At 45.3% G+C, this 72,089-nt stretch overlaps 2 protein-coding genes across 5 annotated transcripts; both read right to left on the bottom strand.

The window, feature by feature from the left end:
* Positions 1–1,627: 1,627 nt before the first annotated feature.
* On the bottom strand, positions 1,628–11,514 carry LOC140385104 (protein FAM83A-like). The gene is made up of 4 exons (XM_072466927.1): positions 10,955–11,514; positions 8,299–8,466; positions 7,362–7,486; positions 1,628–3,362 (listed from the first exon to the last, which is right to left on the bottom strand). Exons 1-4 carry the CDS (start codon positions 11,468–11,470, stop codon positions 2,693–2,695), a joined length of 1,479 nt encoding a protein of 492 aa, XP_072323028.1. The 5' UTR covers positions 11,471–11,514; the 3' UTR covers positions 1,628–2,692.
* A 12,618-nt stretch (positions 11,515–24,132) lies between these two features.
* tbc1d31 (TBC1 domain family, member 31) lies at positions 24,133–71,863 on the bottom strand. 4 transcript variants are annotated; one of them, XM_072466923.1, is made up of 22 exons: positions 71,702–71,863; positions 67,968–68,114; positions 66,952–67,067; positions 61,481–61,659; positions 59,174–59,325; positions 57,188–57,347; positions 56,268–56,468; positions 54,491–54,679; positions 51,883–51,962; positions 50,543–50,689; positions 48,418–48,551; positions 48,178–48,311; positions 47,077–47,256; positions 39,004–39,236; positions 37,820–37,972; positions 36,560–36,695; positions 35,430–35,522; positions 34,536–34,676; positions 33,599–33,793; positions 29,531–29,672; positions 27,094–27,219; positions 24,133–24,509 (listed from the first exon to the last, which is right to left on the bottom strand). In XM_072466923.1, the coding sequence occupies exons 1-22, from the start codon at positions 71,776–71,778 to the stop codon at positions 24,358–24,360; spliced, it is 3,267 nt and encodes a 1,088-aa protein (XP_072323024.1). In that variant the 5' UTR covers positions 71,779–71,863; the 3' UTR covers positions 24,133–24,357. The 4 variants fall into 4 exon arrangements, with proteins under 4 accessions (XP_072323024.1, XP_072323025.1, XP_072323026.1 ...); XM_072466924.1 differs by having other exon boundaries at positions 29,558–29,672; XM_072466925.1 differs by lacking the exon at positions 27,094–27,219 and having other exon boundaries at positions 29,558–29,672.
* Between the last annotated feature and the right edge of the window lie 226 nt (positions 71,864–72,089).

Here is a 72,089-nt window from a genome sequence, read left to right as displayed (position 1 = left end):
CTTATTTTGAAGTTGAATGTGTGGTTATAGCCTTATATTTGGCTGAAGAGTCACACCTTAGTTGCTTCATCACAATCGCGTAACGAACGTAATAAATATTCTGGAACATTCTGTACAGCAATAACGGAACTGATATTTCAATTGCCTCATATCGTAACATAAAACGCGTCTGCAATTCATTTCAACCACAGCATAGGTCGGAAGAGGGTGAGATGTTGGATGCCTTAAGAACTGGGATGGCTCCCAATTGCAGCCTGTACCTGTTGAGTTTAGTTTGTTTGTAGTCATTATCTAAGGGCCATGCTGAGTTGCAATAGTGGATGCCCTGGTTGTTGGAGTTCTGGTTAAGCCAGTCTTTAATGTAGGACTCTGTTTTCGCTGTCTATAGGTGCTGCCAGACCTGAGTTTTTGTAGCATTTTCTGTTTTTGTTTCAGATTCCAGCATCCGCAGTATTTTGCTTATTTTAACGTTGAATTGCTTCCTTCTCTTGTCAGCCTCTTGCATCCTCCGGTGGCGATTAGGCATTCCCAATCCTATAAGGTTGATGATCATCATGACTGGCGGAGCAGTCTCGAAGAGACTCCTGCTTCTGTTTTCTATAGCATTTCTGAAGAACTCCATTTCTTCTCTTGTTCTCTGAGCCTCAGCGAGTACCTCCTCATTGCTTCTTTCCTCCACCCAACTCACCTTAGGGATCCTCATCGGACCCACATTTCGAAGCCGTTGATTTTATTTTCTTTCCCCTCCCAATGTTCTCAAGCTTCATGTCCAGACTTCATTACTGCTGGCCGGACAATATTTTAGTTTAATGTGGTTAAAATAGTTGGCACTATTTTCTTTTTGGATCCTCTTTCTTTCCCACCCCAATCACGAGCGATGTGAAACACATTAAGCCATAGGAACCCAGGCTATTTCAGACCTGTCCAAAATTAGCTGATCTCTGCCAGACCAGATAGTGTCCAATACATTAACCACATGTTTTTGTTTTCTTCATTTTTATGGGTGTGGGTGTCGCTGGGTACGCCAGCATTTGTTGCCCATCCCTAATTGCCTTTGAGAAGATGGTGGTGAGCCGCCTTCTTGAGCCCCTGCAATCCGTGTGGCGTAGGTACACCCACTGTGCTGTTAGGGAGGGACCCCCAGTATTTTGACCCACTGACAGTGAAGGAACAGTGATATATTCCCAAGTCAGGAAGGTCAGTGACTTGGAGGTGGTGGTGTTTCCGTGTATCTGCTGCTTTTAGATGTCATGGCCGTGGATTTGGAAGGTGTTCACTGAGTATAAAGAGTGAGTGGGCTGAACACTGGGAGAAAGAGAATCCAACCGGGAGAAACGGGGATTGACTACACATTAAAAGTCTTCCATACAGACAGAGAGATAATCGCAGATGCCAAAATACAGAGAGAAGTAAATCACTGATACACCAAGAACCACAAATTGAAGGAGGGATACAGAAAGTTAATTGTAGATTGACACAGAGATGGAAAGAGAGAGACAATCACAGTTATAAACGGGGCCAGAGAGAAAATTGCAAATCACGTACAGAGACACTTCAGCCCAAAATAATGGTGAGAAGAAAATACAGAAAATCACAATATACAAATGAACACAGAAGGATAAAGAGAAAGACTAAACTTTCATTTATTTAACATGCACGTTACAGCCAATTAACTACTTTTAAAAGTGTGGTCACTGTTGTAGGAAACACAGTGCAACAGGCAATGTGATGGTGACCTGATAGTATGTTTTGGTGATCAATATTGTCTCGGACAATGTGACGAATTGCTTTGGTCTTCTACATGTAGTGCTGCCTGGGTGAATTGACGGGTTTAACGTTTTCTCTCCTCTGACAGTGCAGTGCTCCCGGGATTATGTGCTCAAGTCCCGAGAATGGGGCTTGAATCTCTGACTTTGTGACAGAGCTTTGTGACCACTGAGCCAAGATTGACATCTGCTGGGGCCAATATGCACTCTACCACTCCTCCGGAGCAGAGCTTCACAAGACAGGAATACTCTGCGAAATCAACTGCTCATGCTAACCAAAGATGTGCATCACGAGCGTTAAAAATAAACGAATTAAGGGCAGCACGGTGGCGCAGTGGGTTAGCACTGCTGCCTCAAGGCACCGAGGTCCCGGGTTCGATCCCGGCTCTGGATCACTGTCCGTGTGGAGTTTGCACATTCTTCCCGTGTTTGCGCTGGTTTCGCCCCCACAACCCAAAGATGTGCAGGGTAGGTGGATTGGCCGCGCTAAATTGCCCCTTAATTGGAAAAAATGAAATGGGTACTCTGAATTTATTTTTTAAAAATAACATAAACAAATTATCTTCAAAGAGAAAGAGATAAAACCAAATGCACACAGGGGCAAAGAGAAGGATTCATAGGGAAAAGAGTGGCTCTTTCATCTCTGATAAAGATTGGATATGCACCATGAGAGTCATGCATGACTGCGGCCTTAGAAATAATGAGTCCAGAGCTTTGGGATTCAAACAAAATGATTGTCGGCCTCAGTCGATATCATGTAAATATTTCCATATTACTGAAAAGAGGGCGATGTTGTCGAAGCTTTTCGGTTTGCACTCATCAGGGCAAACACAAGAATGCCAAATTTCAAACAATCACAATATGTTCCTAACACTCTTTAAAAAAACAAAAACAGATTTCCATCAATTGCACCCAAACAATCATTTTCACTGCTTCAAGAACCTTTCATATCTATTATTGAAGAGCTTGGGATCGGTAAGGTTGTTCATTCTGAATGGGGATTCCATTGAATATTTTCCAGTGTGGGTTTGATCCGGGTTGATCAAGTGTCTAGTGTCGGCCAGCAAGTAATGCTGCCTAAACGGTAATGGTCGTGATACATTCAGTGACACGTACCTCTGAGTTCTTAGAGCGTTGATGTCTTTGGAGTTCACCGCTGGCTTAGTTATTTCATTGAGGTAGCGGTCCACTGGACTGGAGCATAATCTCTCAATGCCAGTAAGTAGGAAGCGATAATCCCTTTGCTGGAGAAGTGGGGTGTACAACAGCCTCTGATGAGGGTTGTGCCTCTGCTTGAGAAGGTCCTCGTCTTTTGCGAAGTGAAGAGAGTTGACTGAGGGCCCGCTGTGACTGGACAGGCTGCTGAAGGTGTCCGAGTGTGTATTGCGACTTTCTGGCCACACGATTACCCGTCCACCGCCGGTTTGCGACGAGCTTCTCGGGAAGGAGCGAGGCGCCACTTGCGTTGGGGTGAATTCATTTACCGGCTTGGATTGAGAAAAGAGCCGACGGAACTCCTCGTCAAAACTTTCGACAATGTGTCCTGAAAGGAGAGTGATGAAGTTCCTGTGCACCTGCCCTGATAGCCAAGTAAAACTGTAAAAACAGAAGAGGAAAATAGAGATCAAAGCTTAACTCAAATTAAGAAAATGTGACTATTTCTTGCCACTAAAATCAACGGTGTGTTGAATGTCAGGATTTCAGATATGTTGCATTATATATATTTGGTGCAGTAAGGGTTAAAAACCTGGGTTAGTGTGTGTTTGTGACTGCTGCAGTAAAGTCCTCGTTTAAAAGACAGACATTTTGGCTATAAGGGATAATTAACGTTGAGTGGGGTTACTGGGTTATGGGGATAGGGTGGTGTGGGCCTCGGTAGGGTGCTCTTTCCAAGAGCCGGTGCAGACTCCTTCTGCACTGTAAATTCTATGATAAAGCATCATAAAAGTTGGGCTAATGGCATTTTATTTATGTGAAGAAAGTCCCCTGCGGAGTAGATAATTGGAAACATTGCGTTTGGTCTTAGTAAGATGATGTAGCTAACGGGAGGAGCCAGGGGTTGAAGCAGTCAGGTATTGAGTTTCAGTTTTGGGTTTGAGTTCAGTTAAAGATTTGGCTGTGTACAGACCAGCAGGTTTTCTCAAGCAGTTTAGTTAAAAAGATTTTGCCTGTGAACCGAACGGCATTTTCTGAAAAGGCTGGCAGGTTAAACATTGGTCTGACACAGGCAATAATCTGCAAGCTGGTTCCTGAAGGATTTCTCTCTCTCGCAAAGCTGTTTATCCAAGACATATCTTTACAGCAAGTATTCCTGGGTGGGCTAACTATTTAAAAGTGGATGTTGACTTAAGATGGGTTTTGCTTGAGTGGAGATAAAAGATAGCAGTTAGGAGTTAGTGTTTCATTGTCATTGTTAAGTATATTAACTGGTAATTGTAAGCCATTTTCTTTATGATGTTAACATTAGTAATACTGTGTTACCATTAAAGTTTGTTTTAATATACCATATCCCTATTTGTGCATGAAATTACTCATCGAGCGAAGTATCCTTTCCTCACAGTCTGACAAATTAAATTAAATATTAGGGTTTCTGATCGGTATCCTAACACCTGTTGGGGTCAGGTCCGGGATTGTAATGAAGGCAAATTTGTTTCATTAATAAAAACAGCAAATGCTGGGAAAACTCAGCATGTCCGGCAGCATCTGTGGAGAGAGAAACAGAATTAACGTTTTGAGTCTAACCTGACTTCAAAACTTTAATATTATTTTTGCAGCATAAGGTGTCAACTATCATTCTGTCAATCACTCTGTTAGCAGACGGTTGAGTCCCACTGCAAGAATTGAGTGCGAAGTCTAGCCTGAAATTCCCAGTGCTGTACTGAGGGAGTGCTGCACTGTTGGAGGTGCTATTTTCCGTTTGAGAGGTTAAACTGACAGCCAGAGTCAGGAATACGGAAAAAGCCTTTTGACGGCAACATGAGAATTCTCCCTAGGGTCTTGACCAACTAATATCACCAAAGCAAAACAGCCCCCAAACCCTTCAAGCTGTCTGTGCCCGTCCAATTCCGACCACTTGAGCATCCGCGGTTTTCATCATTCTAACATTGGCGGCTATGCTGCCAAGGCTATCCTTAAACCTCTCCATCTCGCTGCCTCTCCACCTCTCTCTCCCGTCTCCATCTCTCTCCATCTCTCTACCTTCTACATCTCTCCTCTCCATCTCTCTCCCTCTCTCTCCTCTCCACCGCTCCTCTCCATCTCTCTGCTCTCCATCTCACTACCTCCCTCCTCTCCATCACTCTACCTCTCTCCTCTCCACTATACCTCTCTCCCCTCCATCGCTCTACCTCCTCTCCATCTCTCTCTACCTCTCTCTCTCCACCTCACTCTCTCCATCTCTCTATCCTCTCCATCACTCCTCTCCATCTCTCCACCTCTCTATCTCTCTACCTGTCTCCTCCATTGCTCTGCATCTCTTCCCTCGCCATCGCTCTGCCTCTCCACTCCATCTCTAAGCCTCTCGCTCCTCTCCATCGCTCTGCCTCTCTCCTCTCCATCTCTCTGCCTCGGTAGCACAGTGGTTAGCACTGCTGCTTCACAGCGCCAGGGTCCCAGGTTTGATTCTCGGCTTTGGTCACTGACTGTGTGGCGTCTGCACGTTCTCCCCGTGTCTACGTGGGTTTCCTCCCACAGTTCAAAGACGTGCTTGCTGGGTGAATTGGGCATTCTGAATTCTCCCTCAGTGTACCCGAACAGGTGCCGGAATGTAGCGACTTGGGGATTTTCACAGTAACTTCATTGCAGTGTTAATGTAAGCCTACTTGTGATAATAATAAAGATTATATACCTCTCTATCCTCTCCATCGCTCCACCTCTCTCTGTCTTTCTACCTTTTCATCTCTCCACCCCTCTCTTCTCCATCTCCCTACATCTCTCTCCTCTCCATCTCTAAACCTCTCCATCTCTCTTCCTCTCTCCCCTCACATTCTTTTACATCTCTCCCATCTCCATCGCTCTACTTCTCCATCTCTCTACCTCTCTCCTCTCCAACTCTCTACCTCTCCACCTCTCTGTCTCTCGATCTCTCTCCATCTCTCTACCACTCTCATCTCCACTCTCTATCCCTCTATCTCTCTACCACTCCACATCTCCATCTCTTTACCTCGCCACCTCTCTACCTCCCTACCTCTTTCTCCTCTCCATCTCTCTACCTCTCTCTTCTTTAAGAGGAGAAGACCGTGTGTCTTTGACCAAGTGTTTGGTCACCTGTCCTAACATCTCTTCATATGGTTTGGAATTATGTTAAACACATTATATAAATATATACTCTCGTATATACAATAAGGTGTTATTATATCCTTTATTATATCCTTTAGCCTGACTGTACCGAATAAAATATTTGAATTCCAGGCAGATGCGTTTACAAAGGATCTGGGAAAAGCCACAGAGCTGTACTCTACTGATCAAATGAAACAAGGATAACCTCTGTTTCCCAATCTCTGACTGGCTGTATTCCATGTGGCATTATTCCCAATTTCCTCGCCTAGAGTCTCCGTGCTTTATAGGACAAACAGAGAAATGATAGATTATTCGAGAAGGGATAGGAATTTAAATTCATCTTCAAGAAATTGAATACATCTTTTTTCGTTCAATTTTTGAAAAGTTAGTTGACAATTTAATATAACTTTAATTGGACAAGCCCTTGTCTTTGCAAATACTTCCTTCAAAATCTAATCAAGACCAGTATTAAAAATATCAATAAATACTGCCAAGTGAAGGTGGTTCTTTCTTATTCTGCTCATCTATAATAATGGCATTTAATAACATTCGACTTTGATGTTGGTCGATATATGGAATTAGTAAACAGTGAGTCAGAAAGCAAGAGATTCCTGAACAGGAATGTTAATTATTTCGGGTGAGAATTAGAGAGACAAAACCAGAATTTGAGGACAGAGCAGCAGACCAATGCTTCCTCACCAAATATCAGTGGGCTACCACGATTGGAGAGAATGGCCCATTTATAGAAACCACCCAATCAATATTTCAACAATGGATTGACTCCACTGTGTCACAAATGGATTAGGGCTTCCAACTCTTGTTGGACACATTCCTTGAGGTCCCGTCACATGACCCCCTTGCCTCCAACTGCCCCGCCCCCACCCCTGCCATTGGTCACCCGAGACATCCATCTGCACACCGCCCGCCTTCTCATTGGCTAACCGAAAAGTGAACACCCTTGACCTTGAAGTGCAACAACCCCCTGCTACCCCCCCCCCCCCCCCCCCCCCCACAACTCCAATATTTCTATAATTAAATAGACAAAGGTACTTCAAGGCGATTAGAAATAAACATGGATTTTGCTTGATGCTCTGAGAATTTTGCCCCTGGGTTTTCTCAGTGAAATCCAGGAGGGTTTCCCTCTTGGGATCTGAGATCTTGGAAGAGTTGCAGGGCTGATGGAGGTCACAGGCTGCAATAAGTCTCTCATTCCTGGATAAACCTGGAGGGTTGGCATCATTAACCCCAAGCACCTTTTGCCACTCAAACTGCATAGAAACACGATGATGTACGTTGGTCGATATATTTTTCACTAACCTGTAAGATCCCGCTAACACGTACAGACAGTCAATGATGACAAACTTCTCCTGAACTTGGCCGGAAAATTTATTTCCCGATTTTGAACAGTAGAGGTGACCAGACACATGGCGGATTTCTATGTTCTGTAGACACATAAGAGAGAGGAGGGGGGAATTTACTGAGAGAATCCAATGACAAAGTTCATATGTGAATGACACAAGAACGGGCACATTGTCAGCTCTGTACTGAGAAAGTGTGCGAATGTGGCAATTGTGTTTGCCACACCACACACGCCAATTCCTTGTTGGTTTATTGATATCAGAGGATTATTCCTCCTCCGATCCCACAACCCTCCGAGATATCTGCGCTCCCCCAATTCTGGCCTCTTGAGCATCCTTCACTGTTGCTGGGTCAAAGTCCTGGAACTCCCTCCCTAACAGCACTGTGGGTGTACCTGCACCGTCTCACCCCCACCTTCTCAAGGGTAAATATAGATGGGTAACAAATGCTGGCTTAGCCAGGGATGCCCTCCCCACCCCCATGAACAAATTAAAAATAAATCCCGATTGTTTTTTAAAATAGGTTTACAGTACCCAATTCTTTTTTTCCGATTAAGGGGCAATTTAGCGTGGCCGGTCCACCTAACCTGTACATCCTTTTAGGTTATGGCAGTGAGACCCACGCAGACACGGGGAGAATGTGCAAACTCCACACGGACACTGACCCGGGGTTGGGATCGAACCCGGGTCCTCGGCGCCGTGAGGCAGCAGTGCTAACCACTGCGCCACCGTGCCGCCCGGTCACTTTTCTTAACCAGGTTCAGCTTCATAAAAGCTGGTCACTCTCCCATGCCTCGATCATTATACGTCTCTGAGCGCTGACATATGGAGAAGTATCCTACCCTGCTAAAACATGATTATTTTATTCTTTAATGCAACGCTGACAAGACACTTACTGTTAAGTGGCTGCTTGTTATCTGGAGATTTTTGCACATTTCAATGAAGTATTTTGAAGATTGTTGATCCAGTAGCAGGTAAATTGTGACATTGCGTTTGTTAGCTGCATCGAGGACATCGCAGAAGATGTCAATGTCAGTGAATATGTCCATCACAATAGCTATCAGCTGGGGGAGAGAGACGGGTAGAATCACATTCAGAAGTTTAACTTTCACACTTATGCAGAGAGACTGGAGAAGCCGGGATTGTTCTCCTCGGTACAGGGGCTATGGGGAGATTTAATCGAGGCATTCAAAACTATGATGGTTCTTTGTAGAGCAGAAAGAGAGGACCTATCCCCAGTGACAGATAGGTCAGTAACCAGTGAACAACTGACAAGAGAAGCAGAGTGGGAGATGAGGAAACTATGATAAAGGCTGCACTGTCAGTTAACATTAACCCTGATAACCCCTGTCTAACAAGAACTTACTCCAAACTTCATTCACTACAGTTCGACTCTCGGCGAGAGTAACTCGGTTAGTCCTGCTCCCCGACTTCCCCGCCTCAGCCCTATAAATGTTTCCTTTTCAGGAGCCGAGACAATTCCTTTCGAAAGCCACGGTTGAATCATGCTCTCTAGATCCGAAACACTTCACTATGTAAAACAAATAGTTCCTCGTCTTCTTGTTGGTTCTTTTGCCAATCATCTTAAATCAGTGTCTTCTAATTCGCAATCCACCAGTGGAAACAATTTCTCGTCATCCTGTCTTCACCTCGCATGATTTTGAACATCTCTATCAAATCTTAACACCTCTAAGCCCCAATCTTTCCACATGACTAAGTAACGTGACTAGATCAACAGATAGATGTAGATATTCCAATTCACATTCTCTTCCCGCACCTACTGTTGAACTAAGGCAGACTTCCCTCTGTTTCCATAGCTTGTAATTCCCAGAACAGGTTGCTAACCTATCACCAGAGGCTGAAAGCTTGAGGGGCGCCACTCCGCATCAACCGTGGCTGAACAGGAGTCTCTCCCACTCTTGCCACCAGCCACTGGCCTGTTCGGAAGGATTTGATGCACTCGTCCTGTTTGGCTGCATCATCATAGAATTTACAGTGCAGAAGGAGGCCATTCGGCCCATCGAGTCTGCACCGGCTCTTGGAAAGAGCACCCGACCCAAGGTCCACACCTCCACCCTATCCCAGTAACCCCACCCAACACTAAGGGCAATTTTGGACACTAAGGGAAATTCATCATGGCCAATCCACCTAACCTGCACATCTTTGGACTGTGGGAGGAAACCGGAGCATCCGGAGAAAACCCACGCAGACACGGGGAGGATGTGCAGACTCCGCACATACAGTGGCCCAAGCCGGGAATCGAACCTGGGACCCTGGAGCTGTGAAGCAATTGTGCTATCCACAATGCTACCATGCTGCCCTTTATGAAAGCACCTTCCTTGGAAGTCAAGTCCTGGAGCAGGACCCGAACCCAGAACGCCTGGTTCAGAGATAGGGAAGCTACCCACCAAGCCACAGGTCCTCCTAGATGCAGATACAAATATTTCACTTGGTACAAATATTTCAGAACCACAATCTATTCTGAGTGTTTGTGAAATTCTAATCTAATAGTTTAATTCCCGTAAATCAGGGAATATCTGGAACCTTCTGAAAAGTGATACGTTTGTGGTCGCTTCAAGTATTAACCTCTATTTAACAGTCCAGTCAAGGAATAGTTGATGATGCAGGGGTATGAAGTGAATATTCAATATATCGATTTGAATTTGACTATTATGGGTTAACACTATTTAGGTAATATGATAAACACAATTCACATCGTGTATCCTCCTTTGACAATCTTGGTCAGGGTTTTGCTGACCTTGGTCGTCTCCTGATGATTCCATACAATTGGTTCCTGCTTCCTTTAGTTTTCAAATTTGTATCTTGTAACATGCTGGGAGTGTGAGCTGAACAGGAGTGCGGTGGGGGCAACGGGGTATCGAGAGCCTGAGTGAACAATGGAGCCAGCATTCTGTCACCTTAAGCAATGAGAGTTAAAGATTGAGAAAGAAACAGGGAGAGGATGGAGAAGGCAATTGGGTGGGTTTGAGTCAAATCAGAAAGAGAATTGAACCAAAGAAAAAAGAGATTGGATTGAGAGAGAGAAGAGAAGAGAGAGAGAGAGAAGTAAAGATCGAGAGAAGAAGTAAGACGATTTTTAAATTACATTAAAAAAATTCTTGGAACAATTTACTGGCTGTAGGAATGAGATTCCACAATTTTCATTGTTTTCTTTCCGGGTCAAAGAGGCATTTCAGGAATATAAAGCTTGCTATTGAGATGGTCCTCGTGCTGTTAAGTGCCAGCCCTAACTTTCTGAGGCGGGTTTAACGTTAATTAATGCCCAAATACCTCAAGTTCATGACATTCACAATGAGGTGGCTGGGATGACTCCTTACACACAAGCCCAAAGGTGAATCGATGCAAACCAATTGTTAATAACTATTCGCAACTCGCAGAATAACACTTCCTCGTCACAAATTGCTGGGGGTGGTTTTTGCACAATAATAACAGTGAAACAACTTAATTCTCCTTTAACATTGCTGACACATCGGCCACTATTGGCTCACGACAAACCAACATTACTGAACTGTTCTGTAGCAAAGGAATTACCTCGATGGCTTGGCTGATGTAAAGACGTAAAATATTTTTGATGCTCTGTGACTTCTCACTCTGAAAGTAAACTTTGATGGTCGAGGGGCCCTTCAGGTAATATCTTTTGTCTGCCATTGGCCACCCTTGCTCCAACATTGGCCCGATGCTGTCCGAGATCATTGGGAGGTAAGTGCCCGTCGGGTCCGAAGAGGCGTCCGATGCCCCGGGTTTGGTTTGCCCCCCTTCTAAAGGTGGTTCCTCAAGTTGGCGGGGTTCCTTAGGGTTGCTAACGATGTATTGTATTTCGGAAGGAGATAGGAAGCTCAGCTCCCCCTCTTGAGTCAACATTTTGTCGTAAGCGTCTGTGCCCGTATCCAACAGGGCGTCTGTAGCCAATCTTACGCTTTCGTTGTGACTCGGGTCGAACTCAGGTGGTGGGATCCAAGGGTTCTTCATCGCTTCCAGTCGCCTCTTGATCTTGCCAACCTTTATCGGCCGATACCTGTCAGTTTTCCGGTAACTTTGTAGATTCATGATGACTGCTTACGACCTGCTCCGCAGAAACCACCACAGCTCACTGACAGCTGTACGAGCAGCTGCATTAATACGTGAGAATAATCGATGAGTTAAGACATGCAATTATGTGTATACAAGAGAATTATACTGCCCAGCCTTTAGGCGAGTGCTGAATCAAGATAATTGCATGCTCAGGATACCATTGGGTATCTGTCACATTCGATAAATTCATAAGAATGAATAATTTATATGACTTTTTTCCTTTGGCATGTTTCCAACACTCAGGGCACATTTTAAACATTGTTGTTTTCCTTTGGGAAACTGCACCCAGAACTCTCAGACACTCCCTGTGCAGTAAATACTGAGGTGCAGACGCGATGGGCCGAATGGCCTTCTTCTGCACCGTAGGGATTCGATGGATTCCATTGAGGGAGTGCTGCACTGTCGGAGGTACGATATTTGGGATGCGGTATTAGACTGAGGTCTTGTCATAGAGGTCTGCAGCACAGAAAAGGCCCCTTGGTCCATAACGTCTGCCACAGTCAAAAACAACCACCTATCCTAATTCCATTTTCATCAGCACTTGGCCTGTAGCCGTGTCTGCCCTGTCATCGCAAGTGTACATCTAGATCCTTCTTAAATGTTCTGAGCGTCTCTGCCTCCACCTCCCTTTCAGGCAGTGAGTTCCAGACTCCCACCACCCTCTGGGTGAAAAGGTTTTTCCTCACACCCCCTCTAAACCTCCTCACCTTAAATCTCTGCCCCCTGGTCATTGATCCCTCCACCAAGGGGAAACGTTTCTTCTACTCTATCTATGCCTGTCATCATTTTATACATCGCAATCATGTTCCCCCTCCGTCTCCTCTGCTCCAAGGAAAACAACCCAAGTCTATCCAAGCTCTCGTCATAACTAAAACTCTCCAGTCCAGGCAACGTCCTGGTAAATCTCCTCTGCGCCCTTTCCAAGTGTTAACATATCCCTCCTGTAATGTGGATTCCAGAACTGTGGCCTAATCAACTTTTTGCATAACTTTCCTGCTCTTAAACTCTATGCCTCGCCCATGTACGCCAATCTGCCTTCTTAACCACCATATCCACCTGCCTTGCTACCTTAAGGGCCCGGTGTACACGCACACCAAGGTCCCTCTGATCCTTGTTGTTTTCCAGGGTCTAACCATTTATCAAGTATTTCCTTGTCTTGTTTGTCCGGCCCAAGTGCATCGCCTCACACTTCTCCGGATTGCATTCCATTTACCACTAATCAGCCCCTCTGACCAGCCTGTCTATATCCTCCTGCAATCAAAGGTTATCCTCCTCACTATTTACCATCCCACCAATTTTCGTATCATCCACAAACTTATTTTTAAAATAAATTTATTTTTAAAATAAATTTAGAGTACCCAATTCGTTTTTTCCAATTAAGGGGCAATTTAGCGTGGCCAATCCACCTGCACGTCTTTGGGTTGTGGGGGCGAAACCCACTCAAACACGGGGAGAATGTGCAAACTCCACACGGACAGTGACCCAGAGCCAGGATCAAACCTGGGATCTCAGCGCCGTGAGGCAGCAGGGCTAACCATTGCGCCACCGTGCTTCCCCCATCCACAAACTTATTGATCATCCCTCCTACATTCATATCTAAATCATTTATGTAAACCGCAAACAGCAAGAGCCCTAACACTGATCCCTGTGGGACCCCTCTGGATACAGGCTACCAGTCAGAAAACCCCTTGGCCATCACCCTCTGCTTCCTGCCACTCAGCCAATTCTGGATCCAATTTGCCAAATTTCCTTGGACCCCATGGGCTCTTACCTTCGTTCTCAGCCTCCCATGTGGGACCTCATCAAAAGCCTTGCTGAAGTCCAAGTAGATCACATCAACTGCACTTTCCTCATCTACATACCTGGTCACCTCTTCGAAATATTCAATCAAGTTGGTCAGACATGACCTCCCTTAACAAAACCATGCTGACTGTTCTTGATTAATTGCTGCCTGTCTGAATGCAGATTAATTCTGTCTCTCAGAATTGCTTCCAATAGTTTCCCCACCACTGAGGATAGACCGATTGGCCTGTAGTTTCCTGTTTATCCCTCCCTCCCTGCTTGAATAATGGTGCCACATTGGCTATCCTCCAGTCCTCCGGCACCTCTCCTGTGGCCAGTGGGGAATTGAAAACTTGCCAGTGCCCCTGCTATTTCCTCCCTTGCCTCACTCAACAGCCTGGGATACATTTAATCTGGCCCTGGAGATTTGTCTACCTTTAAGCCTGGCAGACCACTCAGAACTTCCTCTCTATGTTAAATTTCTTTAATTTTATTACAATCCTTCACCATGATTTTTATACCCACACTGCCCCCTCACTAGTGAACATTGACACAAAATTTAGAACCCTACCTACCTCCTCCAGCTCCACACATAAATTACCACTGTTGTCCTTCATGGGCCCTATTCTTTCCCTAGTTTTCCTTTTACCCTTAATGTATTGTAACACAACTTAGGATTTTCCTTTATTTTACCTGCCTGTATCCTTTTGTATCCCCTTTATGTACTCCTAATTTCCCTTTTAAGTTCCCTCTTGCATATTCCATAAGCCTCTGGGGCTTCTGCCATTTTGAGCCCTCAATAACAGCCATTAGCTTCTCTTTTTCTCCTTATCCAATTCTGTATATCTTTCGATATCCAGGGTTCATTTGATTTGTTGGTCCCACCCTTTTTTCTGACTGGAACATGTTGGCCCTGCACTCTCCCTATTTGCTTCTTGAATGCGTCCCACTGTCCTGTCACAGATTTACCTGAAAGTGTCCGCTCCCAGTCCACTGTAGCCAAATCATATCTGATTTTATTAAACTCGACCGTAGCCCAGTTTAGAACTTTGTTTTCAGGCCCATCCCTGTCCTTTTCCATTACAATCTTGAATCTATTGGACTGATGAACACTGTCTGCAAAATGCTCCCCCATTGATACATAGAAAATAGGTGCAGGAGGAGGCCATTCGGCCCTTCGAGCCTGTACCACCATTCAATAGGATCATGGCTGATCATGCAAATTCAGTATCCCACTCCCGCTTTCTCTCCATAGCCCTTGATCTCTTTAGCCGCAAGGGCCACGTCCTGCTCCCTCTTGAATATATCCAATGAACCGGCCCCAACAGCTTTCTGTGGTCAAGAATTCCACAAGTTCACAACTCTCTGAGAGAAGAAGTTCTTCCTCATCTCAGTCCTGAATGGTTTACCCCTTATTTTTAGTCTGTGACCCCCTAGTTCTGGACGTCCCCAACATCGGGGCCATTCTTCCCGCATCTAGCCTGTCCAGTCCCATCAGGATTTTATGTTTCTATGAGATCCCCTCTCATTCTTCTGAACTCCAGTGAGTAGAAGCCCAGTCGATCCAGCCTGTCTTCATATGTCAGTCCTGCCATCCCGGGAATTAGTCTGGTGAATCTTCGCTGGCTATGCTCAACAGCACGTCTTTCAGGACTTGTGGGAGGAAACCGGAGCACCCGGAGGAAACCCACACAGACACGGGGAGAACGTGCAGACTCTGCACAGTCACCCAAGCCGGGAATCGAACCTGGGACCCTGGAGCTGTGAAACAACAGTGCTAACCACTGTGCTACCGTGCTGCCCAAAGCAAGTGAGGCTTTCTTTGTGTCACTGCTTTTTATTTGCGATCTTCTCCAAATGTATCTGCGATTCATTTCTTCTATGTGTACATTTCCACTTCTCTCATGTTCTTTACTGTACCATTGTAGACTGTATACATCATTAACTATCGCTCATTCTATTTGTCACCGTTATACGTTTATGTCTGACCTCCCGCCCTGCTGTTCTGCCCATTCTTTTTTTGAAGAAGAGCGGGAGAATTCATCCCAGTGTCCTTTTCACCCCTCATTCAGCATCGCCAGGAGAGTAATTTACCCGGAATTTCTATTCGATTGCCGGTTTGTCTTGAACCATCTTATCTGTGACCAGTGCAAAATTATTTCTGTTAATTGCGCTCATTCACAAGACTTTGTAGGGCAGCACAGTGGCGCAGTGGGTTAGCCCTGTTGCCTCACGGCGCCGAGGTCCCAGGTTCAATCCCGGCTCTGGGTCACTGTCCGTGTGGAGTTTGCACATTCTCCCTGTGTCTGCGAAAAAAGAAATCGCTTTTCAAAACGGCTGCTGTTTGGGGAGAATTTGAGGAAACTCCAGCCTATGAGCTGGTCATTATCACGATGCTTTATGTGGGATCTTGCTGTGTTCAAATTGGCTGACAAATTTACTATTTTACAAAACTGACCACACTCCAGAAAAAGCACTTTATTGTTGGTAAAGTACTTTGCAACGTCCTGTCATCATGATAGGTGCTATATAAATGCAAGCATTTCTTGGACCAGGAGCTAATGTTGGTCAGTGAGCACAGGGGTGGTGGGTGAATGGGACTTGGTGTGAGTTAGGATCTGGGCAGCAGTTCTGAGTCATGTCGAGTAGATGGAGGGTGAAAAATGGGAAATCAGTGAGGGAGCATTGGGACAGTTGAGTCTGGAGGTTGAAAAATGGATGGATGAGAGTTTCATCAGGTGAACTGTGACGGATAGAATCGGGGATGGAATGGAGGTAGAAATAGGAGATCTTTGTGAAGGGAAGGATACGAGGTTGGGAACTTTGCTCGGGTCAAATAGGACAACAAAGTTGTGAACACTGTAGGGGAGTGGGACTGAATTGGTAATGAGGGAATGGAGGAGAGCTTGGATAATGGGCTGACTTCTCCGCAGCCCCGCGCCAAAATCACGGCTGGCGTGGGGGCAGAGAATCCACTTTCACATCGTAATCAGTCCGCCGATTCTCCGGGCCCTGAACATCAGCGTGACCGCGGAGTGTGCCGTGCGGCCGGGGGCCCATTGACAGAGGCCCGCCCAGCAAACCTATGCTCCCGACCGGCCGAGTTCCCGACGGCGTGAAACTAACCACCTATTGCCGGTCAGGATGCTGGCGTGGAGGCCGCGGACTCAGTCGGGGGCGGGGGTGATCGGAGGCCGGGGGGGGGGGGGCCTTATAGGCGGCTGGGGATTAGATCTGGGGGGGGGGGGGTTAGATGCTCGGGCACGCGGCCGATCGTGGGGGGTCTCCTATGTGTGGCTCCGTGGTCCAAGTCCGCCATGGAGCTTGACGCGGCCACTGGAGGCCACCACCGTGTGCATGTGCAGACTCCGAACCGGAAGTGCGGGGGCCCGTATCCGCAGCTATAGCTGCGAGATTTACTCCGGGTCCCTGCTAGCCCCCTGTAGGGCATTGAATTAGGTCAACTTTTTTCTAGGAATTTCGGGAGTGAAACTCCACCTGACATTGTGTCTTTGGAAAGATGCACCGAATAGGCAGAGACTACGTTGCAAAGACTCACTCGCTACAACTTTCCTCCCTCCACGTTTCATTTTACTCCATTGACATCCAGTGTGTCCCACCACCGCTCTGGGGAAATGCAATGGGACCAATGAGTGAGCTTTCAAATGCAAACAAAGGAACTAGTGGTTTAAAATATATTTATCCCAACAGTTCCGAATGATCGCTCCATTAAATCAGAATTGCTTTTACATTCCTTTGATGGGCAGATGTCTGTTTATGTGCAACGTTCGATTCTTGTTCTATGTTCAGTTCACACAGCTGTCTGAAAACCTTTAATTCATTGCAACCACTCCTTTACCAATTACTTGTGTAACCTCCATGTCTGCACTGACAGGTTTCTATCATTGGTACAACATCCAAAGTTTGTCCAAGGTCATAAAGTATATAAGGGGGCATTTAATTTGAGGTTGTATAAACTCTACAAAGATGTTTCAACCTGTGTCAATATCCAGTTGTGTGAGGTTAAGCTCGGAGACTGTAATCAGTTCAACATTCTCCTTATAACAGCTATTGTCATCTCGTTCACACTCCACCATGTAAAACCTTCATCTCCTTTGATTGAGTCAAAAAGGAGCGAGAATCTTTTCCGAAATGCTACAATTTTTAAATTAGTTATGTTCTTTTTCTATTTACCCCGTCTCTGTTCACTTTGATTAATAAGGGGATCAGGGGTTACGTGAAGAAGACAGGAGAATGGGGATGAGAAAATATCAGCCATGATTGAATGGCGGAGCAGACTCGATGGGCCGAGTGGCCTAATTCTGCTCCTATGTCTTATGGTCTTATACTTGTTGCTGAAACCCACATCCTTTAACTTGTAACCTTCAGACTTGACCATTCCAATTCTCTCAATAATCTCCCTCCTTGGGCAGCACGTTTGCGCAGTGTGTTAGCCCTGCTGCCTCACGGTGCCGAGGTCCCAGGTTCGATCCCGGCTCTGGGTCACTGTCCGAGTAGAGTTTGCACATTCACCCCGTGTTTGCGTGGGTTTCACCCCCACAATCCAAAGATGTGCAGGGTAGGTGGATTGGCCATGATAAATTGCCCCTTAATTGGAAAAAATGAATTGGGTACTCTAAATTTATATTTTAAAAAATCTCCCTCCTTCAACGAGAACTCATTCAAACTTCTGCTGCTCAAATCCTAACTTGCATCAAACTCCATTTTTCCAACAACCCCACATTCAGCTTTTCTCCCCTTCTCCGAAGGCTTGGACTTGCTCTGGGATGCATATCCAGGGGTACTTCATCTTGCTACTCTTAGTGAGTCTAGGTAGTGATGGTTGGAAGCTTTCCAAACTTGGAGGCCATCACCTCCGGAGCTTATATAATCTTTATTATTGTCACAAGTAGGCTTACATTAACACTGCAATGAAGTTACTGTGAAAAGCCCCTAGTCGCCAAATTCTGGCGCCTGTTCGGGAACACTGAGGGAGAATTCAGAATGTCCAGTTCAGCTAACAGCACATCTTTCGGGACTTCTGGGAGGAAACCGTAGCACCCGGAGGAAACCCACACAGCCACAGGGAGAACGTGCAGGCACCACACAGACAGTGACCCAAGCCAGGAATCGAACATGTGACCCTGGCGCTGTGAAGCAACAGTGCTAACCACTGTGCTACCATGTCGCCACACACATCATTTTAGTCCATTTATACCAAGAACCAACTGGAACACCTTTGCATGTCATTCCAGCAAGATTAAATGGCCAAGACAGTACAATTGAGTTCCAACCAGAGATCTTCCTGGACTTTTTAATAGCTTTGCATCACAAGCGCTCACCTAATGAGAAGTAATGGGACACACAATTAACGTTTACCATTATTTTTGTTAAATTTCTGTGCAGATCACATCATTGAAACAACTGGATTGGAAGAATTACTGAGGCTGAAGGTTTGCGAGGGTGGAATTAAAGCAAAGAGCTGTGATTATGGATGTGATGAATTCACTGGGATAGGCCGGTTTAAAGAATACCCACTAATCCTCATTCAGCTTTTACATTATTGACATCAATGTGCATTCTCTTGTGCAACTTTGCAAAGCCAATACTGAAATTCAATATCCAAAGTTAGTAGGATTTAGACACCCAGGACTGGATTTTGCCAGTGGCAGAGGGGCATGGCGACGATTTCTTGTGACCAGATGGTCTGCAGCCATCTTTCTACCTCTGGCCTATTTTCAGAGAGGTGCTTTTACGCTGATTGGGGTATAGATACCTGCCAGCAGCAGGTAGGGAATTAAACCGTGAATCAAGAGCAGTCTTCTTGAGCCTTATGGATTTGCCAGTGCATGGCCCCCTCTACAATGTGATTGTTGTCCAGAACTGGTTCACACCTGCGCCCACAGGTGATACAGTGGGAGGGTGCGCCTCTGCATTCCCAGCCGCTGGCAGTGGTGGAGTTTATTTTGTTAAAGTTCAATTTTTCACCAGCGGCCTCCACGTTGAGGTGCCCTCGTGGTTCCTGACCTGAGTGAGCAGCGCCCACATCACCCTGGTGGTTTCAGAACTCTGGTTGGACTGGCAGCAGGAGTTCACTGTTCTTAAATGGATAGACAATGTGGAGGCAGCCCATTAAGAGGCATCCCTGGGGAAGATGACGTCGGTGGGTGCACTTCTGATGAGTGCTGGCTCGACCTCGGTTTGTTCTCAAAGCCCATGGGAAAACCCAGGCTAAACGTCAAAAGATATTCTTACTGCTTCACACCAAGAAACTGATTGACGTGAATGTGGGAAGCCAGCACTTGGACATTACACCCCAGAGATCGGTTACAAAAACACCTTTGATTGTCAAGGAGTTGCCGCCTTACATTTGCATCCAGCTCATCTCATTGTCATACTGGGAGATATACTAGGTGCTGAAATAACAGTGAGATAAGTGGATACGGTAACAGGAAACCCAGAACTGAATATTATAAATATGTTAACGAGTGCCGTCAGAAAGTTAAAACAAAATGGAAATGTAGGTGCTTTGTTCTATTGAAGAATTTTCAGCTGGAGTAAAGAGAAAACAGTAGCTCATCCGTATGAAATGCCAATCAACATTGTGAATTACAACACCAGCTGGTTACTGCATGTTCAACCATAGGTCCACATCAGCACAGTGGTTAGCACAGTTGCTTCACAGAGCCAGGGTCCCGGGTTCGATTCCCGGCTTAGGTCACTGTCTGTGCGGAGTCTGCACGTTCTCCCCGTGTCTGCGTGGGTTTCCTCCGGGTGCTCCGGTTTCCTCCCACATGTCCTGAAAGACGTGCTTGTTAGGTAATTTGGACATTCTGAATTCTCCCTCAGTGTACCCGAACAGGCGCCGGAATGTGGCGACTAGGGGATTTTCACAGTAACTTCATTGCAGTGTTAATGTAAGCCTACTTGTGACACTATTAAAGATTATTATCAAACAGCTAAACCACATACGGGGCAAGTTGATAGAAATTGATAGCATTTAAAGAGGCCATTCAGCCCATTGTGCTTGTGCTGGGCTCTTGGAAAGAGCAGTCATGCTCTTCCACATTCCCACTTTTTGCCCACAATGCTCAGAGTTCCTCGTCCTCAAGTACCGTTCAATCTCCTTTCAAAATTATTCACGGAATCAGCCTCAAGATAGCAAGACTGGAAAGGAAATACTTTTAATTGCACAGTTTAGAAGTGTAGATGAGCAGAGACAATTTGGTGTCCATATTCACAAATCCTTGACAGGGCAGGTTGATAAGATCGTTAAAAAATATATGGGGTTATATCACGCTGGATGAGATTTCAGGTTCCCAGTAACACTGATTGAGAGCTCTGGATCCTGTGTCAATGATTTTAGAATCTGCTGATTATTGACCCAACACCATCAAAACCTATCATCTGGCAAAACTCCATTCGGTCATCTCAATCTTCTCTTTTCCGAGGTGAACATTTCTAACTTTTCCAACCTCTCCTCATAACTGAAGTTCCTCATTCCTGGAAAACCTTCTCTGAACCCTTTAAACCTTCCCTGAAGTGTGGTGCCTGCTGAGGCCTGATAGAGGTTTATAAAGTTCTAGAATGATATAACCCCCATGTACCTTTTAACCATCTTATCAACTTGCCCTGTCACCTTCAAGGATTTGTGAATGTGGACACCAAATTGTCTCTGCTCATCTAGACTTCTCAACTGTGCAATTAGAAATATTTCATACAATCCCGACAGTGCAGAAGGAGGCCATTCGGCCCATTGTCTCTGCACCAGCCCTTGGAAAGAGCCTCCTTCTTAAGCCCACACCTCCACCCTATCCCTGTAACCCCACCTAACTCTTTGGACACTAAGGGGTCATTTAGCATTCTCTAATTCACCTGCACATCTTTGGACTGTGGGAGGAAAATGGAGCACCCGGAAGAAACCCACGCAGACACGGGGAGAACGTGCAAACCACCTCCACCCCACTCACAACCACAGAATGCACAACCTCAGATTATCCATTGGCTAAGTTAATGGCCAGGAGTTTGTGGTCAGCTGTGAAACAAGGGGTGTGACCGCTGACCTCAAAGCAAGTCTTGTCTGAGAGATCCGACCATCGCTCTGGCGAGAACGTTAACCCTCTAGCTCTGCGGTGATACTGTAACTGATCACAGTGTGCATTAGTGGGGATTCCCAAAGCACAGCGACAGTGATGTTAGCAGGCAGTTAAGTCACGCTAAGGGATTATAACAGACACACAGGAAACAAAAAGCAGTTCAATAAAACCATTTTTTTTGGCACAGAGCAAATTAAAGATGGGCAGAGAAAACTGACAAAAGCTTAATTATTCTGAAAATTACTTGCAAAACGTTTTACTTAAAAATCTCAACAGATAGAAAATTAATTTGAAAAAGTAATTCTACGAGTTTATATCAGCAGCTTAAAGTTATTCCTAATTGCAAGACTTTAAAAAAAACATACGGACAGGATTCTCCCGTTCCCCAGCGCGCGTTTCTCGGTGATACGTCAGTCGCTGGTGAGGGGATTTTCTCTTCCCGCCGCTTGTCAATGAGAATCCCCATTCCGCCAGGAAACAGGCGGGCCGGGCGGCACCGCCAGCGGGAAGAGAATTCCGGCCAACATCTTGTTCATTCATTCTGTGCACTTTATGAGCACAGGACATCCCAAAGTGCTTCACAGCCAATGATGTTCAGAAATGAAGCAGCCAATTTACACACAGCAAGCTCCCACAAACCACATCATTATCACCAGTTCATCTGTTTTTGTGATGTCAATTGAGGGATTAATATTGGCTAGAACACCAGGATAACTTTGTTCTTCTTCAAAAAAAGTGCATGGATTTTTTTCTTTTTAAACTTGAGGGGGCAGCTGGGCTTTAACATCTGATCCAGAAAATGACAACCTTGGACAGTGCAACACTCCTCACGTTCTGTTCTGGAGTGGTAGCCTTGATCTTTTATGTTCACGTCCTTGGATGGCTTTGAACTCCCAACCGTCTGATTCGGAGCGGACAGTTCTGCTCAGTGAGCTGCAGCTGATGGACAGGATTCAAATGAGGATGCGGGAGTGGGGAATGTTGAGGTTTGCCCTGATTTTGGTGATTATAATCTGTGGGGCAGACACACAGTCTCATCAGACCACTTACAACTTCAGGATTTGAACTTGGGATTGGTTTCAGATGATTAACGATGGTGAATGCTTAAAGTGTGCCATAAAGCCCAGCTGGAATTCAAATGCCCTCCCTAAAAATGGAGCCCATTATTTTTGTGCAAGCAGAGATTTAACATAGTGCCACATCGCCGTGACACAATGTCTCATGTATTTTCATAGCTTTGCATCATTCATTTCTTTTGTATTTCTTTTTAAAACTTACAATTCTTTTTCTTCCCCCAATTCAATTAAAGGGCAATTTAGCGTGGCCAATACACCTACTCTGCACATCTTTGGGTTGTGGGGTTGAGACCCACGCCGACACCGACAGTGACCCGTGGCCGGGATCGAACCTGCGTCCTTAGCGCCGTGAGGCAGCAGTGCTAACCACTGCGCCACCGTACCGCCCTCGCTTTGCATCATTAAAACATTAACATTGCAAAATGGCCCAGGTTGCTTCAGACAAATAATCAGATAACAATTGACAGCTATATTAAGGGGTATTAGGTCACGGGTTGGTCATTCTCCTCGTCTTTGTTGGGGGGGGGGGGGGGGGGGGGGGGTTGGAGGTGGTGAAGGCCCCAGATCTACCTCCTCTTCAGAATCATCTTCCTCCCTCCCCTCACTGCTGTGATGGATCTGCAGGAACTTATTACAAAGTATTAACTGCACAGAAACAGCCATTTGGCCCAAATGCTCCATGCTGGTGTTTAGGCTCCACACGAGCTTCCTCCCAATCTACTTCATCTCACTTTTATTAGGATGTCCTTGTATTCCTTTCTCCCTCATATCCTGATTTCCCCATAAACACTTTTCACTGCGTTAGCGAGTTCCACATTCGCACCAGGCTCTGGGTGAAGACGTTCCTCCCAAATTCCCTGTTGGATTTACCGGTTTTGGATTCACTGGCTTTGATTCCCCCCCCCCCCCCCCCCCCCCCGCCCCCCCCCCTCCTCAAGTGGAAACATCTTCTCTATATCTGCCCTAAGAAACCCTTGAAGAGGTGGATGTAATCTGCCTTTGTTGGCCACGGTGTTAACTTTCCCAGAGAGAAGAGGCAAGTAAATAAGGGTGGGGCTGTCAGTTCGAGAGCGTGTGGCACGGAAAGTTTGGGGTTGGGGGAGGGGAAAGAGAACAGGGGGTGTGGTGTGACAGTGGAGGAAGGGGTTTGAAGGTTAACAGCTCCTGATGTGTCAGGGCAGTCTTGTCGTCACGGTACAGGGCAGGAAGATAAGGCAATGGAAGATGCTGCTACGTGTTGGTGCCCAATGTGTTGGGTGACAAGACTAATTTTGAAAACTAGTGAGAGTTTCTTTTTAAAAGTAAACTACAAATGTTGACATATTGTGGAGGAGTTGCTTGGGATGTCCTGTACTGTGGGGATCAGCAGTCACAGCTTTCTCATAGAAAGGTTAAACCCATAACCACGTGCCATTTGCTTTATTTAACATCCGTTTGGACTTGGGGATTCCAGCTTTGGAGCCACCGTTCAGCTGACAAGTAAAGTCCTGGGGTCCAAGCCTAATTCATTCACTACTACCATAAATCTCACTTGCCCAAAGGATGATTCACCCGGCTGATCCCTAAACTGCAGCAACCGAGCACGTCTCACTGCAATCCTCCAGAGTAGGACGAAAGGATTAAAGCTTTAATTTCACAGGCATGAGAACACAGTACCTTTACAAATGAGCAAACTTCAACAACCTTAAAAATTCCCTGCGGTTTTATTGCCGACTCTGTACAATAGCAGCAATTTTTAAAAACAGAATCATGATATGCACATCTTAACCACTCTGTACATAACTACAAAAATTAAAACTTGATTTCATATCAATCTGATCAAAAAGTATCACACCAAAAGTTAACTACTAACATATATTAATATATTAGTAATAATATAGAATAAATATTGCATTTTGACAGACTTTATTTAATAATGAATAGATGTCACCCCGTCTGTCAGGGAGCTGGTTGAATATCTTTGACGAGCCCGCGTTGTGAGTTTTTGTCTTAGTTCTCGTACTCCAGTCAGTAATTCACGCTCCTTGCTTTCTAGGTCAGTTCTTCCTCTGTCTAAAGATACTAGAGCGAGAAAACACAGTATTAGAGAAGGGTCAACAACTCAGTTTGATGAGCCAGAATTTCACACTTCCCCGCCGGCAGGTTTTTCGGGAGGGGATTGTTACGGGGAGCGAGAAATTAAAAGACCAGGATTCTCTCGTGTTCCCACCCACTCAGACCACACTGCAATTTTACACCGAGGCGGGCAAAGCTTCAGGCAGGAAGCATGCCCTTCCCCAATGAGGCCCTTAATAATTGGCCAGTTACAGGCCAATTCCTGCCCACCCTCAATATTTAGGCTGTCGAGTTTGCATGGGGGAAGCCGGAAAATCAACAGACTTAGATCTCAGGCAGGACGGAGGGGGAGGGGTGCCTCCATCAGGAACCCCCAATGCCCCGTGTCCTCTTACGGTCTGGTGCCCTCCACAACGGCCTCTCTCCCAAGAACCTGGATCACTCCCTTTGTGCCCTTTCAGGTCTTCCACACCCTGGCACCCCTTGAACTTACCTTGGCCTCTGGTGGGAGACAGTCTCAGACGACCTCCTGCAATTCCTCAGTGCACTGCAACTCTTGTTGCCGCAGGGACTGGAGAGCTGTTGGCCACTCGAATTGACCGGCAGCTTCCGAGGGCAGCACCTCCTCCCCAGTAAGGAGCGGAAGTCCCGCCTGCAGCCACTTAGCGCTCATTCAAGCGTGAAATGGCTGTGCAACACCGATAATGTTGGGAAGAGAGACCCAGCCATCTGAAAAATTCAGGCCATGGTTTTCTCTCTTTGCAGGAGAACCTTCGATAAAATGTACAACACTCAAAACAGATGGAGCGTCCTAATCTTCGAATTAAAAAAAAAGTGAAGGACAATAACACTTATCAGACAAACAGTGCGGACACCTCAAAGTACTTTGTTGGTTGTAAAACACTTTGGGCTGCCTGGAAGTGGTTGCTGTATAAATGCAAGTCTTTATGCTAGGATTTGAGCTGGCCTGGATATTAGAAAAACGCTGTTAAATGCAGCAAGTCCAGATCTGAAAAAACAAACAGGAAGTCTGTATCAAACAAAAAATTATTTTAAAAAACTTAGCATTTGCAAAAGGGGAGGAGGATCATCTTTTATGTTTGTGTACTCCACATGTAAAAGAATTGATAAAATATATTAAAATAGAGGGGTATCTGCCTCAGTTAGTTGCTGTGGTGCACAGGTAAAGGAGCCCGTTTTGACAACACAAGGTATACAATATCAGCAAATGGGGGTTTGCTGGCGAGTCCAGGCCTCGCCCAGTCTAAAAACAGATTCACTGGGTGCGAGCCATTTAGGCCATTTTTAATGCCCACCTCCAATTTCCATGAAGGGTTTGGATGTCCACAAGAAGCCACTAGTTTCTATGAACACTTTCCCTCGCATCAATTTATAAATGGCCAGCGACAGTGGGATGAGGCCCTTAAGTGGGCATAACCAGCAGCGGGCAGGAAGGCCACCCACAAGCTTACCCACCATGGACTTATTCAGCAAGGGGGAAGATGGTGGAATCCCAACCTGTCACTCTCCCATCTGATTAAATGCCCCCCCAATATGTTAAATTCATCACGTTGTGTGGGGGGCATTAAATGTCACACCAAGAATGAGAACTTTAAAATTGAGACATTGTTTGACCAGGAGCTTGTGTAGGTCAGCGAGCACAGGGATGACGGGTGAATGGAACTTGGTGTGAGTTAGGACACGGGCAGCAGAGTTTTGGAAGAGCTCCATAAACCGTGTGCTGCTGCAGCATGCTCACAAGTCAGAGCACGACAAGCTGTCCAAAACGATTGTGCTGCACCAGTCTACTCTCTGTACTCTTACTGTAGGCATGAATAAAATTTCAATAAAATTTGTCTGTACAATGATGCTCACTTCAAGCTGACGGTAGGAATCAGCATTGTGCAAGAATCCTGAGTGACAGGATCACAGCAGGTGAAATGATGCCTTTAGAAAGCAGGCGTATGGCGGAATTTGAGACCAGATGCAACTTGAGTATGGAACATATAGTAAAAGAAACAGGCTAAAGTTCAATTACACAACTGTTAAAAAAAATAAGGGGAGTAGGATAAATTTGGCAATTACAGGCCAGTTCGTCAATGGTGGGTTCACTTTTTAGGTAAAAAACACAATACTCCAGGTGAAAACTAACAGCAACTTGGAATCGCAGGGACAATGGAAAGCCAAGGCATTTAATAAGTGCCACAGATTAGGCTTGTTAGCAAAACTGAAGCCCATGGAATAAAGAGAGGCAGAAATACAAAATTAGCTAAGGGATAGAAAACAGAAATATTATAAAAAATGCCAGAAACATTCAGCTCCGGTAGCCTCCACGGGAGAGGAAGAGTTAATCTTTCAAGTCGCCGACCTTTCATTCGGACTCAAGTCACTGATGGTCACAGTCGCGGTACGCTCAGTTAGCTGGACTGCTGGTGTGGATCTGATTTGTGCCGAAAGCACGGGGTTCAATCCCTGACCCCTGTCCTGGCTGGATTTGGGACTTGCGTCCTTGCCCAACCCAAGGTGCTGTCAGCTGGACCTGCCTTTGGGCTCACTACTGAAGAATAACAACTTTCTAACACACACTTACGTTGAACAGAGGAGTCCAAAGACACATTGTTCAAACAGAGACTGCCAGGAATTTGTTCTCCACTGCCGTGTAATGGATCCCTTCTTTGTTCTGTTGGACATTTAGTGCTTGCGTCACGGAGACTCACTAGGGAAGGTAAAAATGGGAAACTCATACTATTTCAACTGAATTAAGTTTTGTAGCAGTACTGTATTAACTTCACACGAGGAACAAGAATGTTGCTCAGTAATCAAGTGTCCTGTTTTGAAAAACACAAAGGAGTTCCCTTTGTTTCTCATTCATTTCTTCAAGTTATTTAATTCCACCCCACTCTTCCACCCCTTGTCTGTCCCACTAGGACAACTCTTATTCTAGACATCAACAGAACTTTACTGAGCTTTGCTGGCTCCAGGGGTACAGATGGACTGGCATTTTGGAGTGAATAGCCTCTTTCGGTGCGGTATGATTCAAACTCTCAGAATGACAGGGCTCCTCCTCTGCCTACTGTTCATTACTTGGTCTTTCTCAGTCACTGAAGAGTCTCGCTAAACTCAGAAGCTTATAGAAGATAAAGAAAGATCAGCTTATCATTTTGATCAGGGAGTGCTTTGACTGCTCTTTTGTCAAAAGGAATCATTTCCAACTTCCAATGGCAGCCATGGAGAGCGGTCGCACATTTGGTGGCTCCCGTTCGAGACAGCAATATTTTGTCCTTTTTCACCCGAGTTAGGGGTTGTTTACTGGTGTGAGGTGCATGAGTACTGAGGTAGAAGTGCTCCTCCGGTGGGGCAGGTTTATTACGCATCAGACAAGGAGTGCAATGAGCATAAGGCAGCAGTCTGGCCGGGAGGTTTTTCGAAGTGCGACAGAGGCAAAGATGGTGGAGGGCTCTGGGGTGTCGTTGCCCGCCAAGTGGTCTATTGAGCAACTGGTGGGCTTCTTGAATGTTACGTTCCAGCAGCAGAAACATAAGAGTGGAGCAGAGGTTGGAGGTGCAGAGTTTGGCGCTCCAGGAGAAGCCGGTGATGGAACATTAGGACCGTCTGGCCTCGTTGGAGGCAGAGATGATGCTCGTGGCAGAGGGCCAGAAGTGGCTGAGGGAGAAAGTGGAGGACCCAAAGAATCGTTCCAGGAGACAGAATCTCTGGATTGTGGGGCTGCCTGAAGGGATTGAGGGAATGCAGGCCACAAAGTACATGGCGTATATGTTTGAGAAGTTGGTGAGGGAGGGGATCTTTGACTCTCTCAGAGGTGGATCGAGTGCACAGGGCGTTGAGGAGAAGGCCGAAGGCGGGGGAGCAGCCGAGGGTGATGGTAGTGCGGTTGCCTCGTTTTCTCAATAAGGAGAAGATTCTGAGGTGGACAAGGAGATGAGAAAGTGCACCTGGGAAGGAAACGTGCTGAGGACTTACCATGACTTGGGTGCGGAGTTGGCCAAGCATTGTGCCGGCTTCAATTGGATCACGTCAACCTTCTACAAGTAGTGAAACTTGTATCCTGCTCGTCTGTGTGTCACACACCAGAATCGAGAATTCTATTTTGATACGCCGGAGGAGGCGAGTGAATTTATGAGACACCACGGACTGGGAGATGTGCGAGGATACTGAACTTTGGAGATGCCAATGTGGGTTGTGTACGTCGGGTGGACTGCTGAATTTACTGTGGTGGGTGCAGAGTGGCAAGTGTGTTTTAATGTTCTTGGGGAATTGCGGATGAAGGGTGGCAGGTGGCGGCCTCAAGTGGGAGGCACCGCTAGTTGCTTGGCTAGTTACCGGGAGTGACATGGGGGTGAGGGGAAATCGATCCATGGAAGGAGCCACTGTCCAACAAACATCCGCCGTTTTCTAGTTATTAACCCAAACCCCTGCAGCCCAAACAGACAAACCGACAGGACAAGTGAGGAAGGAGCTGCGCTCCGAAAGCTAGTGATTCAAAACAAACCTGTTGGACTTTAATCTGGTGTTGTAAGACTTCTTACTGTGCAAACATCACACGGACAGTGACCCGGGGCTGGGATCGAACCCGGGTCCTTGGCACCCTGAGGCAGTGAAAATGCCTTCAATAAAATGTTTTTTTTAAAAAAGGAATCGTTTACCAACTGAAATTCTTTAGCTTAAATGTGCTACAAAAATAGAACCTTCCTTATTTCCGGCTGGATTTTTACACGACACAGGATTCACATTTGGCTGATTGCCTTTGCATTACAGACGCATTGACTGTCAAGCCAGCTTGCCATGCTTCGCAAAGATCTAAATATTAAACACCAAAGTACTGAACCAGTTTGAGATTTCCCCCACAACTACATGCCTTAATTCCTCAGTCCTTTTAATGGGTTTTACACCAGCTTGGCTGAAGATTTAATATTTGAAGCGTTAAACTTTCTCCTTCAAGTGCCAACGAACCAGTCATCTGTTTAATTATGTCTCTGACAACATTGAGAAACGGTTTGCATGTTTACCAAATACATTTTTGTACAGATCATCACCATGTTCCAGTGCTTGACTCCTTTCATCCAACAATAGAGGTCTCAGAGCATCGGCGGCAGCCCTCTCTTGCTGTGATGCTTTTAGTTCAACATGCCTTTCAACAACCTCATCCCACTGCACAAGGAAACAAAATTAAAGAGGCTTTAGAGTTACACCAAAATTAAATTGAATCCCCTCCCTATCCACAAAACGGTGGGCATAAGAAACAGGTGTAGGCCATTAAGCCCTTCGATGCCACTCAATGAGATCATGGCTGATCTTCTACATCAGCAGCACTTGTCCTCCACCGTCCCCATCCCTTGATGTATTTAATGTGCACAAAGGTATCTATACGGATGGGATGGAATGAATGGGGCAAGGCCCTGAAAGCTGATTTTAGGGAGTTAGGAAGGAAATGAAAAAGCACGACCTCGAGCAGTGATCTCAGGATTACTCCCAGTGCCACGTGTTAGTGAGCATAGGAAGGTTTGAGCGATTGAACACGTGGCTGAAGAATTGGTGCCATAGGGTGGGCATTTATCATAGGATTTACAGTGCAGAAGGAGGCCATTCTGCCCATCGAGTCTGCACCGGCTCTTGGAAAGAGCACCCTACCCAAGGTCAACACCTCCACCCTATCCCCATAACCCAGTAACCCCACCCAACACTAAGGGCAATTTTGGACACTTAGGGCAATTTATCATGGCCAATCCACCTAACCTGCACATCTTTGGACTGTGGGAGGAAACCGGAGCACCCGGAGGAAACCCACGCACACACGGGGAGGATGTGCAGACTCCGCACAGACAGTGACCCAAGCCGGAATCGAACCTGGGGCCCTGGAGCTGTGAAGCAATTGTGCTATCCACAATGCTACCGTGCTGCCCCTGATTAAACAGAAACAGGAAGGACAGGCACAAGGGAAAAGGAGGTGGTGTTGTACTGATAATCAGGGATGGGATCAGTACATTACTAAGGAGGGGGATCACAGATCGGAAGATCAAAATATGGAATCTGAGTGGAGCAAAGACACAGCAAGGGGCAGCAAACATTGGTAGGAGTTGTTTATAAAATACAAAACATAGTGGTAGTGTGGGGCATGATATTAATCAGGAGATTAGACAAACTTGGAGCATGCATAATACAGAAATCATGGATGACTTTAACCTGCATATAGAGTGTAACGCATGAGTTCTGGAGTGTGTTGGGGATGTTCTTTTAGAGCACAATGTTCAGGAACCGACTAGAGAACAGGCTATTTCAGTTATATCATTTAGGTCAAGTATTATGTCATGAGAAAATGGGGCTATGTGCGGCCTTGGCCGCGTATTCCCCACTGAGGCCCCGTATCTAACCTGAGTGACGTTCATTAGCGTTGTGTTCTCGGTGCTTCGAACATTGGGAAACACGGGGTTAAACGCGCTCACTATGGGACTTTGTCCCCATTTAGTTAAATCATGCCCAGAGTTAATGTTTCAAGTCTATATGGCTCTTCTTTAGAGGAACTTAGCAAGAAAGCTGTATTTGGAGAAATGAACGCGACTGAAGGTTGAAAAGTCCCCGGGAACTGATATTCTATGGTCTGTTGAAAGTGGCAGTTATGGAGATAGTGGATGTGAGGAGATTCACAAGAATGATCCCTGGAATGAAGAGCTTGTGTATGAGGAACGGTTCAGGACTCTGGGTCTGTACTCGTTGGAGTTTAGATGGATGAGGGGTGATCTTATTGAAACTTACAGGATACTGCGAAGCCTGGATATAGTGGATGTGGAGAGGATGTTTCCACTAGTAGGAAAAACTAGAAGTAGAGGGCACAATCTCAGACTAAAGGGACAATCCTTTAAAACAGAGATGAGGAGGAATTTCTTCAGCTAGAGGGTGGTGAATTTGTGGAACTCTTTGGCACATAAGGCTGTGGAGGCCAAATCACTGAGTGTCTTTAAGACAGAGATAGAGGAAATACATGGCTGATATTTTTCTCATCCCCATTCTCCTGCCTTCTCCCCATAACCCCTGATCCCTTTATTAATCAAGAACCTATCTATCTCTGTCTTAAAGGCACCCAGTTCCCTTATCAAGTCTGCCGCATTACACATCACCAAATCCTGAATTGCCTGTTCCTTAGTGGGCCCTACCACAAGCTGCTCCAAAAAAAATCTTGTAGACATTCCACAAATTCCTTTCCTTGAAATATACTTCCAAACTGATTTTCCCAGACCACCTGCACATTGAAGTCCCCAGGATTATTGTAATATAAAGCAGGCTGCCACAAATCGGGGACAACAGAGGCACATTAGAAACAGACCCAGAAAAGGTAACAAAATCTTTGAGGCCTTCTACCAAGGGCTGTACACCTCAGAACCCCCAGGGGAGTCGGGGATGCAACGATTCCTCGATGGACTGGACATACCAGTCGTGGGAGTGGACAGAAAATGGGGCTTGGAAGCACCACTAGCACGGAGTGATATCATGGACAGCATTAGCTCCATGCAGTTCGGGTACATAGAAGGAGAATTCAGAATGTCCAAATCCTCCGCACCTCTGTGGGCTAGGCTGGCGCTGGAGTGGTTGGCGCCGCGCCAACCGGCGCCGAAGGTCCTCCCGTCAGCCGGCGCTGAAGGGCCTCCGCCGAATGGCGTGAGTTGGCGCATGCGCAGGGGGGTTCTTCTCCGCGCCGGCCATGGCGGAGCTTTACAGAGGCCGGCGCGGAGGGAAAGAGTGCCCCCACGGCACAGGCCCACCTGCAGATCAGCGGGCCAGGCCATCGTGCCCCCCCCCCCCCCCCCCCCCCCCCGGGGCCGGATCCCCCCGCGCTCCCCCCCCCCCCCCCCCCCGAGGACTCCGCAGGCCGCCCTCAAAGACGTGTCCCACCGGTACGGACCTGGTCTAATCCACGCTGACAGGACTGCCCGAAAACGGAAGGCCACTCGAGGCCGCAGAATCCTCGCCCCCCCAGCGATTCTCCGACTCGGCTGGGGGGGGGGGTCCGGAGAATCACGCTCCATAATTCTTATTTTAAGATGGTCTTTGTCCTAAACTCCTTTTCTTTCCCTTATCCCTCTTTTATTGCATGAATGCAAAATGGCAGACATTGTGAAACCCCTTGCCGCTTGTTTTGTATGTGTAAAATAAACCAATTCTCTTAGGCATGAGAGACCAGAGGGCTGTGAAAGCTCAGTCATTATCATTTAATAATAATCTTTATTAGTGTCACAAGTAGGCTTACATTAACACTGCAATGAAGTTACTGTGAAAATCCCCCAGTCGCCACTCTCCGGCGCCTGTTTGGGTACACTGAGGGAGAATTCAGAATGTCCAAATTACCTAACAACACGTCTTTCAGGACTTGTGGGAGGAAACCGGAGCACCCGGAGGAAACCCATGCAGACACAGGGAGAACGTGCAGACTCCTCACAGACAGTGACCCAGCCGGGAATCGAACCTGGATCCCTGGCGCTGTGAAGCAACAGTGCTAACGACTGTGCTACTGTGCAAAGTAGAGATTGATAGATTTCTAAATACCAATGACTTAGAGATATGGGGACAGTGTGGACAAAAGGCATTGAGGGTGGATGATCGGCCCTGGCCATATTGAATGGCGGAACAGGCTCGATGGGCTGAATGGCTTACTCCTGCACCTCTGTTGCTAATATAATTGAGATATGTACTTTTCCAGTGCACATAACCCATGGAAGCACAATCTATTGAGTTGGGGACCAGCTACTAGTGTCAGGATTTGCATGCGAGCTGCATGATTATAGAAATTCTAGTATGTTTATCATGTGGCTCATTGTAGTTGTATATACACATCTGCATCACAAATGTAGTTGGAATCATTAACACAAAATAAAAATATCTATATTAAAATGATGCCTGGATAAATGTAACAGTTCCATCTACAATATAAATACCTTCATGGACTGATTCAGACAGTATCAACTCTTAGTCATTTGCCGAAGAGGTTGGGGTGGGGTGGAGACGGCACATTTATAGTTAAAGCATTGGTGAATAGAAAGACCATATTACAAATATGCTCCACTTTCACACTTAACATTACTTACCCGTTTGCCTTCAACTTCGTCCATTGCCTGCAACAGCCTGGTCTCCCTTTCTCTGTTCTCACTGGCAAGGTGTGCCAACTCCTCTTGGCATTTTTCCTGATCCAAATTGTACATCCTTTGCTTGTTCAGCATCTGCGTTTGCCAACTCACATTGGGAGACAGCTGATCATCTTTGGCTGGATCCCCTTCAGTATTCTGGCCAGTAATGAAACAAATTTATAATAATGAGAAAGAGTATATACATTCTCTGTAGGTTTTAAGTACCTTAAAACGACACGCTTCTTGCATGTTAGTCAAATACCGATAGACGAGAGAAACTGAATTTCCATTGTAGTTTTGTCCCCATGCCCAACTAGCCCACTAACTAAAAATGTTTATTAACACAAAGCTCAGCTTTATGCAAAATAAAATAAAATCTCTGGCGTACAGAAAATTGACTTAATTTTATTCTTCTTTTCACTCCTCATACTGGTAAAGTAGTGGAAGGATTTCCAGACCAATTAACAGTCTGACGGACTGCGATGCCATGGCTGTAACCACGTTCATACTATTTGATAGGGTGGGTTATCCCTAGACAGTGACAAAACAGCTGCCATAACCCATACGATTGCTCATTCGGACACTTTATAGTAAATTAAGCTGATCATTGTGTATACTTCTGCAAAGTAAATACTGCATTGAAAGATGTCATTATTTCAGGTAAACACTGCGATTTGCCACATGGCATTTTACTGCCTATTGGACAGGACAGATGAATTTGGTGGGCAGCCTCCTGAGATGAGCATCATATTGAAAGATACAAGTGATGCACAAAGGTGCAGCTCTCAATCGTGAGAAATGTGTTTGATTTTAGTATTTGCTGTATAATAAAATTGGGGGAAGAACCTGAACGGCAATAGCAAACCATCATTACTACAGGGAACGCCACACAATGTACCTCATAATCCTCAACATCGGGAACTTGGTCCATCTCCAGCATCCTCTTAAACTTCTGTTCTTCAACATCTGCCTTGATCCAATTGATGTCTAAGTGTCCTTTCACACCCCGGGTCACGGCCTCCTGCTCCTTGGCAAGTTGCTGAAATTGTATTACAATAAAATGGAGTTGTTTTTTTAATAATTTCTACGATTTATGTTTTAGTTTCAGTGAAACCAGAGACAGCTAAACCGCAGAGTGTATGCACGCCATACGGTGCACAGAACACGGATGAGCTTTTGAATATTTGAGAAGTGACTTAGGCTGCAAGAATGCATACATTATTTAGGGGCAGCACGGTGCCGCAGTGATTAGCACTGCGACCTCACGGCACCGAGGACCCGGTTCGATCCCGGCCCGGATCATTTTCAATGTGGAGTTGGCACATTCTCCCCGTGTCTGCGTGGGTCTCACCCCTACAAACCCAAAGATGTGCACAGTAGGTGGATTGGCCACGCTAAATTGCCCCTTAACAGGTGTATTGGTCATGCTAAATTGCCACTTAATTGAAAAAAAGGAATTGTGTACTCTAAATTAAAAAAAAGAATGCATACACTTCTTGGCATCTTTTTAAGGTGAGACATGCTTCCAAGGATAAACGCAACCTACAGTAAGTACAGACATATGAGCTGATAAACCTGTAATTAAGTGCTCTTATGCAAGGTCTGAATTGAGCAAATATTTTATAAATACAATTTATTCAGTTGAACGTAACCAGAGAATGGTCATTCAACTTTTTACCAATTAAGCTTTTTAAAAAAATGTTTTAAATCAATAATGAAGGACTAAAATTTAGCTTCTTTGCTGTGCTCATATTTGAGACAGTGAATATGGTAAATATGAATATTTGCATACTTGCTCAAATATCTTCTTTTGCATCTCCAGTTCCATATTTCTGACATCAATGTCCTGAATTAAGGCAGCAGTTTCCCTACTTCGGAGAACAACCTGAAATCAAAATATGAGACGTTTTATATTTCAATAAAACACCAGCACCAACACACATGAAACAACAGGAGTTTGGTTAGGTGGGGAGGGGGGCAGCTACTGGAAGCAGGTTAATAAATAGTACTCTTTGATCTGTTTGATAAATTGATGAACGGTGTGGGCAGAAATGCACAATTCAAGATAAGTTGGGAAAGTATAATACACAATAACACTGCAACAAATTCTTTCTCTATGCAGAATATCACTATGTTTACAAAGGGAAAAGTCGAAGTGGGACCACACAGCTTGTATTTGTATAGTGCTTTAAAATATAATAAACTGTTTCAAGGAGAGTATGAAATAAAATATGATAAATGAGCCACATAAGGATATATTATGATAGGTGAGCAAACGTTTGATCAAAAAAAGCTTTTTGGGAGTACCCCAAAAGGAGAAAAGAGATGTACCCCAAAAGGAGAGGTAGGGAAGTTTAGGGAGAGAATTCCAGAGGGTAGAGTCTTGGCAGCTGAAGGCAGAGTCAATAATGGCTAAGCAATAACAATCAATAATGATTAAGAAGCCGCATTTGGCGAAACACAGTATCTTGGGAGGGTTGTGGGGTGGAGGAGGTTAAAGAGATAAGGAGGGTGAGGTCAGGGAGGGAGTTGAAGACAAGGATGATATTTTGAATATTTGTAAGTTTATAAAAAATTGTAACTAGCTTTTGTAGCTGGACTTTGGTAATAAAACCACAGAGAGTTATTCATTGTGTGCAGACTATGAACAGCCAGACCAACCAATCTTTACATTTGTATTCAAATCTGTGGGGGGAATAAAATATACCTTCTCGTAGCTGGTTCATCGAGCAGCAAAGGCTTGGGAGCAAGGTGGCAACCTACCCAGGAAATTCTCGGAAAGTTGGAAGTTAGAAAATGGAGCGAATAGTCATAATGTTGGAAAACAAGACTTTATAAAGACAGACTAACAAAATGTACTAGGTCAAGTTTCGCACACAAATGAATGTTAACTGAAATGAATGTAAAAGTAATCACACGGACCTTCCTATCAATCTCATCATCAAGCCTCCTTAATTCAGATTTCTGTTGTTCCTGCTGATGCTTCAGGAAGCGCCTGTGTGCTGCATCCAAGACTTGAAGTTCTTTTACCTTCAATTCACGCTTCATAGCCGCAAGTCTTAAGGGAAGGAATATAATATTAAATAAAGGAAAAATGCTGCCTAGGTTCCTATAATTTGCAACAGATTAATGTTTAGAATTGCATTTAAAATGGACCTTTGAGTTACTTACCATCAATACTAATTTGTCCATTTACTTTCATCAATGAACAAATGTAAGAGCTTGATTTCATCCTTATTGTAACCAGTGGGGTATTAGTAATATCAATAGGCTAAATGGCCGAGTCAAGTGACAGCCGTGGCTCAGTGGGTAGCACTCTTGCCGCTTGAGTCAGAAGGTTGTTGGTCCAAGCCCCACTTTAGGGACTTGAGTACAAATTTGAGTCTTACACTCCCAGCGCAGTATGGAGATAGTGCTGCACTGGTGGAGGCGCTGTCTATCAGCTGAGAATTTAAATCTCTCTATCTTTTCAGGTGCAGATAAAAGATCGTATGCTACGATTAAAGAAAAGCTGGGTAAAATTCTTCTGGAGTCTTTTTTTTTTTTAAAATAAATATTTTTATTCTCCTTTTTCACATTTTCTCCCAAATTTACACCCACCAACAATAAACAATAATTAGTAACGAATGCAGTGTCAATCCCCATATCAATAACAACAATCCCATCCACCTACCAAACCCCCAAACAGCAGCCCGCATGTTAACATAAACAAATAACAAAAAGGAATCAGGAATCACCCATAGTCACCATTAACACATACAGTTACCCCCCCCCCCAATGTTCGATGTAATACAATTCTCAAAAGTGCATAATGAATAATGAGTTGTAGAACCCCTCCATCCTTCCCCTCAGTTCAAATTTGACCTTCTCAAGAGTCAAGAATTCCAAAAGTATTTCCACTGTAAATAAGAATACAGAACATGCAGCAACCCTTGTGATAGCACCTGAATAAAAGCAGTATGCAAACTGGATTAAAATATATACACAGGTGGCAGATAATCCAACTATTATGGCACACTATCAAGTGCATCAATTGCAGTGAGAATTTCGGGTAGGTAGACATGTGACAGACCAAACATAAAATACACCGGGGATAGGTTTTCCAACAATTACTATTCCATATCATGGCTGTATTTACAATAACGTGAGCTATTCCAAAGTAAGAACACTGGTGTAGATTACCTTACTCTCTGTTCTACAAGTTTTTGTTCCTCTTCAAGGAGAATCTTTCTCCTCTGCTCCTCAGCTTCTTGGAGTAACTGCTGCTGCCGGTACCAGGCTGCATTCTCCGCCTGCCTCTTGACACTTTCAGCGTGCAGTCCGTGTGCTAACTGCCTGAGCAGGCCACCAGAGCAAAAATAAATGAGTCAGTTAGCACAATGTTTCAGCTGGACCTTTAGCAGAAGAACCAATTACCAAGTAATTGTGCAAAAAAATGAGAGCTCGTCCATTTGCATAGGAACAGGAGAAGGCCGCTTGAGCCTATTCCACAATTCCGCTTTTTAAAAATAAATTTAGAATACCCAATTGTTTTTTTCTAATCAAGGGGCAATTTAGCGTGGCAATCCACCTAACCTGCACATCTTTGGGTTGTGGGGGTGAGAACCACGCAGAAACAGGGAGAATGTGCAAACGGAGAGTGATCCAGGGCCGGAATTCGAACCGGAGTCCTCAGCGCCGTAGTCCCAGGGTTAATCACTGCGCCACGAGCCGCCCCGATTAGATCGTAGCTAATATACATTTTAATTCTATTTACCCACTTTGGTTTAGAAACCCTTAACACCCCAACCCAACAAAAATCCATCAATCTACAACCTGTGCAGTCTTGTAACCATCTTAAGCATCAGTTAGAATTGTTGTTTAAACATTTACACTCAAGGCTAGCCTAGGCCACCTGGCATCTTAACGTCTTCTAAGCACTGATATAAGCCTGAATTTATCAGGGGATAGGAGTGTACAGAGCAAGGGGGGCATAACCTTACAATTAGCATCAGGGGTGATGGCAGGAAGCACTTCATCGCACTAAGGGGAGTGGTAAACTCAAAACTCTTTCCTCCACCCCCAAAAAAGCCATCAGTGGACAACTATAACATCACAGCACGGTAGGTTCAGTTTACATCAATGTTGCAGCTACAACACAATGCAGCCTGAATGCAGACAAGGCCAAACTGAGATGAGTATTATGTTCTCTGGAGGAAAGCATTAACAGTGAAACACCACACAGGTTTAGTGTCCACGTGAAACTGAAATTGTTTTCGTACCAATGCTAAATCTGCATTGGAAATGTACAAATCTAGAGTCTACATTTACCTGTAATAAAAGAAATGTGGAGAAAACAAAACTTCTAATCGCCACTTTATGTTTACCTTTCTTTTAAATATTCCAACTCCTCATGCCAGATTCTCTCTCGTTCTTTTGTCTGGTAGTCAGCAACAAACTTTGGATATTTGTTAAATATTGGATACTGTCCTTTGGTTAATGGTACAAAGTCATCCAACATGCGCTTGGGGTGGATGTCCTCAGGTGTGGTATCCATGAGGTGGTATGCTTCTTTGATCACGGCACTGAGGTCCAGGTTGTTACGGTGATGGAAGAAATGCTACGTCAGATAAAAGATTGTTTGAATTTTTCAGATAACATATAACTTCCATCATTTCGTCTCTCCCCCCACGCATATCAAACGCAGCCATTTTACATAGGATTACAATCAAAACATTTTTGGGCTAAAACAGCATTACTTTGCAAAATCATAATAGTAGGGCTGCAGGTCATTAACACAGAGAATTCCTTTCTGCTTTTGGTGAAAGTATCAGTCCTCAAATAGTCCCACATTTCACTACAATTCCTCTTTCCGATTTCCTCTCTCGGAACACCTGCTGGGTCTGCACACTTGGGATCAAATAGATCCCGGCTGATTATCTGCTCTGTCCCTGTACAGGACTTATTTTCAACAGCTGCGATTTCTGGATCCCATTGGCAATGTTAATATGACATATGAATTCTATGTGGTTTAAATTATGAACTAGGTTGATTTCTGGGATGACAGGGCTGTCCTCTGAGGATAGATAGAGTAGAATGGGACTATACTCTTTGGAATTTAGAAGAATGAGGGGCAATGTACCCTCTATTTTTTTTGGCGGGTGAGGGGAGGGCACCTGGCAATGTGTGTAGTCCCTTTAAATTAATTTGCACAGCAACTTAAAAGGGACAACTTGTACACAGCCTGTGCAGGGCTGTGTCGCTGTGCAGCTTGGATAGAACATTGATAGGAGGTGATCTCATTGAAACATACAAAATTCTAAGACGGCTGAGAAGTTAGATGCTGAGGTGCTGTCCTTCCCTGGCTGGAGACTCTAGAACTAGGGGACATAGTGTCAGGATAAGGGGTCAGCCATTTAAGACTGAGATGGAGAACATTTTTTCACTACTCCTGCCCCTATTTATTATGTTCTTATGACAACAGGATGAGATGCTGCAGAACCACTCAATTTACTCTTTTAATCTCACATATATTAATGCTAATGGGACTAATTGTTTTCAGTTATGAAATGTATTCAGGTACCAAACTGACTATCACCATAGGTATATTAAAATTTACACGGCAATATTCAATGGAATGCAAGGCCTTCTTGCCTTGGGTCAGGTATGGCTGTGTGCCGTCCAGGACATGAGCACAACAACCGAGGTTGACAATCCCATTGCAGTATTGAGAGAATGCTGCACTGTCAGAGATGTCGGGCTGCGTTCTCCACACACCGATGCCAAAATCACGTTCGGCGATGGGGCGGAGAATCCAGTTTCCCGCATGAAATTGGGACCGGCGCCGGTTCAGCGATTCTCCCCCCCCCCCACCAAAAAACGGCGTACACCGGGAGTACTCCGCGCCAATTATCCACCACCTGAGGCCATTACTGAGGGCCGCCCCACTATTCTCTGTCCTCAACCGGCCGAATTCCCGACGGCGTGGACCTCTCATGCTCCCACCATCCGTGATACCCACATGGCGGCACAGTAGGGGGCGTGTCGAACGGAGGGGGGCCTCATTCGGGACTGGGCTTTTTTTGTGCGGGTGGTCCGGGTTGTGCGAGCGGCCGATCTTTCCGAGGTCCAGCTCCACAATCTGAGTCCGCCATGGAGCATGGTGCGGACGCGGGAGGCCGCCGCAGTGCGCATGCGCGGCCTCTGACCCGTAAGTGCAGGGGGCCGTACCAGCAGCTGGAGCTGCAAGTTCCACGGCAGCTGCCTCCTCGCCTCCTGCAAGGCTGTGAATCTGTGGCCTTTTGACGCCAGTTTTTCTGGCGTTAAAGACCATGGCCGGGATTCTCCGACCCTGCGCCGGGTCAGAGAATCCCCGGGGGAGGCGCAAATCCCACCCTGCTGCCGGCTGCCCTATTCTCCGGCGCAACTATTCGGGGACCGGCGGGTTTCCCACCACGCCGGTCAGGGGCCGTTGACAGCGGCCCCTCCAGCAATTCTCCGGGCCCCAATGGGCCGAGTGGCCGTCAGGTTTTGCCCAGTCTCGCCTCACATACGGCGGGACCTGGCAGGTAAGCATGCGGGGGCCGCCCTGAGAGGAGGAGGGGGGGGGGGGGGAAAGAGCACGGTGCAGGCGGGCTGGTTCCGTGGGGGCCTTCTTTCCTCCACGCCGGGCCCCTGTAGGGCTCCGCCATATTGTCCAGGGTCGGCGCGGAGAACGGAAACCCCGCGGAAATACACCGACTGGTACACGCATTTTTTTTTTTTTTTTTTCAAAAAAATATACTTTATTCATAAAAATTTATCATGAGCATTACAGAAACATTTCAAATTGTCTTGACTGTACATTTCCGGCAGGGTTACATGTTGCCTTGACTTTCTTTCATTCACTTTTGATATTGTCGTACACATATCACTCTTTACATTACAATTCCTTCTGAAATATTTACAGTGGCATGTTTGTTTTATACATTGGAGTGTTGGTTGCCCCGACCGAGGGGCTTTACACTGTTACGCGCCCCTCGGTGTACATTTGCTGGAAAGACTTTACACAGTGGTCTTTCCCCATTGCGCCTTGGCGGCAGCTGCCCCAAGCTTGAGTGCGTCCCTCAGCACGTAGTCCTGGACCTTGGAATGTGCCAGTCTGCAACACTCGGTCGAGGACAATTCTTTGCACTGGAAGATCAGCAAGTTTCGGGCAGACCAAAGAGCGTCTTTTACCGAGTTGATGACCTTCCAGCAGCAGTTGATATTTGTCTCGGTGTGTGTCCCTGGAAACAGTCCGTAGAGCACAGAGTCCTGTGTCACAGATCTGTTTGGGATAAACCTTGACAAATACCACTGCATCTCTCTCCAGACCTTCTTTGCAAAGGCACATTCCACAAGGAGGTGTGTGACCGTCTCATTTCCCCCACAGCCACTCCGAGGGCAGCGTGCATTGGTGCAGAGCCTTCGGGTGTGCATGAAGAATCTGACAGGGAGGGCCCTTCTCACCACCAGCCAAGCTAGGTCTTGGTGCTTGTTTGAAAGTTCTGGTGATGAGGCGTTCTGCCAGATGACTCTGGCAGTCTGCTCAGGGAACCATCCAACGTCCTCCACGGTCTCCTTTTCCCTGAGGGCCTCGAGGACATTACGTGCTGACCACTGCTTCATTGCCTTGTGGTCAAAGGTGTTTTCCTTCAAAAACTTTTCCACAAAGGACAGGTGGTACGGTACGGTCCAACTACTTGGAGCGTTCCGCGGCAATGAGGCCAGGCCCATCCTTCGCAACACCGGGGACAGGTAGAACCTCAGTATGTAGTGACACTTGGTGTTTGCATACTGGGGGTCCACGCACAGCTTGATGCAGCTGGACACAAAGGTGGCCAGCAGGATGAGGGAGGCGTTGGGTACGTTCCGCCCTCCCTTCTCCAGAGGTTTGTACATGGTGTCCCTTCGGACACGGTCCATCTTGGATCGCCAGATAAATTTGAAGATGGCCCGGGTGACTGCTGTGGCGTAGGGTCGGGTTATGGGCCAGACCTGCGCCACGTACAGTAGCACCGAGAGTACCTCACACCTGATGACCAGGGTTTTGCCCGCAATGGAGAGGGAGCGTTGCTCCCACCAGCCCAGTTTCTGTCTTACCTTTCCTATGCGCTCCTCCCAGCTTTTGGTGCACGCCCCAGCAGCTCCGAACCATATCCCCAGCACCTTCAGGTAATCTGACCTGACAGTGAAGGGGACAAAGGACCGGTCGGCCCAGTTCCCAAAGAACATGGCCTCGCTCTTGCCACGGTTTACCTTGGCTCCCGAGGCCAGTTCAAACTGGTCGCAGGTGGTCAAGAGCCTGCGTACAGACGCAGGATCCGAGCAGAAGACGGCAACGTCGTCCATGTACAGGGAGGCCTTGACTTGCATGCCTCCACTGCCTGGGATCGTCACTCCTCTTATGCCCGGATCCCTCCTGATGGACTCGGCAAAAGGTTCTATGCAGCACACAAAAAGGGCAGAGGAGAGAGGGCAGCCCTGCCTGACTCCAGATTTGATCTGGAACTTTTCTGATTCCCACCCATTGATTGAGACTGCGCTATAGATGTTTGTGTAGAGCAGTTTGATCCAATTGCGAATTCCCTCCCCAAACCCCATTTTGGAGAGCACATCCATCATGTAGGTGTGCGATATTCTGTCAAAAGCCTTCTCCTGGTCTAGGCTGATGAGGCAAGTGTCCACCCCCCTGTCCTGCACGTAGGCGATCGTATCCCTGAGTAGCGCAAGGCTATCAGAGATCTTCCTGCCGGGTACAGCACAGGTCTGGTCAGGGTGGATCACCGACTCCAGAGCAGACCTGACCCGATTGGCGATGACCTTTGCTAGAATTTTGTAGTCCACATTCAACAGTGAAATGGGTCGCCAATTTCGAATTTCTTCCCTTTCCCCCTTCTGCTTGTAGATGAGGGTGATGATGCCTTTCCTCATGGACTCTGACATGCTGCCTTCCAGAAGCATACTCTCGTACACTTCCAGCAGGTCTGGGCCCATCCAGTCCCACAGAGCCGAATACAACTCAACCGGTAGTGGAGACGACATAAGGGAGTGACGGGTGCCTCAGCGTGGTCCCCGATAAGGAACAACCATAGGTTCGTCCTGGGAAGGATAGATGGGGGATTTAAATCTTGATACACGCGGATCACCGCATTCTCCCACCTGCTGCTCAGTGTCTTTTTCGCCCATCTCAGGATCATCTCCCTGTCCTCGTAGCGGTGGAACCTCACCACTATTGCACGAGGTATTTCTCCTGCCTTTGGGCTTCTCACGAGGACTCGATACCCCTCCCTCCACTTCCAGGGGGCCCGTCGGGGCCTCAGCTCCCATTAAGGTATGAAGCATCGTGCTCACATACGCCCCAACGTCGGCTCCCTCTGCCCCTTCGGGAAGACCCAAGATTCTTAAGTTCTTCCTCCTCGAGCTATTTTCCAGGGCTTCCAGTCTCTCCATACACCTCTTATGTAGTGCCTCGTGCGTCTCCGTCTTCACCACCAAGCCCTGTATCTCGTCCTCATTCTCGGCAGCTTTTGCCTTCACTCCACGAAGCTCCATCTCTTGGGTCTTCTGCGCCTCCTTTAACCCCTCAATCGCCTGCAGCATCGGCACCAGCACCTCCTTCTTGAGCTCCTCCACACATCGCCGGAGGAACTCCTGCTGTTCCAGGCCCCATACCAACTGGCCTCCATCCACCGCCATCTTGCTTCTCACTTCCCTTCTTTGCCGCTGCTCCAGAGGATCCTCTGCAACCTGGCCACTATTATCTCTTCTGTCCATTCACATCCGGGGGGACTCCCTTCTATGTCGCCTCACAGTGGGTTTACCCTTCGAAAATTGCCTTTGAGGCTCCCGATAAGAGCCCAAAAGTCTGTTAAAACGGGAGGTGCCGAAACGTGCGACTTAGCTGGTCATCGCCACACCCGGAAGTTCAATGTGTAGCTGTTTATAGTTTTTTTAAAAATAAATTGTTTTTTTTTTAAAAATAAGTTTAGAGAATCCAATTATTCTTTTCCCCAATTAACGGGCAATTTAGAGTGGCCAATCCATCTACCCTTCACATCTTTGGGTTGTGGGGGTGAAACCCATGCAAACATGGGGAGAATGTACAAACTCCACATGGTCAGTGACCCAGAGCTGGGATCGAACCTGCTACCCACTGCGCCACCGTGCTGCCCATAGCTGTTCATAGTTTTTAAATACAGGAATTCTCAGTCATGTGCTAGAGAGAAAGGTTAAAAAACAAAAATTCTTGCACTGGATAACCAGGACTCTTGGGCTATTGAAGAATGCAGATCACTTATAAGATGTATGCTGCAGGACAGGGCATGACGAAAAAATGTAAGCATCTCTGCTTGGTATTTAGATGAGAAATATACCAGCAGTGGTCTGGGATAAAGCGACTTGGTGGGTGGTTGTCACATTTCGGGATTTTTTGGGACATAATTTTTCCCCAGAGACAGGGGCGCGATTCTCCCAAAGGGAGACAAAGTCCCGACGGCGGAGTGAAAACCGGAGTGTTTCACTCTGGCATCGGAGCCCGCTCCCAGCCCCCTATTCTCCCACTCTCGGGGGGGGCTGGGAGCGGGGTCGCGTATTTTAGACGCACTGGGCCTTGGCGCCGTGTAAAAAGTGGCGCCGCGTAAATGACGCGGCTGGAGTCGAAACATGAAGTCACCCATGCATGCGCGGTTGCCGTCCTCCCCGCAAGAAGATGGCGGATGGATCTTGCGGGGCGGCGGAGGAAAGGAGGTCCTCCTTTAGAAAGGTCGGCCCGCCGATCGGTGGGCCCCGATCACTGGCCAGACCCCATCGGAGGCCCCTCCTCGGTGAAGGAACCCCCCCACCCCACCCCCAGCGTTCCCGCACAGTTCCCGCTGGTAGCGTCCAGGTGTGGATGGCGCCGGCGGGAACCTGTTGTGTCGGAGCGGCCGCTCGGCCCATCCGGGCCGGAGAATAGCGGGGGTACCGGAGAATCGCCGTTGAGTGTCTCGCCCGATTCTCCGGCTGGCGTGGCGCAGAGGGACGGGGCCGTTCTCGGCGGTTGGGAGAATGGCAGGACGGTGTCGCGCGATATAATGGCGCGGCCTGCGATTCTCCCAACCGGGGCACCTCGGAGCATCGCGCCCAGGATTTGGAAAAGAGTTAATTGGGGTTTTAAAGCAGTGATGTGAAAGGGATGCAAGATACTAGTGGAATATTCTAGATGGTGTTTTCCCACAGACTGTAAATAATAAGCAACTTATCAGCCTGTTTCAGCAATCAATAAACAATTCACAGGGAACTCTCCCTGATCACCTTTCTAGCTGTGAATGCTGAGACGGAGGGGACGTTTGAACTTAACCCAAGTTAAGAATAGTGAAAGTTCAGATTTGGATTAGGCACATAATTCACACCATACCCTATTTTACACTGCACTGACTTTAAAGCAGTGTAAAATTGGGCAAGGTGCAAAATGGCCATTCTGCCTTAATACACCATATTCATTTCTGTTGAGTGATTTGGTTAAAATTATTTCAAGAGACACATGCAGTTTTAGTTTTGAAACTGAAACACTGGTGCTTGAAACAGGTAGTTAAGAAGCTTTTAAAGTCAGGCAGCATGACCCTATGTTGCAGTGAAGTGTAAGAACTACATTATTTTGTACTATTGTTCAAGGACAAGTTGTACAAATTGAAATAAGCAAACACAATACTGTATATTTATGTGCTGTGAGGTAAATTAGCTGAAGCATTTACATCTGGCACCACCTCGTCATGCTCAATTTTCAGAGGGATTGAAGGCATATATGAGCAAAACAAAAGCAATATTATCCTCACATTCCTCGGCTAAACCATCATATAGATAAATATCGGGTAGTGAGAGGTGGCATAATGCCACTGAATCAGTAATCCAGAGGCCCAGGCTAATGCTCTGTGTTCAAATCCTACCCTAGCAGCTGGTGGAATTTAAATTCAATTAACAAGTCTGGAATATAAAGATAATCTCAGTAATGCTGACCATTAAACTATCGCTGATTGTTGTTAAAACCCATCTAATGTCCTGCCCTGGCCTCCAGCAAACGGCTGACTCTTAACTGCCCTCAATCAAGGATGGGAAACGAATGCTGTTCTTGCCAGTGACACTCACAGCCCATGAAAGAATACAGAAAGCAACCTGGGATGGAGCTCCAGGGGTGATTGTTACCAGAGAACCAGAGAAGATATGAATAGTTGGGCCTAAATGTGAAAAAGAAAACAGAGGAAAGAGAGAAAAGATTGACTGCCTCACTGATAGATCACATTTAAAAAAAAACCACACACATTGTAAGAATTTAAAAAACATTAATGAACTGTTCTGTTGAAGTAAACATACTACAAATAGCAACGCTTATCTTTATTACTATGAAAAGAGCATTCCTCCATAATTAACATTAAGCACGATTTTAACTTTTTTTTCCTCACCTCAAGGTCTTCTTTAATATTGCACTGGAGCAAAGGAGTTCGTGAACAAATTAAATAGGCTGCTACTGCCACCAGCAGGTAGGACGGATGATTGGAGAAAACATTATCAAATAGTTTGAGCCACTCCTCTCTTGTTAGCACCTCTGAGAAGAGAGTTTCCATAAGAGGCCAGGCATATAACTAGCAGAAGCAAGATAGAGGAATGTTAAACAAAAAGAAAATAACTGAAAAATCATTAACATTTCTTAAAATAACCAACAAAAAAAAAGGTTAATAAGATTTGGGATTAAATACATAGCGAAGCTAGATAGTGCTCTTCTGGGGTCAAGGCAGATTTCAGAATTTTTTGACCCCATTCACAATCAGCACAGTACATTACAGATAACACCATGTGCAGTGACTTGTGAGATTAAAAATGAAAGGAACACTCAGCAATAAGCTGAAAACTTGATCATTGTATTTAGTATTGGGTCGTGCAGCGAATTAGCAACCTGTGGTTGAAACAAATCTAGAGTTACAGGATGAAAGTTTCCCTTCGGGGTGGCATGGTGGCGCAGTGGTTAGCACTGGGTTCGATCCCGGCTCCTGGTCACTGTCCGTGTGGAGTTTGCACATTCTCCCCGTGTCTGCGTGGGTCTCGCCCCCACAACCCAAAGATGTGCAGAGTAGGTGGATTGGCCATGCTAAATTGCCCCTTAATTGGAAAACAATTAATTGGCTACTCTAAATTTATTTTTTTTAAAGTTTCCTTCCGACGTCTTTAAGGACACAGTGAAATTAAATTGGACAGGGTCAGCTACGGCTTCACAATGAAAGGACTTCGCCGTAAAGAAATAAAATGACTGTTTTTAACACTAAATTGCAGTCTCATTCTGGAGGTTAGAGGAATGGCTGCTGTTGGAATGTCACTCTGGTGCCATAGCAGGTTCTCCCAGGGTTGGTGATTAGGGCGACTTGGTAATGGAGCTTCATTCTATGGTCAGATACGCTATGCCTGAATTAGGAATGCCCTGCTCCCCCATTAATTATCTTATAGCATCTTCAACACACGGTCACAGTGAAAGAAGTTGTTTAGCAATAGAATGCAGGTTCGCTTGCTACCTGTGAAGTTATGTTGTATTTCACCAAATGCTGCAGCAGTTCTTTGTCATGGTGAGCCAGGATATTCTCAACCACACTGAGGATATTTATTGGAGGATTTGGGAAGTACTCAAACCAGTGTTGACACCAGTTTACTAGAAAATAGGTAAAGTTGAAAGATTATATCCACAGTGCATTTATCCTCGATAGTAAACCCCCCCCCCCCCCCCCCCCCCCGCACACTAACCAACTCTTACTTACTTATTATGGTGGCAACAACTTCGAACCCAATCAACTGGTTGTTTTGAAAGAGTTTGACGAATGGAAATGCAAGTAGTGGAAGGTAAGAGACCTCAGAAAAGATGACTGACCAGTGAGCCATTGCTGACAAAACCCTAAAGAATAAAACAGACGCATAGTCACTTACTGAAAGTCACACACTGAAAGTGAAATGTGCAGAAAAGAGAAAAGTGTTGCCAAAGCTTTTCAACTTGCACGCATCAGGACAAATGTAAGAATGCCAAATTTCAAACGGTCACACGTCTCTCTTTTCTGCAATAAAACAGCCACAATACATTACTAAAGACATAATTTTATTTCCCTTTTCATTAGATCTACGTTTTCTGAAGCTCAACCGCTCCCACATTTAGTTTTGAAAACAAATCAAATTTCCTCCAGACACTGATTATATAAATGATCACAGCGACTCAATTTAGACAGGTAAGCATTTCAAACATTTTACGTTTTATTGCATCTAACCATAAGGACAAAATGAAAAGCGTCTCCAGGATAGGTATAATTAGTCCCTTTTGAGACTCAGGCAGAATTTAATCGAGCTTGCCGGAGGGAGCGCGATTGCAGGGGGGGGGGGGGGGGGTGTTGGAAGAATTAGATGGGAGCACTGCAATGGATTCCTGGCATTAGGAAAAATGTTGCCAATTAAATTGGGGGCAGGAAGGGCCCATTGTGTGAATCCCACCCACTGGGCTATCAATTCTTCTTTTTACAATGTTGCCGATCATGGCTCTCCAACATTCATGTTCTTTATAACAGCCAACATCTTTGTGTTGTTCTCAAATTATATACCTGTTCTGTTTCTTAAACTGCTGGTATATTTTCTCCTTTGGTAAAATTGAGGGTAGCAGAGCAAAGAGAGAGTCACAACCAGAGCTTCCAGTTTTTCTCTTCTAAGTAAAACGTAAAGTTGCCATAGTCCAGGTGACCATCGGCTGCTTTCCCCTCGGAGGGGGAGAGCTGACTGGTGGTGATTTAACCTGAGGGTCACCACATCTCAGGCGAGGAGCAAGGTTGAGAAGGCGGGGCCTTCATGAATAACTTCTCTTCTAAGTTTGTGCCCAAAGTGTAGTTGTCTCTTGGTGATCACCTTGAAAGCTCTTGTGTGCCTGTTTTCCTCAAAACATCATTAGTATGCGCTGTCATTAATGAGCTCCCACACACCAATTATCCCTGAACCAACTGGAATTTAGTGGGGGTTCAGAGATTTAATGAGTTGCATGGCTCTCCCTTGCCTTCTGAAGCCCACCCGGCAAATCACCTCATAGGGCAGTCCCTTGTTCAAATGCCTGATTGAGGAACTGGCATCAGGGCAGACAGTTGAAAGCCACTTCCCTGCCCTTACTTCGGACTCCAAATGTGGGGGAACAGTCCCGGAAAAAAAAACACCCAGCTAATGTGTGGGTAACATGAGGGGAGGTATAGTGGTTAGAACTGCTGCATCACAGCACCAGAGACCCAGGTTCAATTCTGGCCTTGGGTGACGGTGTGGAGTTTATACATTCTCCCTGTGTCTCCGTGGGTTTCTTCGGGGTGCACCAGTTTCCTCCCACAGTCCAAAGATCTGCAGATTAGGTGGATTGGCCATGCTAAATTGTCCCTTAGTGTCCAAAGGTTAGGTGGGGTTACAGGGCTAGGGGAGGGGAGTGGACGTAGGTCGGGTATTCTTGTAGAGGGTTGGTGCAGACTTAATGGGCTGAATGGCCTCCTTCTGCACTGTAGGGATTCTATGTGCTAACTCAGATATCCTGTACCAATTGTCATTTAATTAGGAATTTCACTGTCCAGAAGATACCCCAACATAATTTATGATCTGGAAAAATGGAAGAGTAACGTACATTTTATAATCCACTTATATCAGGTAATAAATTACTTACACTCAAATATACGACTTATAAAATTATACAACAAATATAGTTCAGTCTGAGTACTCAGAATTGATTATTTATATAAAGAGGGCTTGCCCCTCTTATTTTATATAAAATATAATTAAATTGTCCAAGGTTCTTCCTTCATTTGTCTAAAATGCTACGGGTAAGCAAGTCCTGTAATTATTCAAGTTAAAGCCTCACTTGAGCATATTGAAACACACCTTTGAAGAATTCTTAAGAGTTTTCGACTTTTAATGGGATATTTTTCATGAATTCCCAGGTATCCAGCATGTGTACCCTTGTCGGTGAGGCTACTGAAAGCTGCATGGTTCTCAGGTAATTGCAGTAAAGAACGCCAAATAAACATCCTGCAATCCAAAACACAAAATTAAATAAAATTTACAGCATAGAAACAGGTCATTCGGCCCAACTGGTTTATGTTTCACATGAGCATCTTCAAATTCATCTTCACCTCACCCAGTCAGCATATTCTCACTCGTGTTTATCTAGATTCTCTTCCCGCACCTAGATTCTCTTTAACATATCCATATTATTCACCTCAACTACCCCACGTGATAGAGAGTTCCATAGTCTTACAGATCTATGGGTAAAAGTGTTTCCTGAATGCCCAATCAGACTTATTAGTGACATTTATAGCATCTTGAGACAAACTGTAAACATTAACATAAAAAATATGTATTATGAATTTGCAAAGATATAAATTACTTTCGCATTTTGGACCCTTTCATAATTGCACACAAAACCCATCCCTCAACTGGGTAAAGGCTGCTTTTAAACAGTGCCATACAATGCACCTTGCTGGAGCCACTTGCAGCCAAGGCAGCAAGAGTGAAAGGACTACAATTGTCCTCAAGACTCCTGGACAAGGAGGGAGAAACTCAACAGCATTTAACCACTTCCATGAATCCTAATGCAAAGTGTGCATGTGCAGATATCTTGCAAGGGCCGATTTAGGCATGGCTGCAATGTCCCTTTGTACAAATGAACCTCAAAGACCATGAGTCCATTAACTTTCATTTTAAAGCATTTCAAGGGCAGCATGGTAGCACAGTGGCTGGCACTGTGGCAGGGTCCCAGGTTCGATTCCCTGCTGGGTCACTGTCTGTGCGGAGTCTGCACGTTCTCCCCATGTCTGCATGGGTTTCCTCCGGGTGCTCCGGTTTCCAACCACACTCCAAAGACGTGCAGGTTAGGTGGATTGGCCATGCTAAATTGTCCTTAAGTGTCCAAAAAGGTTAGGAAGGGTTATTGGGTTACGAGGATAGGGGGGAAGTGAGGACTTAAGTGGGTCGGTGCAGACTTGATGGGCCGAACGGCCTCCTTCTGCATTGTATGTTCTATGTTCTAATTTTAAATTGAGCTCAGAACAAACTGAACATGTAGGGTTTTTTTTTTGGGTGGGGTGTGATGAAACGGAGCAGACACCAACAACGGGTACTACACTAGACAGCTTGGAATTCCTTCGGTATAGTTTACATTAATTTAATGTTTTTTAAAAATGCAGCTGTAGGTTGAGAGTTCCTAACATTTCAGCAAGTACCTGTATTTTTCTGGATATTCTCCAAATTCTTTTAGCAGGGCCTGTAGCCGCTTTTTATTCAGACCTGCTGGAAGCACATTCTAAAATAGGAAGAGAACAAAAAAAATCAAAATATATTACTTTACAGACTTTTGGACTTAACACCAAGTGCAATAATTTCACAGCACAAACTCTGTCCTCCATTTGGTCACTTTTTTCTTTATTTTCTTTCCCCACAGAGGGCGAGCCTGTAACTTGTTGTTACGTTTTGCTTTCAAAGAGCACTGACCCTTCTTCTGCTATCAACACATTTTGCCATCTGACCTTCAGGCTACTATTAGCACCTTCTTTAGTCCTTAACACTATCATTAACACTCCCTTTGCTTTGTTCCCATGACATCTTTGAACCCCTACCTATTCCTGATCTTCTATTTTGTTCCACCTATTACACAGTATAAAATACACATTTCTACCTATCTTCAGCTCTGAAGGAGTGATCCACTCATAACTTTAAATTGCTACACTCTCCGCAGATGCTGCCAGACCTGCTGAGTTTTCCCAGCATTTCCTGTTTTTATTACAAGTGATCATTTATAACTCTTTTTCCCAATTAAGGGGCAATTTACAGTGGCAAATCCATCTACCCTGTTGTGGGGGAGAGACCCACGCAAACATAGGCAGAACGTGCGAACTCCACATGGACAGTGACCTGGGGCCAGAATCTAATCCGGGTCCTCGGCATCCCATGCCGCCTTACAAATTATTTATTTTTAAATGGGTTAAAATGTCACATCTATAATTGAGAATATTTTAATATTTCAAAATGTAATCTCAAATTCCTTCAAGATTAAAAAAAAATGTAAGTGGAAAAAGTGCAGTCTTCATTTCTATTGGATAGCCCTCTGTGGTAATAATATTGTCAGTAAGAAGTTTTCTTTCAGCCAATCTTCCCCGATGTTTCAGCAAGTAAAGGACTACCTGACGATCGATTGCAGACTAAGCAAGTTCTAGATTAAATCCCTGGTATGTAGCAAATTATTTGACCTTTCTTTCTACTGCCCAGCTGAGAATTTGTATTTCTGTGGCATCTTTCATGACAATGTTCTCTTGTCAATGAAGTACATTTGAAGCATATTCACTGTTGCAAATGTAGGAAACGCAGTAGCCAATTTGCACACAGCATGATCCTACAAACAGTAACGTGGCAATGATGTATATGCACAGGATGCTGAGGAGAACCCCCCGCTCTTCTTCAAAATGGTGCTGTGGCACCTTTTGCATCCAATGGACAACCGGAACTTCCGATCCAAAGAACAGCACCTCCAACAGCACAGCAGTCCCTCAGTACTGTGCAAAGCAGTAGCCTGGATTACGTGCCAAGTCCCTGGAGTGAGACTTGAACCTGTGACCTTCCGATTCAAAGGCAATGGTACTCCACAGAGCCACAGTTGGCACACTTGGTTCACACAAAGGTGGCTAATCTCAGATGAGTTGTAAAGGGGAGAAATAATTAGCCTCAGTCTGTTGGACTTGGGGAATGAACGTGAACAGAGGAGAACAATTGCCATCCAATGATTCCAGTTGTGAGATGCACTGAAGTTATCATTGAGAGAAACACAAATTGTGACTTTCACCATATAAACTCTCACAGGAAGAATGACCACTCTGGCCAATAAAGTAGTATTGTGCTCAGTACCAATGAAATTGTATTGTGAAAGAATCAGTGTCGTTTGGGAGAACATGGGAGGAGAAACAAAAGTTGAATTAGTTTCTCCATATTCTGAACAATAAAGCTTTCTTGGGCTTCAGCAGATGACTATGCTTTTAGACAATTTACATGAGTTATAAATTAGTTTTCTTCCAGCTGTTTGATTTTGGAGCAATTACTAAAATAAATCCAATTTTTAGTTTGAATCAATTGCATTTAAAACTCCCCCGACCTGACAAAGGTGCTTTCAAAAGTAGTAGGAGTCCGGGTCGAACCAAGCTGGGGGTTGGCTATATTTGGGGTTGCACAAGAGCCGGGAGTGCAGGAGGCGAGAGAGGCCGATGTTTTGGCCTTTGCGTCCCTAGTAGCCCGGCGCAGGATATTGCTAATGTGGAAAGAAGCCAAGCCCCCGGGGGTGGAGACCTGGATAAATGACATGGCGGGGTTTATAAAGCTAGAGCGGATTAAGTTCGTCCTAAGGGGGTCGGCTCAAGGGTTCACCAGGCGGTGGCAACCGTTCGTCGAATACCTCGCAGAAAGATAGACGGAATGGGAAAAAGAAGGCAGCAGCAGCAGCCCAGGATCGGGGGGGGGGGGGGGGAGGAGAGGAACCAGAAGGACTCTCAGGGTTGTTAATATATACTGTATAGTATGTATAGGTCGTTGCTACAGATAATTATATATTGGACTGTTAAATTATATTTTTGGAGAGTGTTACTTGTGACAAGGCAGTTGCCAATTAGGGCTAGTTTCCATTTTTGTTATTTATTATTTATTCATTTTTTGTTTATAAAATAGGTCATTGTTATTTGTGTTGTTATAATATTGTGTAAAGAATGCACAATGTACTGTGTTGGTTGACCAAAGATTTTCAATAAAATATTTAATTAAAAAAAAACTCCCCCGACCCTGCCTTCTGACCTCCTTGTCCTCCATAATGCTGCCAGGTGACTTTAGGACCCTGGTCCCGATTTTCTTTCCAGTTGACTTTCCTCTCAACGGTCTTGCTACTCTTCCAGACATCACTCTCATTTTCAGGCCAGACACACCATTTTTAGAGTCCTTGCTCTTCTCGTTGTCTGCAACAACTTTAACCAGTGGAGGAGGAGGCTGGAGGAAACAGAAGCAACCAATGTGAGAGGTGGACCTTCTTCCACTTGCAGTAGTTTTGCCCAGAAGTCTGCTAGAGACACAGATGAGGAGAAATATTATTAGCCAAAATTAGGAGTTCAAAGAAGCAAGTGTGATGGTGCTGTGAATGAAACACCAGCAAGAGAAAAGCACGATTACACTTGATGAACGACTAGTCATCATGTCAGGATTGGAATGGAAATAAAGAATTGCCCAATTCCTTAAAGATACTGTATCTGCAAAGCAGCTAGTACAATAAATGTTACAAAGTGGTTATCAAATATGAGGGGGGATCTCATAGAGACATAGAAAATTCTAACAGGACTAGACAGGATAGATGCAGGGAGGATGTTCCTAATGATGGGTATGTCCAGAACCAGGGGTCACAGTCTGAGGATTCAGGGTAAACCATTCCGGACAGAGATAAGGGGACATCTCTTCACCCAAAGAGTGGTGAGCCTGTGGAATTCATTACCACAAGAAGTAGCTGATGCTAAAACATTGAATATAGGCAGGGCAGCACGGTAGCATGGTGGTTAGCACAATTGCTTCACAGCTCCAGGGTCCCAGGTTCGATTCCCGGCTTGGTACACGGAGTCTGCACGTTCTCCCAGTGTGCGCGTGGGTTTCCTCCGGGTGCTCCGGTTTCCTCCCACAGTCCAAAGATGTGCAGGTTAGGTGGATTGGTCATGCTAAAATTGCCCTTAGTGTCCAAAATTGCCCTTAGTGTTGGGTTAATTTACTGGGTTATGGGGATAGGGTGGAGGTGTGGGATTGGGTACGGTGCTCTTTCAAAGAGCCGGTGCAGACTCGATGGGCTGAATGGCCTCCTTCTGCACTGTAAATTCTATGATTCTATGATTCAAGAGGCGGCTAGATATAGCACTTCGTGAGAATGGGATCAAAGGTTATGGGGAGAAAGCAGGATTAGGCTATTGAGTTGGATGATCAGCCATGATTGTGATAAATGGCGGAGCAGGCTCGAAGGGCCAAAAGGTCTCCTATCTTATATGTATCTATGGAACACACTTTAAAAAAAATATATAGAGATCAAGCATTACACTAAAGAAATACAGACATGTACAGAATCTGAGACAATACTCTATGTAACTGCAGGAATAACAATGTTGGTTTCAAAAATTCCAATTTATAAAGCACCTATATCATTCTTAGGAGATCCCAAAATACTTCGTTCGCAGTAATGAATTACAAAAACGGAAATGACATGTACCAAGATTCTCCACACAGTACCTCAGTAGCATTTATAAAAGTCAGAAAAGGTCACAAACCAAGTTAACATTTTATTAAATATTAGTAACAGCAAACAAATTAAACTGTTAACCTTGCTGTATTTTTATGTTGGTACAAAAGACCTTGGGCGGGATTCTCCGTTTTGCTGGCTCCCGGGGGTTTCCTGACGGCGTGGGGCTGCCCCACAATGGGAAACCCCATTGACCGCCCGGGGAGGCGGAGAATCCAGCCCCTTAAATCACGACTGAAATTCACAATGCAAATATATTTTTACATCTGTTTGGTTAATATTCCATCCAATAAAAGTGCTGATTACCTTGTTCAAATCCTGTGATAATGCCTTAACACTGTAAATGCTAATGCTGCCATCCTCCAAGACTGCTGCAATGTAATGTCCATTTGGACTGATTGCCACTGTGTTAATTCCATTGTCAAGGCTTCCAATGTCAAAAAGCAGTTTGCAGGTATGGACGTTGATAAACCTCATTATGCCATCCTGGCTCAAGACTCCTATAGCCTGTAACATTAGTTAAATGCTTTACTTGCAACAGCAAAAGGTAAACTCAAACAGCAAGACTATTATCAATGGGACACGCAACACATCAATGATAAAAGAGCCAATTAAGTGGCAAATTAAACGTGCAACTCTGCATTTGCTCAAATTATTCCTGAGAGCTATTGAGCCCGTTGAAGCTCAAAATCCAGAAAAACAGCAGTGCTCCCCAGCAATACTGCCCCCTCCACACCATTCAAATCACATCAAAAATAATTATAGAGGTTTTACTTCCATTATCCTACCCAGAGATCTGTTCCACTAATAACCATTGTTGCATGCACCAGCTCCAAATTTGCTTTTTTACTAATTTGGATATGTGCCCCCTTGTCCAGCTGTCACAGTTTAAACTGAAGCCGTGTTCCAGATTTGCCTTCATTGCTCTGCAAACTAATAATAAAGTGAGCTGGATTTTCTGTCTATTCGTAATCGCTGGCAGTAAATCCAAGTCCTATATTATCCCTTTTCTATTTTTTTTTCAATCACTCAGTCCTCAGGAAGTAGGGATCAACCCCAACCCTTGGCTCTCCTCTGCACCAGTTTCTAGTCTTGGATGTTATACTTGTATGTCTGGTTAAAACTGGACTCAGTACCCTAGGTTCTGCACAGCGCTGACATGAAATGCTCCAGCCTCTACTCCATTTTGGCCACTGATGCAAACATCAGTTGGTCCCCGTACTCACCTGGCTAGATCCACCATCAAAACTGTCGGGGAGAAATTCCAGATGTCGAACAGTCCGCACTTTTGGAGGCATCTGAATTATCCGCTGAAGCTGTCTGGCATTCAGGCACCAGAGGTGAAGAAAATTGGATTTTCCCCCTGCTACAAGAGCCCGACCATCTCTGTAAGTTCGACAGAAAAGCACCCACTTAAATTTACATCGAGTCCCATTCACCCATCACCCCCTGTGTTCAATGATATATACTAGTTCCCCATTAAGCATTACCTCAATTCTCATCCTCACATACAAATTCCTCCATGTATCCCCAGGTTCTTCAAGCCTCAAAAGATTTTTGCACTCCTCCAAATCAGACCTCTTGGGGAAGCCCAATTTTCACTCCTTCACCATTGGCAGCCACGATTTCAGCTATGTGGGCCCTAAGCTCTGGAATCCCTCCCTAAAACTCTCACCCTCTCTTTCCCCCCTTCAGCCACCTATGTTAAAACCTATTCCCTTGATCTGCTCTAATATTTTTGTGTGTGGCTCAGTGTCAAATGTTGTTTCGTAACATTCTTGTGAAGTGTCTTGATATGTTTTACTATGTTGAAGGCAGTGTATAAATAGAAGCTGCTGAGGAAGGGAATCAAGAGGAAGTTGTACGAGTACCGTGAACTAAGATTCTCCAGTGGCTCAGCGAGTTGAGTAGCTCAGACACGAGATATCTCAAGTTTGAGCCCTGCTTTATGGAGAGTTAACAGATGTTCATGAGGTCCCAGCTACTCTCGTTGAAATGCATGTGCAAGGATAGTGGATAAAAGCAGAAAATAGATTCCAACACACTGCCCTCCCATCTTGCAGCAGTATAGTTTACGAACATATCATTAAGGATCTGACTTATTAAGGGGGGGCATTTAAATGAGGTACTTAAGGGTATTGAGTAACTATGGAGTAGAAATTATTAGCTCTTTACACTTAATGTTTACATTAGTAAAGGATCTGTGCTATCTTCATGCTATCAAAGTAATTTGATGAGCATATACACCAGCAATGTCATTAATAAACGTTTTTAAAAATGTTTTCAAAAAAGGATAATTGGTTAATCTATTATAACCCTTTGTGAATGAAGGTTGTACTTAAGTACAATGGGCGCGATTCTCTGATCGCGGGACAGAATGTCTGCGCCATCGTGAACGCCGTCGTGTTTCATGATGGCGCGAAACAGGCGCGGGCCCCACAGGGGGCCAGCACGGCGCTGGAGCGGTTCACGTCGCTCCAGCCTCACTTCCTGCCGCGCACTGGGGATGGCGCCAACCCGCACATGCGTAGTGGCGACGCGTCAACCCGCGCATGTGCGGTGGCTTTATGGAACGCGCCGGCCCCGACGCACCATGGCGCGGGGGTTCTGGGGACGGAGGCGCAACAAAGTAGGTCATGGGGGGTGGGGCCAGCCCGCCGATCGGTGGGCCCCGATCATGGGCCAGACCCCATCGGTGCCCCGCCCCCCCCGGGGACGGAGCCCTCCTTCCCGCCCCCCCCCCCCCCACAGGTCGCCCCAACCCTTCGCGCAGAGTTCCCGCCGGCAGCGACTCTGCTTTTTCCGCGCGGTCACGCGGCCCATCCGTGCCGGAGAATCGGCGGCCCGGCCTCTTACAGTGTCAGTAACCAGGGAACACAGATTGGAGTTAAATGGCAAAAGAATCAGAGGGGAAATGAGAATATTTTGCCTGCAGCGAGCAGTTATTATTTTGAAAGCACTGTCTGTAAGGATGGTGGAAGAAGATTCAATAGTAACTTGGATATATACTTGAAATGGGAGATTTTGCAAAGCTATGTGTAAACAGCAAGGATGGGGTTAATCAACAGGGCAGCAGGGAGGGGCATGAAGGGCCAAATTATGACCTTCTGGGAGATTCTACGATTCTATGAACAAAAGCAAATTCCAAAATTGAATTGAAGTGAATCTGCCTTCTTAAAATAAACCACATCATAATCCAGTACACATTGTACCTGGTAACAGCAAAGGCTCGATAAGTGATTCTGGATTCATCTTCTGGCACTGGTAATTGGTACTTGCAATGCAGTGTGTCACTTTCCCAGGCAAAGATAGAATCATCTTTAAAGCAACTTATGATAGTATTACTCAATGGAAGGAAATAAACCTAGATTACAAAAGAAAGAACAAATTACCAAGCACTTCTGAAAATGGGGAACAGAATGCTCCTTAATGGCTAAACAGAGGAACATGAACAACCATTCACCCTGGAGTATGTTCTGCCATTCAATGAGATCATGGCTGAATTGGAACCTAACTCCATAAACAGAACCTGCCTTTTCCCCATAACTCTAAATACTTTGACAGTCTCAGATTTAAAATTAACTGGCCCAGCATCAAATGCAGTTTGTGAAATAGAGTTTCAAACATCTATGACATGGTGTGCGTGTAGAAATATTTCTTAATTTGACCTCTTAAATGGTGTACTTGTATTTTAAGGTGATGCCCTCTTGTCCTAATGGAAATGGATTTGAGAAACTCAGTTCCCCGTAACAGGTTGATTTATTCAATCAAATCCTCATTTTACACTGCACTCTCACCAAAAGGCCAATATCTTATGGTTCAGTGCTCTGAAGTGCTCACGGTATTCCAACCGACCTTTAATTCCAGGTAAAAAGTAACACTTTTAAATGTTCTGCAAAGCTCAAAATGGGAAAAATATGGTTCTGACAGCAAAAACCTGCACTACTGCGTTTTCATATTTTTCTCTCAGAAATACTTTCAAATCTTAAAATTCTTGCAAAACATAGGGGCTGTTTAGCACAGGGCTAAAGAGCTGGCTTTGAAAGCAGACCAAGGCAAGCCAGCAGCACTGTTCAATTCCCGTACCAGCCTCCCCGAACAGGCGCCAGAATGTGGCGACTAGGGGCTTTTCACAGTAACTTCATTTGAAGCCTACTTGTGACAATAAGCGATTTTCATTTCATTTCATCTGAAACATAAAAATGCCTTGTAAAAATCTTACAATATAAAGACAAAAACTCAGAATGATTCATAATCGCATGTCCTGAAAAATCCAATAACAATTTTGTGTTAACTAATATTAATTTAATCCCATTAACCTCAATTTACCATGAGCGATTCAATCAGATTACAACTTCCTTAAAGTGGTAATGTAAAATAAAGGAGAATTTATTTTAATAATAATAATCTTTATTGTCACAAGTAGCCTTACATTAACACTTCAATTAGGTTACTCTGAAAAATCCCTACTCGCCACATTCCGGCACCTGTTCGGGTACACAGAGGGAGAATTCAAAATGTCCAAATTATCTAACAGCACATCTTTAGGAACTTGTGGGAGGAAAGCGGAGCACCCCGTGGAAACCCACACATACACAGGGAGAAGGTTCAGACTCCACAGACAGTGATCCAAGCTGGGAATCGAACCTGGGACCCTGGAGCTGTGAAGCAACAATGCTAACCACCATTCTACCGTTCAGTAAAGGGGTGGGTTAAATATTTTCCTACAGTTTGAAAGGGCATTTTCTGGATTTCTAAAGTATTGTCGGAAGTTGTTCTAGCTCTCACGCCAATCTCAAAACAATACTGGCTGTGGTACTGTGCACTAAAATCTGCTGATGGTATTAAGCTAAAATTCAGTCACATTTGGAGTGAGTGGATGGATTAAAGATTGATCGATGGAGATTAATATAGATGAATGCATACATTTTAGGACAGAAACAAAAGTATCGAACAAAACACAATGAAATGGTGAAACAATTTGGGTGGGATCATCTTGGACAAGGTAAAGCAATTCTTAACAAGGTTAATTGAATATTGGGATGCATCATTCAACACCAGATAGTAACAAGTTACATTGGTACTGTATAAAACATAGTTGGAATACTGTACAGCATTTGATACTATACCTTAAGAAAAATTGGAAATAATTCTAACAAGGAAGGCTCAGAGAATTTGGGATACAAGTTAGACAATATCAATGGAGTTGGTTTTCCGCAGGGCAGGATCTGGGCACATTTATGGATAATGGAATATAAACATCCATTCTCTCCACCATTGCTGCACTGTGGCTGCAGTATGTGCAATCTACAGGATGCACAGTGGTGATTTACTGAAAGTTGTGCAAATTAATTAAAAAACTTTTTTGAGGTTTCACGCATCACCAGTTAAGTGTGTGTCCGACACAAGTATAAAACGTCATGGAACTTATTTCTATGACCACTATATGCTGAAATAGCTCAAATCCAACTAATTAGTAATATCCTGCTATAGCTCCTACTTCAATATTCTTTACTAACCTTCTGAATGCCGACTGACAGGTGTACATTCAGTTTCCTCTTTCGTTGGAATGTGTCCAGATCCCAGAGTTGTGCTGCATCAGATGATGTAGTGATTGCATATCTTCCAGACCCATGAACTGAAATGGATGAAACTGTAGAGTCGTGTCCCCTCATCCAACTCACAAGCTCTTTTGTCTCTGTCCATTAAGCAGAAGTGTTCAAGTATAAAATGTGTTTTGTACTAAACTCGAAGATCCTGCATCATTGTACATCTGCCACAAGAGCCTTCTCTGGTCACTTCAGGTGAACTTGCTACTTTCAAGTTTGATACCAATAGTTACTGAAAACAAACAGTTAGACACAGGGATACTAAACTAAATTCTAATCAATCGAGGCAGCCGTTCACCGAGGACCAATTATCTGTTACTAAAATAGTGGAACTCATACTATTGCACTCGCTCGATTGGGTAAAGGCTACAATGCAACACAAAACAAGGTGCAGTCTGAATTTATCGAAGATTGGATTGGATTTGTTTATTGGCATGTGTACCGAGGTACATTGAAAAGTATTGTTCTGCGTGCAGTTCAGAGCGATCATTCCATACAAAAAAAATACATAGGGCAAACATAAATACACAATGTAAATACATAGACACAGGCATCGGGTGAAGCATATAGGAGTGCAGTACTACTCAGTAGAGAAGATGTGTGAAGAGATCAGATCAGTCCATAAGGGGGATGTTTAGGAGTCTGGTAACAGTGGTGAAGAAGCGGTTTTTGAATCTGTTAGTGCTTGTTCTCAGACTTTTGCATCTTCTGCCTGATGGAAGAATGAATAAACCGGGTGATGGGGGGGGCCTTTGATTATGCTGCCCACTTTTCCAAGGCAACGGGAGGTGTAGACAGCGTCAATGGATAGGAGGCAGGTTTGTGAGATGGATTGGGCTGTGCTCACGACTCTCTGTAGTTTCTTACGGTCTTGGGCCGAGCAGTTGCCATACCAGGCTGTGATGCAGCCAGATGGGATGCTTTCTAAGGTGCATGTGTAGATTGTGCTCCAATCCATTTAAATTATAATAAAATCAATTTATTCATTTTTCTGTTTCTGGCAGTCTGTTATAGCATTCTGAAAAATTTAATAATTTTACTGAAAAGGTATAATTCCACCCACCCCCCCCACCCCCACCCCCACCCCACATGTAGGCTGACAACACCGAACTCTTCCTCACCACCACCTCAACTAATTGTTAAGTTAATAAACTAATGGTCCAACAAACAGTACTGAAAGAGCAGAAATTACCTCCAATTACTGGAAAGACTCAAGCTCTTGCTTTGAGTCCCTAGGTACCAGCTCCACCCCTCTCCCTGGCAACAGTCTGTGATTAAGCCAGCCTGTTTGCAGCTTTAATGTCACATTTGACACCAAAATGAGTTCCCCATCTCGTATTCACAACATCACTAAGACCACCTATTTCCATCTCTGTAATGTTGCCCGATTGCATCCGTCTCAGTTCATCTGATGAAATGCTCGTACTGTGCCTTTGTTGCCTCTAAATTTGACTATTCCAATGCACCCCTGGCTGGTCTCCCACATTCTACCCTCTGTGAACTTGGTCAGTTGTCCGTGGCTTAACTCACAATCGTTCCCCTATCACCCCTGTGCTCATCAATCTACATTGGCTCCCAGTAAAGCACTCCTCCTATCTCTATAATCTCCTCCAGCATCACACCCGTCCAATATTTTGGCGCTCCTCTAATTCCAACCTCTCATTCCCATTAAAATTGCTCCACCATTGGTGGCTGCACCTTCAGCTGAGTGGAGCCCTCTGGAATCCCTCCCTATACCTGTCCACCTCACTTTCCTCCCTTAAGATATTCCTTAAAACCTATCTCTTTGATCAAGCTTCTGATCATTTCGCCTAATTTCTTCTTTTGTGGCTCCGTCATACTTTGTTTCATAATGCTACTGAAAAGCACCTTGAGACAGTCCATTATGTTTTTTCCCCCTATTCATTCATTCGGTGTTTGCATTGCTGGCTGGGCCAGCATTTATTATCCATCCCTAATTATCCTTGACCTGAATAGCTTGCTAACCAGAGTTTTTTTTTTAAGCGTCAAGCACAATGCTGTGGATCGGGAGTCACATGTCAGCCAGACCAGGTAAGGATGGCAGATTTCCTTCCCTAAAGTACATGGGTGAAAGTGTTGAATAGTTGTTGTGTCAGCAATTGCAGATATTTTGAGTTTATTAACAACCCATAATACAAAAGAACACAGCCGAATACAAAACAGCCGAATACAAAACAATCAGCAATACACGGAAAACATCCAAATTACACCAAAAACAGACCCAATAAAGCAACAAAAAACAAAACTACCAGCAGTCCCCACCTGCCACGGTAGCCCCACATCGCTGGAAAGGCACCCAAACGAGCAGCACAGACCCCCGGAAAAGGACACACAGATGTGGGGCACGCCGAAAGAGAGAGAGAGAGAAAGAGAACACACCTCTCCACTCCCAAGAGGGCACAGTTCAACCCAAAAAACAGCTCCATTACACGAGAAATCAAGACGACAAAGCCACCAACACTCAAGCCAGTGCACGCTCCCCTCCCTCCCCCTCAATCCCCATGGATCCAGCAACAGCCCCACGCTGATGGAAAGGCACCTGCAAGCAACAGTCCACTGGAAAAGAGCAGGCAGAGCACAGCACAGAGAGACAGACAGAGAGAGAGACAGAACCCCTCCCCTTCACCAGTACTGGGAGCATCCTTGAACCCCCAGTGCACAGAAGCAGGAGGGGTTGCAACTAGGAACAAAGACAACAAGAATACAATAACAAACATACTTCTCCAACAGTAAGACAAAAACAAACATCAGTAAAGAATGACACAATTAGGCCGCCGCCCTGCTGCTCCCACAGTCTGGCATTCAATCTTCGGACACCATCCAGTCCAAAGACTGCGAGCAAGTTATTTCTCCTCCACCTTCAGTCTGGCAGCAGGCCAACGCAATTTGCCCCCTTGCTTCGCTCCAAGTCGACAAGCAGCCATAAGCAAAGATACAGCCCAAGGCATGGCAGCTACAGGCAGGCTGGTTCTTTCCTCTCTCCCCTGTTAGCAACTTGTAGCAGCAGGCTCCTCTTCCCCTCTATCCAACCGGTAGCAGCATTGTTCTCCCTTGCCTCAGTCCAGGCTTCAAAGTCCGAAAAAGGCATCCAACATCCAAAATAAAACACCAGGTCTGGAAACAGGGTCACAGCCAAAACAGCAGCTCAGAGAAACCTCCAGCCAGCAGCAACTGCATCCTCTGGCAATTATATTGTTTCGCCAATTGCAGTCTCAGTGATGAACATAGGCTCAACTTCCAAAATACTATAAATGGACACAGCTGCAACAGTTGAGTGCAGGAAGGAGTAGGAGCTGTTACAAGAACAAACCTACATAAAGTTAAAGACAAGCTTCAGACCTATTCCTTCACCATTTAGTATTAGTGGAATTAACGGTTGTATCACAAGAGCTCTCGACTTAATGGGATACAGTTTCATGTCCGCTAACTACCTTCTGCCACCTCACTCAAGTGATCATTATTTACAGGCAAGCCTCAACAGTCAATGCTGAAGGCCACATAAGCAAAGGAAGAATTGGAGCTGAGCCATTCACTGGACATCCGGACATATCCGCTTCCAGCAGAGATCCCTTGATAATGATGTGAATCGCTTCTCAGCCTTTTGGCTAAGGTCGAGCGCGAGGTCAGGTGTAATGCCTGGATCTGGTATGTCTCTCGTGTGGGGACCATGAATTGGATTAGATTTGAATTGCTTTTTTGGAGCAGGCAAGGAGATGGATTAGAGGTTTGCCCCTCTCCACTCTGCATTTTGGTTTTGTAACTCTGAGAAAGGAGTAAAAAAAAGAAAGATAATGATGTGAAATAAGACTCTGATTCTATCATTGCCACCACCCACCATCCGTGCATGGGATGTCATGGTCAATTGTAAACTCCTGACTATGATCTAGCTAACTCAACACAAACCAGAAATCCAATTGGTCTGTATACCTCAGCAACTCATTAGATATACATGAACGCTGGGACGCAACTGCAAAAATTGGCTTTTAAAAATTTTAACTATTCGATATGCTTATTTATAACAACATGTTGCAGGCACTAGCGACGGCCTCACTCCCGTTCTCACCGGTGAGATATTCGGCAAATCAGGTGATTGTCTCCACCCTGAAGATATGAAGACAATTTTGGCAACATTTTAAATTGGGGGCTGTATCGAAGTTGGCTCTGATCTGCGCAAATCATATGTTTGAACCTGCGAGGTTGGATGCCACGTTTGGGGTGGGAAGAGAAAGGGTTGGAAGGAATGGGGGATCTGTTCTTGGAGGGACGGTTGCAAGTTTAGAGAAGTTGTCGGAGAAATTTGGGCTCTCACGGTCTAACTCGTTCAGATACCTGCAAGTTGGCAACCTTACGAAACGGATCTGTCTGACATTCCCTGTGGCGCCGCCAACCTCGTTGATGGAAAGAATTATTTTGCTCCCAGGGTTGGAGGAGTGGAGTTCCTTGGTTATCTATGGAAGGATTATGTCCGAAGACGCAGTACTGGTGCAGGGGATTATGGCCAAGAGGGGGGAGATGGGGCTGGAGTTGGAGGATGGAGTGAGGCCCCACGGGGGGGACGGGGGGGGGGGACACGACTCCACGTCCTTGCGAGCGAGGCTTGGCTTAATACAGTTTAAAGTACTGTATAGGGCTCATCTGACCAGGTCCAGGATGAGGGGGTTCTTTGGGGCAGTGGGGGACTACAAGTCCGAGCGCAAATGGAGAGGGTCCGGCCAACCATGTACACATATTCTGGTCGTGATTTAAGCTTGTGCGGTTCTGAGTCTCACTCTTTAGCACCACGTCAGTGATTCTGAAAATTGAGCTAGAACCCTGTCCCTCAGTGGCCATATTCGGGGTGTCAGACTTGCCGAAGCTGCAGCCGGGAGCATGGGCCGATGTCCTGGCCTTCGCCTCGCTGATTGCTCAGAGATGAGTGCTGATAGGATGGAGATCAGCTTCTCCATCCTGTGCCTCAGTGTGGCTGGGGGATCTGATGGAGTTCCTATACCTCGAGAAAGTCAAGTACACCATGAGGGGAGCAATTGAGGGGTTTTACCGAAGATGACAGCCATTTATTATGTATTTCAAAGAGTTGATCACCATTGGTTGCTAAAAGGGGGGGGGCAGGATCTAGAGGCGTTCTGTTTTTCAGTGGGGGGGGGGGGTTGTGATTTGGGTGTTGTTTGGGTAGGATGTGTTGTTTTGGTGTAATGTATAAAATGGAAAACATCTGAATAAAATTTATAGCAAAATGTTAAATAATCTTCTCTTGGCTATTTTACGTGACTTGATTTGAACAGTTACACTTTTAGTCCTTTACAGACCAGCCTCTCCATAGGTAAAGCAGTTAATGCATAAATTTTTGTGACAAACTTTACCTGTATCAAAACATTTCACAGAGTAATCTGCCAGAGCAACCAAATATTCTGTCTCCCTTCGGAGGTTGAATGCCAATGCTGTACATGCCTGCCCTGTTCGCTGCACTAATTTAAAGCTGCAGAAAAAATTACAAACAAGAAACAGTACTGTGAATAATCACTCAATATGGTCACTCAACCGAATTCATTAATACAATATATTTGTCATTAAATAACAATGAAGTAGTCACTGGGAAATCTGGGAGGGGAATTAATTAATAGGGGCTGGTTTAGCACAGGGCTAAATCGCTGGCTTTGAAAGCAGACCAAGGCAGGCCTGCGGCACGGTTCAATTCCCGTACCAGCCTCCCCGAACAGGCGCCAGAATGTGGCGACTAGGGGCCTTTCACAGTAACTTCATTTGAAGCCTACTTGTGACAATAAGCGATTTTCATTTCATTTCAATTAGAAAAGTGGGCTTTGTATACCACTTCTAGCTGCATTAGGCATTAGGTTTAGCCTTGCACAATGATGGAGTGATTATAATAATAATAATCTTTTATTGTCACAAGTATGAAATTACTGTGAAAAGCCCCTAGTCGCCACATTCCGGCGCCTGTTCAGGTAAGCTGGTACGGGAATTGAACCCGCGTTGCTGGCCTTGTTCTGAATTACAAACTAGCTGTCTAGCTAACTGAGCTAAACCAGCTAATTAGGGACATACAAGGGTCCAGTGTACAACATTATCTTTTTTTAAAAATCAATTTAGAGTACCCAATTCATTTTTTCCAATTCAGGGCTATTTAGTGTGGCCAATCCACCTACCCTGCACATCTGAGCTGTGGGGGCGAAACCCAAGCAAACATGGGGAGAATGTGCAAACTCCACACAGACAGTGACCTGGGGCCGGGATCGAACCTGAGACCTCGGCACTGCGTGTCAGCAATGCTAACCACTGCACCACCGTGCTGCCCTACAGTGTACAACATTATCAATGAATATTACTCAACGTTAGAAAAGTTATCAAAGTGACTTACCTATTCCTGCTCAAATCAAAGAGATAGATGGTGCCCTGGTGATCACCAGCAAGAAAAGTTTCCTCTGCAGCATCAAATGCAACATGAAGAAATCGAATGGTCTTTGAGTGATAGCCCACCACACTATGAGTGATGTTTACTATGACACTGTTCAGAAACAGAAAGAGATGTTGATAGTTTTACCAACTTTTCTAAATCAATGTCACAATATTCTTTGAAATGCTTATGGTTGTGAGCACAAGAATTGATTTCAGCTGACAATACACCCAACTGGGACAAACCAGACATTTCTGTATGTGCTTCACAAATCAAGTTTTAGCACAACAGCTCCGTTCCCATCATTAACTTTAAGATCACACATCTCGGTCAGAAACAGACAGAACACCAATACCCGACTTGCTGCCAATACAACCCTCAACACTTAAAAATTAGGTGTGTTGTCACACAGGTGTTTACCCTAAATGTGGGAGGCACATTTTCTCACATCAATTTCTTGTTGGGGGGGGGGAATTTTTGAGGGCAAAGTATGTAATCCATTGCTTGATGAATGAGGAAGAACAGGATCATCAGTAGATAAATGAGGGGGAAGTTATTAAAAGAAAATCAGAGGAGTATTAAAACATGGAACACCTCAAGACAGTACACATCAAGGCAAAGAATTTGAGAGACTTGGAGAAGTATCTGAAAAGTGCGATTATCAAATACAGAGGAAGGGCATGCACTGCAGCTGAAGAGCAAGCAGCACGTGGTGGCCATGCCAGAAGCATCACATTCTATTAAATGCAATTAGTGCTTGCAAAAGTATACTTGAAATAATTTATTCCAAATCTTTGAAAATGAACTGCATGGCTAATTACCCAAATTTTGCATTCATTACATGCTCACTGATGGTGCACACACCGATCAGCAATGGTATACAACATCCTGCTATTGGGAATGATGGTAACTACGGTAAGCCACTTAGTAACACTAGAATAAGCATTTTCAAATGTTAAAAGCATAAAGCATTTAGGAGTCATGAGACAAGGCAGGAAGTAATAAACCATAAGATATACACTTTATTTAAGTATGTCAGAACGCACTACTTTTTTTTTTAATCTGCAATTTTTCAGAAGGAATGAGAGTCCATGCTTGTAAAATTAGTTTCCTACAGCCAGAGAGTTTGTCTGGCCGGAATTATGACCTAGTATAATATTTCCTGGCAAAATCATGCCTATAAATATTTTTAAACCTGTGTTGGAAAGATCCGCAAATGGATCATTTCAATGCATTTTCTTGAAACAGTAAATTCAAAATAAGTTTATTTGTATTAAGCAGAGCAGTTTTAGCATGTGGCTTTCAGTTAAGTGATTACTAAGGAACAAAAAGGCTAGATGTCAAGTATGACCAACTAGAGGGACATTGTATATTACCTGTAGGATTGAAAGAATAATTTAAAAATGCCCAATCTCCATTTCAAAAGAAAGCTTTTGGAAAACTTTCCAAAAGAATTATACAGCACTTTAAAATCACGTAAAGATCAATATGTAAAGGGGTGATACATCACTTCATGTGATCTACATCATACTTAGCAAGTTAATAAAAGAGATAGCAAACACTTCTTGGTAAAGGTCTTTGGAAGCAAGGGAGGGTTTTAAAAATAAGTATCAGCCAGGGTTCTCCTTCCTGATCTCCATCCACTGATCGTACAGTTTATATGCATTCACATGATCGCGCAATCTGAGCTAGGGTTGGCGCATCTGGTTGCACACATTCTTTGAAGGTTTCATGATTTGGGGAATCTACAGTGGTAGTAACTGCAAGGGTGGTGGGAAACTGGCACCAACTTCTGTCATCCATGCACAGTTACACAGCAAAATCTGGAAGCTGTTGTCAATGACTCCCTGCTCCTTCACAGGTTGCACATAGAATCAATTGGAAATCATTGATTCCAACTTCAACTAATTGCCCACAATTTTTACTGTCAAGGTCCAATGGAATACTTAAACTTTGTTCAAAGTGCAGCTAGATTTTTAATTGTAAGTACAGCTGAACAACCCGCCGCGTTCAAACCCCGGATAGATAGCCGTCACTCTGCCCGACCCAAACATCCGGGACAGGCAGGACGTGACGTCTCCCTCTAGGTGCGCATGTGGGCCTGCCGCGACGCCTGCTGGGAACTGTAGTTCCCCCTGGGTCCTTGGTTGATTGGAGTGAAGTTGTTCCCTGGAAATATTACATCTTCATATATTATTCAGAGGATTCAAGGAAAAATGCATTGGTATAGCTTTTTCACGTTTTGGCAAAGTCAATTACATACTTTCTGAAATGTAGGAAATAAGATCCCCCAAAAACTATTTTACAAATGTGGAGTCTCAGAAAAATTGCATTAAAAAAATGATTGTTTTCTAATACACATATTCATTTAAATGCAATTTATATATCCTGCTCTTTTACTTTCTGCTTTGCTGTCTCTGATATTTTGTTCAATCACACTAATTGAGCAGCTTGCTTGTCCTGTTGATTAACACCAAAGGTCCTCTGCAGAAGGTGTCAAATTCAGAGAGATTTTGGATGAGGGGACGTGAACACTGAGGAGCACAATAAAACTTTGCAGGCAACTTTTTTCCAAAGTCAGTAGCAAGCACCATTCCATCAACAGTAAACCCAAGGCTGAGATCTCCTGCCACTAATCACCAGGCCCACACAAACACCGTCACCGCCATGCCTTACTCTACTCATCCGGACCGACATAATGTCAAAGTGAGCAACAAGAACCCATGAAACAAAAACTGTCAAAGCTAGCTCAGGCGGCATGACTTGTCACTCAGCATCAACACATTTAAACTAGTTGAGGGGAGAGAAGAGACAATCGGTGAAGAGTGATGCCTCCCACAGTGGAACAGACGCTCTCTGGGTATCAGGCGGGGGGGGCGGGGAGACAATCTGTGAAGAGTGATGCCTCCCACAGTGGAACAAATGCTCCCTGGGTATCAGGCGGGGGGGGGGGGGGGGGGGGAGGAGACAATCGGTGAAGAGTGATGCCTCCCAATGTGGAACAGATGGTCTCTGGGTATCGGGGGGGGGGGGGGGAGACAATCTGTGAGGAGTGATGTCTCCCAGTGGAACAGATGGTCTCTGGGTATCAGGCGGGGGGGGGGGGGGTAAGACAATCGGTGAAGAGTGATGCCTCCCACAGTGGAACAGACGCTCTCTGGGTATCGGGGGGGGGGGGGGGGAGACAATCGGTGAAGAGTGATACCTCCCAATGTGGAACAGACGCTCTCTGGGTATCAGGACGGGGGGGGGGGGGGGGGGGAGGAGACAATCGGTGAAGAGTGATGCCTCCCAATGTGGAACAGACGCTCTCTGGGTATCGGGGGGGGGGGGGAGACAATCTGTGAGGAGTGATGTCTCCCAGTGGAACAGATGGTCTCTGGGTATCAGGACGGGGGGGGGGGGGGGGGAGGAGACAATCGGTGAAGAGTGATGCCTCCCAATGTGGAACAGACGCTCTCTGGGTATCAGGCGGGGGGGGGGAGACAATCTGTGAAGAGTGATGCCTCCCACAGTGGAACAGACGCTCTCTGGGTATCAGGCGGGGGGGGGGAGACAATCTGTGAAGAGTGATGCCTCCCACAGTGGAACAGATGCTCTCTGGGTATCAGGCGGGGGGGGGGGGGGGGGGAGACAATCGGTGAAGAGTGATGCCTCCCACAGTCGAACAGACGCTCTCTGGGTGAGGGGGCTGTTACCCGTCCGCCGCCGAGGGACTGGGCTTCCGCTGCCAGATCTTGCCCCGCTCCCGGGCTCCGACGTCGCTGCTCTGCATGAGGGCCGCCGAGCGCCGCGATTCCCCGGTTCAACCCGCCGCGTTCAAACCCCGGAGAGATAACCGTCACTCTCCCCGGCCCAAACATCCGGTACAGGCAGGATGTGACGTCATCCCCTAAGTGCGCCTACCGCGGCACCTGCTGGGAACTGTAGTTCACCCTGTGTCCTTGGTTGATTGGAGTGAATTGTTCCCTGGAAATATTACATCTTCATATATTATTCCGAGGATTCAAGGAAAAATGCATTGATATAGCTTTTTCACGCTTTGGCAAAGTCAATTATATACTTTCTGAAATGTAGGAAATAAGA

This window comes from Scyliorhinus torazame, chromosome 11 (assembly GCF_047496885.1).
Source record: "Scyliorhinus torazame isolate Kashiwa2021f chromosome 11, sScyTor2.1, whole genome shotgun sequence".
NCBI lineage: Eukaryota > Metazoa > Chordata > Chondrichthyes > Carcharhiniformes > Scyliorhinidae > Scyliorhinus > Scyliorhinus torazame.
Note: the sequence above shows the minus strand (reverse complement) of the source record. Positions and strands in the feature narration are given on the sequence as shown.

Coding starts and splice junctions, on each gene's coding strand:
- LOC140385104 (XM_072466927.1), bottom strand. CDS start 11,470: ATGAATCTACAAAGTTACCGGAAAACTGACAGGTATCGGCCGATAAAG. Junction 8,467..10,954: donor ACATCAGCCAAGCCATCGAG/GTAATTCCTTTG, acceptor TCTCTCCCCCAG/CTGATAGCTATTGTGATGGA. Junction 3,363..7,361: donor GTGTTAGCGGGATCTTACAG/GTTAGTGAAAAA, acceptor CTGTTTTTACAG/TTTTACTTGGCTATCAGGGC.
- tbc1d31 (XM_072466923.1), bottom strand. CDS start 71,778: ATGCAGAGCAGCGACGTCGGAGCCCGGGAGCGGGGCAAGATCTGGCAG. Junction 50,690..51,882: donor GAATATCCAGAAAAATACAG/GTACTTGCTGAA, acceptor TTTGGATTGCAG/GATGTTTATTTGGCGTTCTT. Junction 48,552..50,542: donor CTCTTAAGAATTCTTCAAAG/GTGTGTTTCAAT, acceptor TTTATTCTTTAG/GGTTTTGTCAGCAATGGCTC.